The sequence below is a fragment of the Melospiza melodia genome, chromosome 1 (genome assembly GCF_035770615.1).
Source record: "Melospiza melodia melodia isolate bMelMel2 chromosome 1, bMelMel2.pri, whole genome shotgun sequence".
Taxonomy (NCBI): domain Eukaryota; kingdom Metazoa; phylum Chordata; class Aves; order Passeriformes; family Passerellidae; genus Melospiza; species Melospiza melodia.
Window position 1 is genome coordinate 70132903 of NC_086194.1, and position 70909 is coordinate 70203811.

Below are 70909 nucleotides of genomic sequence, written 5' to 3' on the forward strand. Positions count from 1 at the left end.
ATTTTGTGGACCAATAGCTGCCATTCTGATGGAAGCTGTCACTTCTTAACAATAGGCATTCTGTGACTATGTTGACAGCACTTTGGGTGAAGATCCTAACTGGTCTTAGATATACATAGGGAGAAATTTGCTCAGCCAGTGTCAGTCTTAAGCATGCGTATCAGAAGATCTTTCTAGAGCTGGGAATTTTCCCATGAAAGGGATTCAGTTAGGGAAGAGACACTTGTGCCAGAGTTTTACATTCTTCTTGAACACTGCTTAAGGAACTTAGATGCCATGTCCATTTGGATCTCTGTCTGCACAGAACTTTGTCATGCCAGTGCTTTGAAATGCATCTTGAAGAGAATTCACTAGCACAGAATGAAAGAGAGTGGAAGGGGTTGGTGGGGCTAACCAGGCCCAACCCCCCTGCCTAAACCAGGATACCTAGAGCCTCTTGCCCAGGATTCTATCTGGGTGTACTTTTAATGTCTTCAAAGATCCAGGCTCCACAATCTTTCTGGGCAGTCTGTGCCGTGGTTCAGTCACCCTGACAGTAAAGAAACATTTACTGATGTTCAAAGGCAATCTCCTGTATTTCAGTGTGTGCCCACTGCCTCTTGTCTTTTCCCTCAGCATCACTGAAAAGACACTGATTCCCTCCCCTTTGCACTATTGCTTCCATATGTATGTGTGATGCCATGTAGAGGTATGTCAAAAACCTCCCTGAAGCCCAGGCAGAAAATATTCCCTTCATCTACCAGTCAAGTTGATTCATCAGAGGAGTTTAAAGTGATGTTCAGCATGAAATTCCCCTGAAAAATCATGCTAACTACATTATTTGGTCATCTGTCATGTGCCTGGCAAGGATTTCCAGGAAGAGCTGCTTCATCAACTTCCTGGGGATAAAAAAGAGGCTGGCTGGTTTGTACTATGGCGAGTCCTCTTAATTGCCTTTTTTGAAGATGGGTGTCATTTGCTAACATCCACTCTTTAGCCTCTCTTGTCGTCTACATCTTAGCAAAACGCTTTTCCACTATGTCTGGCTAGGAAAAACTGTGCCAGCACAGAAAACATCTCCCATCGTGTTCTAGAAGTTTCACGGATGTCTGCCAAGTGTTTGGCAGGAAGAAAAGAAAAGTTGTCCAAAACAGCTTCCAATCGAATGTTCCTGTGATTGGAAAAGTCAGGAGAGTGCAAAGTACTGTTTTCTATCAGTTGGCAAGGTGCGCACACAATCCCAGTGTTGTACAGCTTGCTTCTTCACCTTCCCGAAGCTGCCGCTCTCGCCTGCTGCCGGAGCCCAAGAAGCGGCTTCTTCGCGCAAAGACGATTGTGCCGCTCACAGTGCTCTCCTTAGCGCGGCTTCTGCCGAAAGACGCCCGGCAGCGGCTCTTACCTCCGGAGAGCATCCTACCTTCGTCTTTAGCTCCTCTTCTCATCTACACCTCGGCAAAAAGCTTTTCCACTATGTCTGGCTAGGAAAAACTGTGCCAGCACAGAAAACATCTCCCATCGTGTTCTAGACGTTGCACGGATGTCTGCCAAGTGTTTGGCAGGAAGAAAAGAAAAGTTGTCCAAAACAGCTTCCAATCGAATGTTCCTGTGATTGGAAAAGTCAGGAGAGTGCAAAGGTACTGTTTTCTATCAGTTGGCAAGGTGCGCACACAATCCCAGTGTTGTACAGCTTGCTTCTTCACCTTCCCGAAGCTGCCGCTCTCGCCGGCTGCCGGAGCCCAAGAAGCGGCTTCTTCACGCAAAGACGATTGTGCCGCTCACAGGGCTCTCCTTAGCGCGGCTTCTGCCGAAAGACGCCCGGCAGCGGCTCTTACCTCCGGAGAGCATCCTACCTTCGTCTTTAGCTCCTCTTCTCATCTACACCTCGGCAAAAAGCTTTTCCACTATGTCTGGCTAGGAAAAACTGTGCCAGTACAGAAAACATCTCCCATCGTGTTCTAGATGTAGCACGGATGTCTGCCAAGTGTTTGGCAGGAAGAAAAGAAAAGTTGTCCAAAACAGCTTCCAATCGAATGTTCCTGTGATTGGAAAAGTCAGGAGAGTGCAAAGGTACTGTTTTCTATCAGTTGGCAAGGTGCGCACACAATCCCAGTGTTGTACAGCTTGCTTCTTCACCTTCCCGAAGCTGCCGCTCTCGCCGGCTGCCGGAGCCCAAGAAGCGGCTTCTTCGCGCAAAGACGATTGTGCCGCTCACAGTGCTCTCCTTAGCGCGGCTTCTGCCGAAAGACGCCCGGCAGCGGCTCTTACCTCCGGAGAGCATCCTACCTTCGTCTTTAGCTCCTCTTCTCATCTACACCTCGGCAAAAAGCTTTTCCACTATGTCTGGCTAGGAAAAACTGTGCCAGCACAGAAAACATCTCCCATCGTGTTCTAGAAGTTGCACGGATGTCTGCCAAGTGTTTGGCAGGAAGAAAAGAAAAGTTGTCCAAAACAGCTTCCAATCGAATGTTCCTGTGATTGGAAAAGTCAGGAGAGTGCAAAGGTACTGTTTTCTATCAGTTGGCAAGGTGCGCACACAATCCCAGTGTTGTACAGCTTGCTTCTTCACCTTCCCGAAGCTGCCGCTCTCGCCGGCTGCCGGAGCCGAAGAAGCGGCTTCTTCGCGCAAAGACGATTGTGCCGCTCACAGGCCTCTGCTTAGCGCGGCTTCTGCCGAAAGACACCCGGCAGCGGCTCTTACCTCCGGAGAGCATCCTACCTTCGTCTTTCGCGTCTTTTGTAGTCTACATCTTAGCAAAACGCTTTTCCACTATGTCTGGCTAGGAAAAACTGTGCCAGCACAGAAAACATCTCCCATCGTGTTCTAGAAGTTGCACGGATGTCTGCCAAGTGTTTGGCAGGAAGAAAAGAAAAGTTGTCCAAAACAGCTTCCAATCGAATGTTCCTGTGATTGGAAAAGTCAGGAGAGTGCAAAGGTACTGTTTTCTATCAGTTGGCAAGGTGCGCACACAATCCCAGTGTTGTACAGCTTGCTTCTTCACCTTCCCGAAGCTGCCGCTCTCGCCGGCTGCCGGAGCCCAAGAAGCGGCTTCTTCGCGCAAAGACGGTTGTGCCGCTCACAGGGCTCTCCTTAGCGCGGCTTCTGCCGAAAGACGCCCGGCAGCGGCTCTTACCTCCGGAGAGCATCCTACCTTCGTCTTTCGCGTCTTTTGTAGTCTACATCTTAGCAAAACGCTTTTCCACTATGTCTGGCTAGGAAAAACTGTGCCAGCACAGAAAACATCTCCCATCGTGTTCTAGAAGTTGCACGGATGTCTGCCAAGTGTTTGGCAGGAAGAAAAGAAAAGTTGTCCAAAACGCTTCCAAACAAATGTTCCTGTGATTGGAAAAGTCAGGAGAGTGCAAAGGTACTGTTTTCTATCAGTTGGCAAGGTGCGCACACAATCCCAGTGTTGTACAGCTTGCTTCTTCACCTTCCCGAAGCTGCCGCTCTCGCCGGCTGCCGGAGCCGAAGAAGCGGCTTCTTCGCGCAAAGACGATTGTGCCGCTCACAGTGCTCTCCTTAGCGCGGCTTCTGCCGAAAGACGCCCGGCAGCGGCTCTTACCTCCTGAGAGTGGCAGCTTCGGGAAGGTGAAGAAGCAAGCTGTACAACACTGGGATTGTGTGCGCACCTTGCCAACTGATAGAAAACAGTACCTTTGCACTCCTGACTTTTCCAATCACATGAACATTCGATTGGAAGCTGTTTTGGACAACTTTTCTTTTCTTCCTCCCAAACACTTGGCAGACATCCGTGCAACTTCTAGAAAACGATGGGAGATGTTTTCTGTGCTGGCACGGTTTTTCCTAGCCAGACATAGTGGAAAAGCGTTTTGCTAAGATGTAGACTAGAAAAGACGCGAAAGACGAAGGTAGGATGCTCTCCGGAGGTAAGAGCCGCTGCCGGGCGTCTTTCGGCAGAAGCCGCGCTAAGGAGAGCCCTGTGAGCGGCACAATCGTCTTTGCGCGAAGAAGCCGCTTCTTGGGCTCCGGCAGCCGGCGAGAGCGGCAGCTTCGGTAAGGTGAAGAAGCAAGCTGTACAACACTGGGATTGTGTGCGCACCTTGCCAACTGATAGAAAACAGTACCTTTGCACTCTCCTGACTTTTCCAATCACAGGAACATTCGATTGGAAGCTGTTTTGGACAACTTTTCTTTTCTTCCTGCCAAACACTTGGCAGACATCCGTGCAACTTCTAGAACACGATGGGAGATGTTTTCTGTGCTGGCACAGTTTTTCCTAGCCAGACATAGTGGAAAAGCTTTTTGCCGAGGTGTAGATGAGAAGAGGAGCTAAAGACGAAGGTAGGATGCTCTCCGGAGGTAAGAGCCGCTGCCGGGCGTCTTTCGGCAGAAGCCGCGCTAAGGAGAGCCCTGTGAGCGGCACAATCGTCTTTGCGCGAAGAAGCCGCTTCTTGGGCTCCGGCAGCCGGCGAGAGCGGCAGCTTCGGGAAGGTGAAGAAGCAAGCTGTACAACACTGGGATTGTGTGCGCACCTTGCCAACTGATAGAAAACAGTACCTTTGCACTCTCCTGACTTTTCCAATCACAGGAACATTCGATTGGAAGCTGTTTTGGACAACTTTTCTTTTCTTCCTGCCAAACACTTGGCAGACATCCGTGCAACTTCTAGAACACGATGGGAGATGTTTTCTGTGCTGGCACAGTTTTTCCTAGCCAGACATAGTGGAAAAGCGTTTTGCTAAGATGTAGACGACAAGAGAGGCTAAAGAGTGGATGTTAGCAAATGACACCCATCTTCAAAAAAGGCAATTAAGAGGACTCGCCATAGTACAAACCAGCCAGCCTCTTTTTTATCCCCAGGAAGTTGATGAAGCAGCTCTTCCTGGAAATCCTTGCCAGGCACATGACAGATGACCAAATAATGTAGTTAGCATGATTTTTCAGGGGAATTTCATGCTGAACATCACTTTAAACTCCTCTGATGAATCAACTTGACTGGTAGATGAAGGGAATATTATCTGCCTGGGCTTCAGGGAGGTTTTTGACATACCTCTACATGGCATCACACATACATATGGAAGCAATAGTGCAAAGGGGAGGGAATCAGTGTCTTTTCAGTGATGCTGAGGGAAAAGACAAGAGGCAGTGGGCACACACTGAAATACAGGAGATTGCCTTTGAACATCAGTAAATGTTTCTTTACTGTCAGGGTGACTGAACCACGGCACAGACTGCCCAGAAAGATTGTGGAGCCTGGATCTTTGAAGACATTAAAAGTACACCCAGATAGAATCCTGGGCAAGAGGCTCTAGGTATCCTGGTTTAGGCAGGGGGGTTGGGCCTGGTTAGCCCCACCAACCCCTTCCACTCTCTTTCATTCTGTGCTAGTGAATTCTCTTCAAGATGCATTTCAAAGCGCTGGCATGACAAAGTTCTGTGCAGACAGAGATCCAAATGGACATGGCATCTAAGTTCCTTAAGCAGTGTTCAAGAAGAATGTAAAACTCTGGCACAAGTGTCTCTTCCCTAACTGAATCCCTTTCATGGGAAAATTCCCAGCTCTAGAAAGATCTTCTGATACGCATGCTTAAGACTGACACTGGCTGAGCAAATTTCTCCCTATGTATATCTAAGACCAGTTAGGATCTTCACCCAAAGTGCTGTCAACATAGTCACAGAATGCCTATTGTTAAGAAGTGACAGCTTCCATCAGAATGGCAGCTATTGGTCCACAAAATGGATTAATGGATGGGAATTATCTACGTGGGTTAAAAACAAAAATAAAGAGTTGGTCTTTATTTATCAATTTCATGGCAATATTGATAAGGGAAGAAAAAGATCTAAGTCCTTGACTTTCTGGACTCGAGGAAAGATTTTAAAAATTCCTTGTAAAAATGTATGATCACAATCAGACTATTGAAACCATTTTAGTTGGGAACAAAGTTCCAAAATTGTCTAGATAGTGGCAAAGAAGCCAAGAAAATAGGAAAGAAACAAAAAGAGAGCAAAAGAGTCAGCTTCAGTGTACAAGCTCGTTCTAGAAGTAGTCTGCTGGGAAAAGGAACCCCCAGCTAAATTTCCAATGTATTCCTGCGCTTGATTCAGTAACTGGTCAATGTAAAAACCAATCCTTTTGTACAACTTCTTCCAGCAACAAAAACTCCAACAGGTTGACACTACCATCATGCCTGTTCCAGACATATTTAAAAGAGAAATGATGATTTTCTTGAAAACCTACTTACATAAAAGTTGCAAGATGGTGGAGGGATTCCCACATCCTCCTTCCTCCATCTGGCTTGAAAGTATATTTGATAAAATATGCAACAAAGCACATGATTTATAAGGGAGAGTCAAATGGATGATTTGGGAATCGATCTCTTGTTGATAGTAAACTTCATATCCACTCGGTGTGACCTTTTTAAAACAAAATGTGGAGCTGAGGCATGAATCTGCCACAACAATTGTAAAGCAAACATACACACTCCCCTTCATATGCCCCCCCCTCCACACACACCTAGGCACACACAGAGATCAGCATAGCAGATCATGAACACCTTGGAAAAGACTGAAATGCTAAATGCCTCTCTTGATGGGCAAAAGAGCTGGTGCAGTAATTCAAATGCCTGGTACAAAAATTCTGTTTAATATTTAGCTCCTATTTAAAACACAGCTTTTCATTTCATTCTATTTACAGAATATTTTCATTTCATTTGTTTCTTTAAAATTACTTAGTTCTCACCTGTTGTATGTCTAGGAATATTTTCTTCCAAAAATAGAAAAAAATAGATGATATCTTTTCAGCAGAAAACATTGGTTGATACAATTTTAAACCATCATGATATGGAAGAATTCTTCTGTCCCTCTCGAAGGTGGAAGAAGCATTTGGATCACAGATCATCTACAATGAAATACTTGACATGTTTAAGATGCTTTCAATCAATTTTGATTGTCAATTGCTTATTTGTTGTAAACAGTAATTTTTCAGTGAAGGGAAAGTGTGTGTGGTATATCTACATGATATGTTCAAAGGCAGTTCCTACTAATGGCCAGGCTGAATTCCAGTAAATAATGTCCCGAATGATATTTTGCCGCCTTCTTTGGCACTTCATGAAATCTTACCCCGATGAAGTGCTGAAACACAGAGATTTTCTCTTAGAGAGTGTCTCATGTTGTAACCTATCCCATGGATTTTATGCTGTAATTCTTATCTCTTTTAAAATTTACTATCTTCTGTACAGTTTTCATGAAACTTTCTGTTACAGTAGTGAATAGCACAGATAAATGTCATTTTGTACAACTTTGAATTTACCCCAAGAGCTGAGAGAAAACTTGATCCTATACTTCAATCCGAGTTTCTTCTATAGTCCAACTTTGTTTCTCTACCATCAAGCTTCTCCTTTGTTGCTGCTCCAAGCCCCGTCCAGGGTGACCTTGAATACTTTCAGGGATGGGACACCCACAACTTCTCTGGGCAACCTGTTCCAGTGTTCCAGCACTCCCACAGTAAAAAAGGCCTTCCTTTCATCTAATATGTGTAGGAAATCATAAATCTAGGCATAGAAGCTTGGAGTGCAAATTTGAAATTCTTTGGATTTGAAGCACATTTTATATGAATACTGACTTACAGATGACTAAAAGATGTTGATGGGCATTTGAGCTGACAAGTTTTGAAAAAGTGCACGGAAATTAAAATTGAAACCACTAAAATTAAAAACTCCTTGCCATTTTCTTTTTCCTCTCCTATTCAAAATTGCATATGTCAGATATCAGTGCTTCATGCAAACCTCTCAGATGCTCTCAGAGAAAAAGCTTTTCTTTCAGACTAAGTTGCGGTTGACGTAGAACACTAGCAGGAGTGAAAGATTTTCTGGGCATCGGGGCAGCCCGTTCTCCTTGGATTTGTGTGCAGAATGCATTTTATCCAAACTGGAAAATAGATCCCAGCTCTGTTCTATTCATCATTCTTACTTCATCAGGCCAGAAGATTCTGTGAAAAGTAGCCTGTGGACCTTGAAGACAGCGCATGTGAACCAGATGAGAGGTGATAGAGAAGTTGAGGGAGAGAAGAAAGAGCAAGAGGCTGAAACCAGAAAGTATTTCTCCACGTGATCATGGAAGATTGCAGGAGCCACTTGGTACTATCAAACCAGCCCAACTTGGCACTGGTGCCGCCATGGGTCTGGTCACCATCCTGCCTATCGTAGCTTTTCACGAGCCAGCCGGTCACTCCCAGCCATAGGCCCCCAGACAAAAACCTCGGCCCGTTTCCCTGGAAAACAAAAGTAAGCTGCCCTGCTTCTGGATGGCAGATTGTAGGACGCACTTGTTACTATCAAACCCGCCCGACTTGGCACTGGTGCCACCACTGGTCTGGGAACCATCCTGCGTATCGTGGATTCTAAAGAGCCAGCCGGCCACTCCCACCACAGGCACCCAAACACAAACAACGGCGCTTTTCCCTGGAAAACAAAACTCGCCTGCCAACTTTTTGATGGCAGATTGCAGGAGCCACTTGGTACTATCAAACCAGCCCAACTTGGCACTGCTGCCACCATGGGTCTGGTCACCATCCTGCCTATCGTAGCTTTTCAGGAGCCAGCCGGTCACTCCCAGCCATAGGCCCCCAGACAAAAACCTCGGCCCGTTTCCCTGGCAAACAAAAGTAAGCTGCCCCGCTTCTGGATGGCAGATTGCAGGATCCACTTGGTACTATCAAACCAGCCCGACTTGGCACTGGTGCCACGACAAGTCTGGGAACCATCCTGCGTATCGTGGATTCTAAGGAGCCAGCCGGCCACTCCCAGCCACAGGCCCCCAAACACAAACAACGGCGCTTTTCCCTGGAAAACAAAACTCGCCTACCAACGTTTTGATGGCAGATTGCAGGAGCCACTTGGTACTATCAAATCAGCCCAACTTGGCACTGGTGCCACCATGGGTCTGGTCACCATCCTTCCTATCGTAACTTTTCAGGAGCCAGCCGGTCACTCCCAGCCATAGGCCCCCAGACACAAAGCTCGGCCCGTTTCCCTGGCAAAGAAAATTAAGCTGCCCCGCTTCTGGATGGCAGATTGCAGGAGCCACTTGGTACTATCAAACCAGCCCGACTTGGCACTGGTGCCACCTCTGGTCTGGGAACCATCCTGCGTATCGTGGATTCTAAGGAGCCAGTCGGCCACTCCCAGCCACAGGCCCCCAAACACAAACAACGGCCCGTTTCCGTGGCAAACAAAAGTAAGCTGCCCCGCTTCTGGATGGCAGATTGCAGGAGCCACTTGGTACTATCAAACCAGCCCGACTTGGCACTGGTGCCACCTCTGGTCTGGGAACCATCCTGCGTATCGTGGTTTCTAAGGAGCCAGCCGGCCACTCCCAACCACAGGCCCCCAAACACAAACAACGGCGCTTTTCCCTGGAAAACAAAACTCGCCTGCCAACTTCTTGATGGCAGATTGCAGGAGCCACTTGGTACTATCAAACCAGCCCAACTTGGCACTGGTGCCACCATGGGTCTGGTCACCATCCTGCCTATCGTAGCTTTCAGGAGCCAGCCGGTCACTGCCTGCCATAGGCCCCGAGACACAAACCTCGGCCCGTTTCCCTGGCAAACAAAAGTAAGCTGCCCCGCTTCTGGATGGCAGATTGCAGGAGCCACTTGGTACTATCAAACCAGCCCGACTTGGCACTGGTGCCACCTCTGGTCTGGGAACCATGCTGCTTATCGTGGATTTTATGGAGCCAGCCGGTCAGTCCCAGCCATAGGCCCCCAAACACAAACAACGATCCGTTTCCCTGGCAAAAAAAAGTAAGCTGCCCCGCTTCTGGATGGCAGATTGCAGGAACCACTTGGTAGTATCAAACCAGCCCAACTTGGCACTGGTGGCACCTCTTGTCTGGGAACCATGCTGCGTATCGTGGTTTCTAAGGAGCCACCCGGCCACTCCCAACCATAGACCCCCAGACACAAACCTCGGCCCGTTTCCCTGGAAAACAAAAGTAAGCTACCCCGATTCTGGATGGCAGATTGCAGGAGCCACTTGGTACTATCAAATCAGCCCAACTTGGCACTGGTGCCACCATGGGTCTGGTAAACATCCTGCCTATCGTAGCTTTTCAGGAGCCAGCCGGCCACTCTCAGCCATATGCCCCCAAAAACAAACCACGGCCCTTTTCTCTGGCAAACAAAACTCAACTGCCCCTCTTCTGGATGGCAAATTTTAGGACGCACTTTGTACTACGAAAACCGCCCGACGTGGCACTGGTGCCACCTTGTGTCAGGGAACCATCCTGCATATCGAGCTTTTTAAGGAGCCAGCCGGCCACGCCCAGCCATAAACCCCCAAAAACAAACCACGGACCATTTCTCTTGGAAACAAAAATCCGCTGCCCCGCGTCTGTATGGCAGATTGCAGGAGCCACTTTGCACCATCAAACCAGCCCGACTTGGCACTGGTGCCACCTTGGGTCTGGGAACAATCCTGCATATCGTGGATTCTAAGGAGCCAGCCGGCCACTCCCAGCCACAGGCCCCCAAACACAAACAACGGCGCTTTTCCCTGGAAAACAAAATTCGCCTGCCAAATTTTGATGGCAGATTGCAGGAGCCACTTGGTACTATCAAATCATCCCAACTTGGCACTGGTGCCACCATGGGTCTGGGAACCATCCTGCCTATTGTAGCATTTCAGGAGCCAGCCGGTCACTCCCAGCCATAGGCCCCCAGACACAAACCTCGGACCGTTTCCCTGGCAAACAAAATTAAGCTGCCCCGATTCTGGATGGCAGATTGCAGGAGCCACTTGGTTGTGTCAAACCAGCCCGACTTGGCACTGGTGCCACCTTGGGTCTGGGAACCATCCTGCGTATCGTGGGTTCTAAGCAGCCACCCGGCCACTCTGAGCCACAGGCCCCCAAACAAAAACTACGGCGCTTTTCCCTGGAAAACAAAACTCGCCTGCCAACTTTTTGATGGCAGATTGCAGGAGCCACTTGGTACTATCAAACCAGCCCAACTTGGCACTGGTGCCACCTCTGGTCTGGGAACCATCCTGCCTATCGTAGCTTTTCAGGAGCCAGCCGGTCACTCCCAGCCATAGACCCCCAGACACAAACCTCGGCCCGTTTCCCTGGCAAACAAAAGTAAGCTGCCCCGCTTTTGGATGGCAGATTGCAGGAGCCACGTTGCACCATCAAACCAGCCCCACTTGGCACTGGTGCCACCTTGGGTCTGGGAACAAGTTGGGCTGGTTTGATAGTACCAAGTGGCCCCTGCAATCTGCCATCCAGAAGCGGGACAGCTTACTTTTGTTTCCCAGGGAAACGGGCCGAGGTATTTGTCTGGGGCCCTATGGCTGGGAGTGACCGGCTGACTACTGAAAAGCTACGATAGGCAGGATGGTTACCAGACTCATGGTGCCACCAGTGCCAAGTCGGGCTGGTTTGATAATACTAAATAGCTCCTGCAATCTGCCATCCAGACGCGGGGCAGCGGATTTTTGTTTGCTGGAGAAAAGTTCCGTGGTTTTTTTTTTGGGGGTATATGACTGGACGTGGCCGGCTGGCTCCTTAAAAAGCTCTATACACAGGATTGTTCCCTGACCCAAGGTGGCATCAGTGCCAAGTCGGGCTGTTTTCGTAGTACCAAGTGCGTCCTGCAATTTGCCATCCAGAAGCGGGGCAGCCTACTTTTGTTTGCCAGGGAAACGTGCCGAGGTATTTGTCTGGGGGCCTATGGCTGGGAGTGAGCGGCTGGCTCCTGAAAAGCTACGATAGGCAGGATGGTGACCAGACCCATGGTGGCCCCAGTGCCAAGTTGGGCTGGTTTGATAGTACCAAGTGGCTCCTGCAATCTGCCATCAAGAAGTTGGCAGGCGAGTTTTGTTTTCCAGGGAAAAGCGCCGTTGTTTTTGTTTAGAGGCCTGTGGCTGGGAGTGGCCGCCTGTCCTCGTAGAATCTACGTTACGCAGCATGGTTCCCAGAGCCAAGGTGGCACCAGGGCCAAGTCGGGCTGGTTTGTAAGTACCAAGTGCATCCAGCAATCTGCCATCCAAAAGCGGGGCAGCTTACTTTTGTTTGCCAGGGAAACGGGCCGAGGTTTGTGTCCGGGGGCCTATGGCAGGGAGTGACCGGCTGGCTCCTGAAAAGCTACGATAGGCAGGATGTTTACCAGACCCATGGTGGCACCAGTGCCAAGTTGGGCTGATTTGATAGTACCAAGTGGCTCCTGCAATCTGCCATCCAGAATCGGGGTAACTTACTTTTGTTTTCCAGGGAAACGGGCCGAGGTTTGTGTCTGGGGGTCTATGGCTGGGAGTGACCGGCTGGCTCCTGAAAAGCTACGATAGGCAGGATGGTTCCCAGACCAGAGGTGGCACCAGTGCCAAGTTGGGCTGGTTTGATAGTACCAAGTGGCTCCTGCAGTCTGCCATCAAAAAGTTGGCAGGCGAGTTTTGTTTTCCAGGGAAAAGCGCCGTTGTTTGTGTTTGGGGGCCTGTGGCTCAGAGTGGCCGGGTGGCTGCTTAGAATCCACGTTACGCAGGATGGTTCCCAGACCCAAGGTGGCACCAGTGCCAAGTCGGGCTGGTTTGACACAACCAAGTGGCTCCTGCAATCTGCCATCCAGAATCGGGGCAGCTTAATTTTGTTTGCCAGGGAAACGGTCCGAGGTTTGTGTCTGGGGGCCTATGGCTGGGAGTGACCGGCTGGCTCCTGAAATGCTACAATAGGCAGGATGGTTCCCAGACCCATAGTGGCACCAGTGCCAAGTTGGGATGATTTGAACGTACCAAGTGGCTCCTGCAATCTGCCATCAAAATGCTGGCAGGCGAATTTTGTTTTCCAGGGAAAAGCGCCGTTGTTTTTGTTTGGGGGCCTGTGGCAGGGAGTGGCCGGCTGGCTCCTTAGAATCCACGATATGCAGGATTGTTCCCAGACCCAAGGTGGCACCAGTGCCAAGTCGGGCTAGTTTGATGGTGCAAAGTGGCTCCTGCAATCTGCCATCCAGACGCGGGGCAGCGGATTTTTTTTTCCAAGAGATATGGTCCGTGGTTTGTTTTTGGGGGTGTATGGCTGGGCGTGGCCGGCTGGCTCCTTAAAAAGCTCGATATGCAGGATGGTTCCCTGACACAAGGTGGCACCAGTGCCACGTCGGGCGGTTTTCGTAGTACAAAGTGCGTCCTAAAATTTGCCATCCAGAAGAGGGGCAGTTGAGTTTTGTTTGCCAGAGAAAAGGGCCGTGGTTTGTTTTTGGGGCATATGGCTGAGAGTGGCCGGCTGGCCCCTGAAAATCCACGATAGGCAGGATGGTTCCCAGACCAGAGGTGTCACCAGTGCCAAGTCGGCCTGGTTTGATAGTACTAAGTAGCTCCTGCAATCTGCCATGCAGAAGCGGGGCAGCTTACTTTTGTTTGCCAGGGAAACGGGCCGAGGTTTGTGTCTGGGGGCCTATGGCTGGGAGTGACCGGCTGGCTCCTGAAAAGCTACGATAGGCAGGATGGTGACCAGACCCATGGTGGCACCAGTGCCAAGTTGGGCTGGTTTGATAGTACCAAGTGGCTCCTGCAATCTGCCATCAAAAAGTTGGCAGGCGAGTTTTGTTTTCCAGGGAAAAGCGCCGTTGTTTGTGTTTGGGTGCCTGTGGCTGGGAGTGGCCAGCTGGCTCCTTAGAACCCACGATACGCAGCATGGTTCCCAGACCTGAGTTGGCACCAGTGCCAAGTTGGGCTGGTTTGATGGTACCAAGTGGCTCCTGCAATCTGCCATCCAGAAGCAGGGCAGCTTACTTTTGTTTGCCAGGGAAACGGGCCGAAATATTTGTCTGGGGGCCTCTGGCTGGGGGTGGCTGGCTGGCTCCTGAAAAGCTACGATAGGCAGGATGGTGACCAGACCCATGGTGGCACCAGTGCCAAGTTGGGCTGGTTTGATAATACCAAGTGGCTCCTGCAATCTGCCATCAAAAGTTTGGCAGGCGAGTTTTGTTTTCCAGGGAAAAGCACCGTTGTGTGTGTTTTGGGGCCTGTGGCTGGGAGTGGCCAGCTGGCTCCTTAGAATCCACGATACGCAGGATGGTTCCCAGACCCAAGGTGGCATCAGTGCCAAGTCGGGCTGGTTTGTTAGTACCAAGTGGTTCCTGCAATCTGCCATCCAGAAGCGGGGCAGCTGAATTTTGTTTGCCAGAGAAAAAGGCTGTTTTTTGTGTTTCGGGGCCTGTGGCTGGCAGTGGCCGGCTGGCTCCTGAAAATCCATGATACGCAGCATGGTTCCCAGACCCAAGGTGGCATCAGTGCCAAGTAGGGCTGGTTTTATAGTACCCAGTGGCTCCTGCAATCTCCCATCCAGAAGCGGGGCAGCTGAGTTTTGTTTGCCTGTGAAACGGGCCGTTGTTTTTAATTGGGGTCTGTGGCCGAGAGTGTTCGGCTGGCTCCTGATAACCCACAATACGCAGGATGGTTCCCAGACCCAAGGTGGCACCAGTGCCAAGTCGGGCTGGTTTGATAGTACCAAGTGGCTCCTGCAATCTGCCATCCAGAAGCGGTGCAGTTGAGTTTTGTTTGCCAGAGAAAAGGGCCGTGGGTTGTGTTTGGGGGCATATGGCTGGGAGTGGCCGGCTGTCTCATTAAAAAGATCGATACGCAGGATGGTTCCCAGACCCAAGAGGGCACCAGTGCCAAGTCGGGCTGTTTTTATAGTACCAAGTGCGTCCTGCAATTTGCCATCCAGAAGAGGGGCAGTTGAGTTTTGTTTGCCAGAGAATAGCGCCGTTGTTTGTGTTTGGGGGCTTGTGGCTCGTAGTGGCCGACTGGCGCCTTAGAATCTGTGTTACGCAGCATGGTTCCCAGACCCAAGGTGGCACCAGTGCCAAGTTGGGCTGGTTTGATAGTACCAAGTGGCTCATGCAATCTGCCATCCAGAAGCGGGGTAGCTTACTTTTGTTTGCCAGGGAAACGGGCCGAGGTTTGTGACTGGGGACCTATGGCTGGGAGTGACCGGCTGGCTCCTGAAAAGCTACGATAGGCAGGATGGTGACCAGACCCATGGTGGCACCAGTGCCAAGTTGGGCTGGTTTGATAGTACCAAGTGGCTCCTGCAATCTGCCATCAAAAAGTTGGCAGGCGAGTTTTGTTTTCCAGGGAAAAGCGACATTGTTTGTATTTGGGGGCCTGTGGCTGGGAGTGACCGGCTGGCTCCTTTGAACCCACGATACGCAGGATGGTTCCCAGACCCAAGGTGGCACCAGTGCCAAGTTTTGCTGGTTTGATAGTACCAAGTGCGTCCTGCAATCTGCCATCCAGAAGCGGGGCAGCTTAATTTTGTTTGCCAGGGAAACGGGCCGTGGGTTTTGTTTGGGGGCATATAGCTGAGAGTGGCCGGCTGGCTCCTGAAAATCCACGCTAGGCAGCATGGTTCCCAGATGCAATGTGGCACCAGTGCCAAGTCGGGCTGGTTTGATGGTGCAAAGTGGCTCCTGCAATCTGCCATCCAGAAGCGAGGCAGCTGATTTTTGTTTGCCAGAGGAAAATTCCGTGGATTGTTTTTGGGGGCATATTGCTGGGAGTGGCCGGCTGGCTCCTTAAAATGCTCGATACGCATGATGGTTCCCAGGCCCAAGGTGTCACCACTACCAAGTCGGCCTGCGGTTTTAGTATCAAGTTCATCCTGCAATTTGCCATCCAGAAGAGGGGCAGTTGAGTTTCGTTTGCCAGAGAAACGGGCCGAGGTTTCTGTTTGGGGACATATGGCTGAGAGTGGCCGGCTGGCCCCTGAATATCCACGATACAGAGCATGGTTCCCAGATCCAAGGTGGCACCAGTGCCAAGTCGGGCTGGTTTGATAGTACCAAGTGTCTCCTGCAATCTGCCATCCAGAAGCAGGGCAGCTTACTTTTGTTTGCCAGAGAAATAGGCCTAGGTTTTTGTTTGGGGGCCTGTGGCTAGGAGTGGCCGGCTGGCTCCTTAGAATCCACGATACGCAGGATGGTTCCCAGACCCAAGGTGGCACCAGTGCCAAGTCGGGCTGGTTTGATTACACCAAGTGCCTCCTGCAATCTCCCATCCAGAAGCGGGGCAGCTGAGTTTTGTTTGCCTGTGAAACGGGCCTTTGTTTTTAATTGGGGTCTGTGGCCGAGAGTGTTCGGCTGGCTCCTGACAACCCACAATACGCAGGATGGTTCCCAGACCCAAGGTGGCACCAGTGCCAAGTCGGGCTGGTTTGATAGTACCAAGTGGCTCCTGCAATCTGCCATCCAGAAGCGGTGCAGTTGAGTTTTGTTTGCCAGAGAAAAGGGCCGTGGGTTGTGTTTGGGGGCATATGGCTGGGAGTGGCCGGCTGTCTCATTAAAAAGATCGATACGCAGGATGGTTCCCAGACCCAAGGGGGCACCAGTGCCAAGTCGGGCTGTTTTTATAGTACCAAGTGCGTCCTGCAATTTGCCATCCAGAAGAGGGGCAGTTGAGTTTTGTTTGCCAGAGAATAGCGCCGTTGTTTGTGTTTGGGGGCTTGTGGCTCGTAGTGGCCGACTGGCGCCTTAGAATCTGTGTTACGCAGCATGGTTCCCAGACCCAAGGTGGCACCAGTGCCAAGTTGGGCTGGTTTGATAGTACCAAGTGGCTCCTGCAATCTGCCATCCAGAAGCGGGGTAGCTTACTTTTGTTTGCCAGGGAAACGGGCCGAGGTTTGTGACTGGGGACCTATGGCTGGGAGTGTCCGGCTGGCTCCTGGAAAGCTACAATAGGCAGGATGGTTACCAGACCCATGGTGGCACCAGTGCCAAGTTGGGCTGGTTTGATAGTACCAAGTGGCTCCTGCAATCTGCCATCAAAAAGTTGGCAGGCGAGTTTTGTTTTCCAGGGAAAAGCGACATTGTTTGTATTTGGGGGCCTGTGGCTGGGAGTGACCGGCTGGCTCCTTTGAACCCACGATACGCAGGATGGTTCCCAGACCCAAGGTGGCACCAGTGCCAAGTTTTGCTGGTTTGATACTACCAAGTGCGTCCTGCAATCTGCCATCCAGAAGCGGGGCAGCTTAATTTTGTTTGCCAGGGAAACGGGCCGTGGGTTTTGTTTGGGGGCATATAGCTGAGAGTGGCCGGCTGGCTCCTGAAAATCCACGCTAGGCAGCATGGTTCCCAGATGCAATGTGGCACCAGTGCCAAGTCGGGCTGGTTTGATGGTGCAAAGTGGCTCCTGCAATCTGCCATCCAGAAGCGAGGCAGCTGATTTTTGTTTGCCAGAGGAAAATTCCGTGGATTGTTTTTGGGGGCATATTGCTGGGAGTGGCCGGCTGGCTCCTTAAAATGCTCGATACGCATGATGGTTCCCAGGCCCAAGGTGTCACCACTACCAAGTCGGCCTGCGGTTTTAGTATCAAGTTCATCCTGCAATTTGCCATCCAGAAGAGGGGCAGTTGAGTTTTGTTTGCCAGAGAAACGGGCCGAGGTTTCTGTTTGGGGACATATGGCTGAGAGTGGCCGGCTGGCCCCTGAATATCCACGATACAGAGCATGGTTCCCAGATCCAAGGTGGCACCAGTGCCAAGTTGGGCTGGTTTGATAGTACCAAGTGTCTCCTGCAATCTGCCATCCAGAAGCAGGGCAGCTTACTTTTGTTTGCCAGAGAAATAGGCCTAGGTTTTTGTTTGGGGGCCTGTGGCTAGGAGTGGCCGGCTGGCTCCTTAGAATCCACGATACGCAGGATGGTTCCCAGACCCAAGGTGGCACCAGTGCCAAGTCGGGCTGGTTTGATAGTACCAAGTGGCTCCTGCAAACTCCATCAAAAAGTTGGCAGGCGTGTTTTGTTTTCCAGGGAACAGCGCCGTTGATTTTGTTTGGGGGCCTGTGGCTGGGAGTGGCCGGCTGGCTCCTTAGAATCCACGATACGCAGGATGGTTCCCAGACCCAAGGTGGCACCAGTGCCAAGTCGGGCTGGTTTGATTACACCAAGTGGCTCCTGCAATCTGCCATCCAGAAGTGAGGCAGCTAAGTTTTGTTTGCGAGAAAAAAGGGCCGTGGTTTTTGTTGGGGGCCTGTGGCTGGGAGTAGCCGGCTGGCTCCTTAAAATCCACGATAGGCAGGATGGTTCCCAGACCCAAGGTGGCACCAGTGCCAAGTCGGGCTGGTTTGATAGTACCAAGTGGCTCCTGCAATCTGCCATCCAGAAGCGGGGCAGCTGAGTTTTGTTTGCCAGAGAAAAAGGCTGTGGTTTGTGTTTGGGGGCCTGTGGCTGGCAGTGGCCGGCTGGCTCCTGAAAATCCACGATACGCAGCATGGTTCCCAGACCCAAGGTGGCACCAGTGCCAAGTGGGGCTCGTTTGACAGTGTCAAGTGCCTCCTGCAATCTCCCATCCAGAAGCGGGGCAGCTGAGTTTTTTTTGCCAGGGAAACGGACCTTTGTTTTTGATTGGGCTCTGTGGCCGAGAGTGGTTGGCTGTCTCCTGACAATCCACAATACGCAGGATGGTTCCCAGACCCAAGGTGGCACCAGTGCCAAGTCGGGCTGGTTTGATAGTACCAAGTGTCTCCTGCAATCTGCCATCCAGAAGCAGGGCAGCTGAGTTTTGTTTGCCAGAGAAAAGGGCCGTGGGTTGTGTTTGGGGGCATATGGCTGGGAGTGGCCACCTGGCTCCTTAAAATGCACGATACGCCGCATGGTAACCAGACGCAAGGTGGCACCAGTGCCAAGTCAGGCTGTTTTTGTAGTACCCAGTGGCTCCTGCAATTTGCCATCCAGAAGCGGGGCAGTTGAATTTTGTTTGCTAGAGAAAAGGGCTGTGGTTTGTGTTTGGGGGCCTATGGCTGAGAGTGGCCGGCTGGCCCCTGAAAATCAACGATAGGCAGGATGGTTCCCAGATCCAAGGTGGCACCAGTGCCAAGTAAGGCTGGTTGTATGGTTCAAAGTAACTCCTGCAATCTGCCATCCAGAAGCGGGACAGCTGAGTTTTTTTTGCCAGAGAAAAGGTCCATGGTTTCTTTTTGGGGCATACGGCTGGGAATTGCCGGCTGGCTCCTTAAAATGCTCGATACGCAGGATGGTTCCCAGAGCCAAGGTGGCACCACTGCCAAGTCGGGCTCTTTTTGTAGTACCAAGTGCGTCCTGCAATTTGCCATCCAGAAGAGGGGCAGTTGAGTTTTGTTTGCCAGAGAAAAGGGCCGTTGTTTGTGTTTGGGGGCCTGTGGCTGGGAGTGTTCGGCTGGTTCCTGAATATGTACGATACGCAGGATTGTTCCCAGATCCAAGGTGGCAGCAGTGCCATGTTGTGCTGGTGTGATAGTCCCAAGTGGCTCCTGCAATCTGCCATCCAGAAGTGGGGCAGTTGAGTTTTGTTTGCCAGAGAAAAGGTCCGTGGTTTGTTTTTGGGGGCATATGGCTGAGAGTGGCCGGCTGGCCCCTGAATATCCACGATACAGAGCATGGTTCCCAGATCCAAGGTGGCACCAGTGCCAAGTTGGGCTGGTTTGATAGTACCAAGTGTCTCCTGCAATCTGCCATCCAGAAGCAGGGCAGCTTACTTTTGTTTGCCAGAGAAATAGGCCTAGGTTTTTGTTTGGGGGCCTGTGGCTAGGAGTGGCCGGCTGGCTCCTTAGAATCCACGATACGCAGGATGGTTCCCAGACCCAAGGTGGCACCAGTGCCAAGTCGGGCTGGTTTGATAGTACCAAGTGGCTCCTGCAAACTCCATCAAAAAGTTGGCAGGCGTGTTTTGTTTTCCAGGGAACAGCGCCGTTGATTTTGTTTGGGGGCCTGTGGCTGGGAGTGGCCGGCTGGCTCCTTAGAATCCACGATACGCAGGATGGTTCCCAGACCCAAGGTGGCACCAGTGCCAAGTCGGGCTGGTTTGATTACACCAAGTGGCTCCTGCAATCTGCCATCCAGAAGTGAGGCAGCTAAGTTTTGTTTGCCAGAGAAAAAGGCTGTGGTTTGTGTTTGGGGGCCTGTGGCTGGCAGTGGCCGGCTGGCTCCTGAAAATCCACGATACGCAGCATGGTTCCCAGACCCAAGGTGGCACCAGTGCCAAGTGGGGCTCGTTTGACAGTGTCAAGTGCCTCCTGCAATCTCCCATCCAGAAGCGGGGCAGCTGAGTTTTTTTTGCCAGGGAAACGGACCTTTGTTTTTGATTGGGCTCTGTGGCCGAGAGTGGTTGGCTGTCTCCTGACAATCCACAATACGCAGGATGGTTCCCAGACCCAAGGTGGCACCAGTGCCAAGTCGGGCTGGTTTGATAGTACCAAGTGTCTCCTGCAATCTGCCATCCAGAAGCGGGGCAGCTGAGTTTTGTTTGCCAGAGAAAAGGGCCGTGGGTTGTGTTTGGGGGCATATGGCTGGGAGTGGCCACCTGGCTCCTTAAAATGCACGATACGCCGCATGGTAACCAGACGCAAGGTGGCACCAGTGCCAAGTCAGGCGGTTTTTGTAGTACCCAGTGGCTCCTGCAATTTGCCATCCAGAAGCGGGGCAGTTGAATTTTGTTTGCTAGAGAAAAGGGCTGTGGTTTGTGTTTGGGGGCCTATGGCTGAGAGTGGCCGGCTGGCCCCTGAAAATCAACGATAGGCAGGATGGTTCCCAGATCCAAGGTGGCACCAGTGCCAAGTAAGGCTGGTTGTATGGTTCAAAGTAACTCCTGCAATCTGCCATCCAGAAGCGGGACAGCTGAGTTTTTTTTGCCAGAGAAAAGGTCCATGGTTTCTTTTTGGGGCATACGGCTGGGAATTGCCGGCTGGCTCCTTAAAATGCTCGATACGCAGGATGGTTCCCAGAGCCAAGGTGGCACCACTGCCAAGTCGGGCTCTTTTTGTAGTACCAAGTGCGTCCTGCAATTTGCCATCCAGAAGAGGGGCAGTTGAGTTTTGTTTGCCAGAGAAAAGGGCCGTTGTTTGTGTTTGGGGGCCTGTGGCTGGGAGTGTTCGGCTGGTTCCTGAATATGTACGATACGCAGGATTGTTCCCAGATCCAAGGTGGCAGCAGTGCCATGTTGTGCTGGTGTGATAGTCCCAAGTGGCTCCTGCAATCTGCCATCCAGAAGTGGGGCAGCTGATTTTTGTTTGCCAGAGAAAAGGTCCGTGGTTTGTTTTTGGGGGCATATGGCTGAGAGTGGCCGGCTGGCCCCTGAAAATCCACGATACACAGGATGGTTCCCAGATCCAAGGTGGCACCTGTGCCAAGTCGGGCTGATTTGATAGTACTAAGTAGCTCCTGCAATCTGCCATGCAGAAGCGGGGCAGCTTACTTTTGTTTGCCAGGGAAACGGGCCGAGGTTTGTGTTTGGGGGCCTATGGCTGAGAGTGACCGGCTGGCTCCTGAAAAGCTACAATAGGCAGGATGGTGACCAGACCCATGGTGGCACCAGTGCCAAGTTGGGCTGGTTTGATAGTACCAAGTGGTTCCTGCAATCTGCCATCCAGAAGAGGGGCAGTTGAGTTTTGTTTGCCAGAGAAAAGGGCCTTGGTTTGTGTTTGGGGGCATATGGCTGGGTGTGGCCAGCTGGCTCCTTAAAATGCACGATATGCAACATGGCTCCCAGACCCAAGGTGGCACAAGTGCCAAGTTGGGCTGGTTTGATAGTACCAAGTGGCTCCTGCAATCTTCCATGATCACGTGGAGAAATACTTTCTGGTTTCAGCCTCATGCTCTTTCTTCTCTCCCTCAACTTCTCTATCACCTCTCATCTGGTTCACATGCGCTGTCTTCAAGGTCCACAGGCTACTTTTCACAGAATCTTCTGGCCTGATGAAGTAAGGATGATGAATAGAACAGAGCTGGGATCTATTTTCCAGTTTGGATAAAATGCATTCTGCACACAAATCCAAGGAGAACGGGCTGCCCCGATGCCCAGAAAATCTTTCACTCCTGCTAGTGTTCTACGTCAACCGCAACTTAGTCTGAAAGAAAAGCTTTTTCTCTGAGAGCATCTGAGAGGTTTGCATGAAGCACTGATATCTGACATATGCAATTTTGAATAGGAGAGGAAAAAGAAAATGGCAAGGAGTTTTTAATTTTAGTGGTTTCAATTTTAATTTCCGTGCACTTTTTCAAAACTTGTCAGCTCAAATGCCCATCAACATCTTTTAGTCATCTGTAAGTCAGTATTCATATAAAATGTGCTTCAAATCCAAAGAATTTCAAATTTGCACTCCAAGCTTCTATGCCTAGATTTATGATTTCCTACACATATTAGATGAAAGGAAGGCCTTTTTTACTGTGGGAGTGCTGGAACACTGGAACAGGTTGCCCAGAGAAGTTGTGGGTGTCCCATCCCTGAAAGTATTCAAGGTCACCCTGGACGGGGCTTGGAGCAGCAACAAAGGAGAAGCTTGATGGTAGAGAAACAAAGTTGGACTATAGAAGAAACTCGGATTGAAGTATAGGATCAAGTTTTCTCTCAGCTCTTGGGGTAAATTCAAAGTTGTACAAAATGACATTTATCTGTGCTATTCACTACTGTAACAGAAAGTTTCATGAAAACTGTACAGAAGATAGTAAATTTTAAAAGAGATAAGAATTACAGCATAAAATCCATGGGATAGGTTACAACATGAGACACTCTCTAAGAGAAAATCTCTGTGTTTCAGCACTTCATCGGGGTAAGATTTCATGAAGTGCCAAAGAAGGCGGCAAAATATCATTCGGGACATTATTTACTGGAATTCAGCCTGGCCATTAGTAGGAACTGCCTTTGAACATATCATGTAGATATACCACACACACTTTCCCTTCACTGAAAAATTACTGTTTACAACAAATAAGCAATTGACAATCAAAATTGATTGAAAGCATCTTAAACATGTCAAGTATTTCATTGTAGATGATCTGTGATCCAAATGCTTCTTCCACCTTCGAGAGGGACAGAAGAATTCTTCCATATCATGATGGTTTAAAATTGTATCAACCAATGTTTTCTGCTGAAAAGATATCATCTATTTTTTTCTATTTTTGGAAGAAAATATTCCTAGACATACAACAGGTGAGAACTAAGTAATTTTAAAGAAACAAATGAAATGAAAATATTCTGTAAATAGAATGAAATGAAAAGCTGTGTTTTAAATAGGAGCTAAATATTAAACAGAATTTTTGTACCAGGCATTTGAATTACTGCACCAGCTCTTTTGCCCATCAAGAGAGGCATTTAGCATTTCAGTCTTTTCCAAGGTGTTCATGATCTGCTATGCTGATCTCTGTGTGTGCCTAGGTGTGTGTGGAGGGGGGGGCATATGAAGGGGAGTGTGTATGTTTGCTTTACAATTGTTGTGGCAGATTCATGCCTCAGCTCCACATTTTGTTTTAAAAAGGTCACACCAAGTGGATATGAAGTTTACTATCAACAAGAGATCGATTCCCAAATCATCCATTTGACTCTCCCTTATAAATCATGTGCTTTGTTGCATATTTTATCAAATATACTTTCAAGCCAGATGGAGGAAGGAGGATGTGGGAATCCCTCCACCATCTTGCAACTTTTATGTAAGTAGGTTTTCAAGAAAATCATCATTTCTCTTTTAAATATGTCTGGAACAGGCATGATGGTAGTGTCAACCTGTTGGAGTTTTTGTTGCTGGAAGAAGTTGTACAAAAGGATTGGTTTTTACATTGACCAGTTACTGAATCAAGCGCAGGAATACATTGGAAATTTAGCTGGGGGTTCCTTTTCCCAGCAGACTACTTCTAGAACGAGCTTGTACACTGAAGCTGACTCTTTTGCTCTCTTTTTGTTTCTTTCCTATTTTCTTGGCTTCTTTGCCACTATCTAGACAATTTTGGAACTTTGTTCCCAACTAAAATGGTTTCAATAGTCTGATTGTGATCATACATTTTTACAAGGAATTTTTAAAATCTTTCCTCGAGTCCAGAAAGTCAAGGACTTAGATCTTTTTCTTCCCTTATCAATATTGCCATGAAATTGATAAATAAAGACCAACTCTTTATTTTTGTTTTTAACCCACGTAGATAATTCCCATCCATTAATCCATTTTGTGGACCAATAGCTGCCATTCTGATGGAAGCTGTCACTTCTTAACAATAGGCATTCTGTGACTATGTTGACAGCACTTTGGGTGAAGATCCTAACTGGTCTTAGATATACATAGGGAGAAATTTGCTCAGCCAGTGTCAGTCTTAAGCATGCGTATCAGAAGATCTTTCTAGAGCTGGGAATTTTCCCATGAAAGGGATTCAGTTAGGGAAGAGACACTTGTGCCAGAGTTTTACATTCTTCTTGAACACTGCTTAAGGAACTTAGATGCCATGTCCATTTGGATCTCTGTCTGCACAGAACTTTGTCATGCCAGTGCTTTGAAATGCATCTTGAAGAGAATTCACTAGCACAGAATGAAAGAGAGTGGAAGGGGTTGGTGGGGCTAACCAGGCCCAACCCCCCTGCCTAAACCAGGATACCTAGAGCCTCTTGCCCAGGATTCTATCTGGGTGTACTTTTAATGTCTTCAAAGATCCAGGCTCCACAATCTTTCTGGGCAGTCTGTGCCGTGGTTCAGTCACCCTGACAGTAAAGAAACATTTACTGATGTTCAAAGGCAATCTCCTGTATTTCAGTGTGTGCCCACTGCCTCTTGTCTTTTCCCTCAGCATCACTGAAAAGACACTGATTCCCTCCCCTTTGCACTATTGCTTCCATATGTATGTGTGATGCCATGTAGAGGTATGTCAAAAACCTCCCTGAAGCCCAGGCAGATAATATTCCCTTCATCTACCAGTCAAGTTGATTCATCAGAGGAGTTTAAAGTGATGTTCAGCATGAAATTCCCCTGAAAAATCATGCTAACTACATTATTTGGTCATCTGTCATGTGCCTGGCAAGGATTTCCAGGAAGAGCTGCTTCATCAACTTCCTGGGGATAAAAAAGAGGCTGGCTGGTTTGTACTATGGCGAGTCCTCTTAATTGCCTTTTTTGAAGATGGGTGTCATTTGCTAACATCCACTCTTTAGCCTCTCTTGTCGTCTACATCTTAGCAAAACGCTTTTCCACTATGTCTGGCTAGGAAAAACTGTGCCAGCACAGAAAACATCTCCCATCGTGTTCTAGAAGTTGCACGGATGTCTGCCAAGTGTTTGGCAGGAAGAAAAGAAAAGTTGTCCAAAACAGCTTCCAATCGAATGTTCCTGTGATTGGAAAAGTCAGGAGAGTGCAAAGGTACTGTTTTCTATCAGTTGGCAAGGTGCGCACACAATCCCAGTGTTGTACAGCTTGCTTCTTCACCTTCCCGAAGCTGCCGCTCTCGCCGGCTGCCGGAGCCCAAGAAGCGGCTTCTTCGCGCAAAGACGATTGTGCCGCTCACAGGGCTCTCCTTAGCGCGGCTTCTGCCGAAAGACGCCCGGCAGCGGCTCTTACCTCCGGAGAGCATCCTACCTTCGTCTTTAGCTCCTCTTCTCATCTACACCTCGGCAAAAAGCTTTTCCACTATGTCTGGCTAGGAAAAACTGTGCCAGCACAGAAAACATCTCCCATCGTGTTCTAGAAGTTGCACGGATGTCTGCCAAGTGTTTGGCAGGAAGAAAAGAAAAGTTGTCCAAAACAGCTTCCAATCGAATGTTCCTGTGATTGGAAACGTCAGGAGAGTGCAAAGGTACTGTTTTCTATCAGTTGGCAAGGTGCGCACACAATCCCAGTGTTGTACAGCTTGCTTCTTCACCTTCCCGAAGCTGCCGCTCTCGCCGGCTGCCGGAGCCCAAGAAGCGGCTTCTTCGCGCAAAGACGATTGTGCCGCTCACAGTGCTCTCCTTAGCGCGGCTTCTGCCGAAAGACGCCCGGCAGCGGCTCTTACCTCCGGAGAGCATCCTACCTTCGTCTTTCGCGTCTTTTGTAGTCTACATCTTAGCAAAACGCTTTTCCACTATGTCTGGCTAGGAAAAACTGTGCCAGCACAGAAAACATCTCCCATCGTGTTCTAGAAGTTGCACGGATGTCTGCCAAGTGTTTGGCAGGAAGAAAAGAAAAGTTGTCCAAAACAGCTTCCAATCGAATGTTCCTGTGATTGGAAAAGTCAGGAGAGTGCAAAGGTACTGTTTTCTATCAGTTGGCAAGGTGCGCACACAATCCCAGTGTTGTACAGCTTGCTTCTTCACCTTCCCGAAGCTGCCGCTCTCGCCGGCTGCCGGAGCCCAAGAAGCGGCTTCTTCGCGCAAAGACGATTGTGCCGCTCACAGTGCTCTCCTTAGCGCGGCTTCTGCCGAAAGACGCCCGGCAGCGGCTCTTACCTCCGGAGAGCATCCTACCTTCGTCTTTCGCGTCTTTTGTAGTCTACATCTTAGCAAAACGCTTTTCCACTATGTCTGGCTAGGAAAAACTGTGCCAGCACAGAAAACATCTCCCATCGTGTTCTAGAAGTTGCACGGATGTCTGCCAAGTGTTTGGCAGGAAGAAAAGAAAAGTTGTCCAAAACAGCTTCCAATCGAATGTTCCTGTGATTGGAAAAGTCAGGAGAGTGCAAAGGTACTGTTTTCTATCAGTTGGCAAGGTGCGCACACAATCCCAGTGTTGTACAGCTTGCTTCTTCACCTTCCCGAAGCTGCCGCTCTCGCCGGCTGCCGGAGCCCAAGAAGCGGCTTCTTCGCGCAAAGACGATTGTGCCGCTCACAGTGCTCTCCTTAGCGCGGCTTCTGCCGAAAGACGCCCGGCAGCGGCTCTTACCTCCGGAGAGCATCCTACCTTCGTCTTTCGCGTCTTTTGTAGTCTACATCTTAGCAAAACGCTTTTCCACTATGTCTGGCTAGGAAAAACTGTGCCAGCACAGAAAACATCTCCCATCGTGTTCTAGAAGTTGCACGGATGTCTGCCAAGTGTTTGGCAGGAAGAAAAGAAAAGTTGTCCAAAACAGCTTCCAATCGAATGTTCCTGTGATTGGAAAAGTCAGGAGAGTGCAAAGGTACTGTTTTCTATCAGTTGGCAAGGTGCGCACACAATCCCAGTGTTGTACAGCTTGCTTCTTCACCTTCCCGAAGCTGCCGCTCTCGCCGGCTGCCGGAGCCCAAGAAGCGGCTTCTTCGCGCAAAGACGATTGTGCCGCTCACAGGGCTCTCCTTAGCGCGGCTTCTGCCGAAAGACGCCCGGCAGCGGCTCTTACCTCCGGAGAGCATCCTACCTTCGTCTTTAGCTCCTCTTCTCATCTACACCTCGGCAAAAAGCTTTTCCACTATGTCTGGCTAGGAAAAACTGTGCCAGCACAGAAAACATCTCCCATCGTGTTCTAGAAGTTGCACGGATGTCTGCCAAGTGTTTGGCAGGAAGAAAAGAAAAGTTGTCCAAAACAGCTTCCAATCGAATGTTCCTGTGATTGGAAACGTCAGGAGAGTGCAAAGGTACTGTTTTCTATCAGTTGGCAAGGTGCGCACACAATCCCAGTGTTGTACAGCTTGCTTCTTCACCTTCCCGAAGCTGCCGCTCTCGCCGGCTGCCGGAGCCCAAGAAGCGGCTTCTTCGCGCAAAGACGATTGTGCCGCTCACAGTGCTCTCCTTAGCGCGGCTTCTGCCGAAAGACGCCCGGCAGCGGCTCTTACCTCCGGAGAGCATCCTACCTTCGTCTTTCGCGTCTTTTGTAGTCTACATCTTAGCAAAACGCTTTTCCACTATGTCTGGCTAGGAAAAACTGTGCCAGCACAGAAAACATCTCCCATCGTGTTCTAGAAGTTGCACGGATGTCTGCCAAGTGTTTGGCAGGAAGAAAAGAAAAGTTGTCCAAAACAGCTTCCAATCGAATGTTCCTGTGATTGGAAAAGTCAGGAGAGTGCAAAGGTACTGTTTTCTATCAGTTGGCAAGGTGCGCACACAATCCCAGTGTTGTACAGCTTGCTTCTTCACCTTCCCGAAGCTGCCGCTCTCGCCGGCTGCCGGAGCCCAAGAAGCGGCTTCTTCGCGCAAAGACGATTGTGCCGCTCACAGTGCTCTCCTTAGCGCGGCTTCTGCCGAAAGACGCCCGGCAGCGGCTCTTACCTCCGGAGAGCATCCTACCTTCGTCTTTCGCGTCTTTTGTAGTCTACATCTTAGCAAAACGCTTTTCCACTATGTCTGGCTAGGAAAAACTGTGCCAGCACAGAAAACATCTCCCATCGTGTTCTAGAAGTTGCACGGATGTCTGCCAAGTGTTTGGCAGGAAGAAAAGAAAAGTTGTCCAAAACAGCTTCCAATCGAATGTTCCTGTGATTGGAAAAGTCAGGAGAGTGCAAAGGTACTGTTTTCTATCAGTTGGCAAGGTGCGCACACAATCCCAGTGTTGTACAGCTTGCTTCTTCACCTTCCCGAAGCTGCCGCTCTCGCCGGCTGCCGGAGCCCAAGAAGCGGCTTCTTCGCGCAAAGACGATTGTGCCGCTCACAGTGCTCTCCTTAGCGCGGCTTCTGCCGAAAGACGCCCGGCAGCGGCTCTTACCTCCGGAGAGCATCCTACCTTCGTCTTTCGCGTCTTTTGTAGTCTACATCTTAGCAAAACGCTTTTCCACTATGTCTGGCTAGGAAAAACTGTGCCAGCACAGAAAACATCTCCCATCGTGTTCTAGAAGTTGCACGGATGTCTGCCAAGTGTTTGGCAGGAAGAAAAGAAAAGTTGTCCAAAACAGCTTCCAATCGAATGTTCCTGTGATTGGAAAAGTCAGGAGAGTGCAAAGGTACTGTTTTCTATCAGTTGGCAAGGTGCGCACACAATCCCAGTGTTGTACAGCTTGCTTCTTCACCTTCCCGAAGCTGCCGCTCTCGCCGGCTGCCGGAGCCCAAGAAGCGGCTTCTTCGCGCAAAGACGATTGTGCCGCTCACAGTGCTCTCCTTAGCGCGGCTTCTGCCGAAAGACGCCCGGCAGCGGCTCTTACCTCCGGAGAGCATCCTACCTTCGTCTTTCGCGTCTTTTGTAGTCTACATCTTAGCAAAACGCTTTTCCACTATGTCTGGCTAGGAAAAACTGTGCCAGCACAGAAAACATCTCCCATCGTGTTCTAGAAGTTGCACGGATGTCTGCCAAGTGTTTGGCAGGAAGAAAAGAAAAGTTGTCCAAAACAGCTTCCAATCGAATGTTCCTGTGATTGGAAAAGTCAGGAGAGTGCAAAGGTACTGTTTTCTATCAGTTGGCAAGGTGCGCACACAATCCCAGTGTTGTACAGCTTGCTTCTTCACCTTCCCGAAGCTGCCGCTCTCGCCGGCTGCCGGAGCCCAAGAAGCGGCTTCTTCGCGCAAAGACGATTGTGCCGCTCACAGTGCTCTCCTTAGCGCGGCTTCTGCCGAAAGACGCCCGGCAGCGGCTCTTACCTCCGGAGAGCATCCTACCTTCGTCTTTCGCGTCTTTTGTAGTCTACATCTTAGCAAAACGCTTTTCCACTATGTCTGGCTAGGAAAAACTGTGCCAGCACAGAAAACATCTCCCATCGTGTTCTAGAAGTTGCACGGATGTCTGCCAAGTGTTTGGCAGGAAGAAAAGAAAAGTTGTCCAAAACAGCTTCCAATCGAATGTTCCTGTGATTGGAAAAGTCAGGAGAGTGCAAAGGTACTGTTTTCTATCAGTTGGCAAGGTGCGCACACAATCCCAGTGTTGTACAGCTTGCTTCTTCACCTTCCCGAAGCTGCCGCTCTCGCCGGCTGCCGGAGCCCAAGAAGCGGCTTCTTCGCGCAAAGACGATTGTGCCGCTCACAGGGCTCTCCTTAGCGCGGCTTCTGCCGAAAGACGCCCGGCAGCGGCTCTTACCTCCGGAGAGCATCCTACCTTCGTCTTTAGCTCCTCTTCTCATCTACACCTCGGCAACAAGCTTCTCCACTATGTCTGGCTAGGAAAAACTGTGCCAGCACAGAAAACATCTCCCATCGTGTTCTAGAAGTTGCACGGATGTCTGCCAAGTGTTTGGCAGGAAGAAAAGAAAAGTTGTCCAAAACAGCTTCCAATCGAATGTTCCTGTGATTGGAAAAGTCAGGAGAGTGCAAAGGTACTGTTTTCTATCAGTTGGCAAGGTGCGCACACAATCCCAGTGTTGTACAGCTTGCTTCTTCACCTTCCCGAAGCTGCCGCTCTCGCCGGCTGCCGGAGCCCAAGAAGCGGCTTCTTCGCGCAAAGACGATTGTGCCGCTCACAGGGCTCTCCTTAGCGCGGCTTCTGCCGAAAGACGCCCGGCAGCGGCTCTTACCTCCGGAGAGCATCCTACCTTCGTCTTTCGCGTCTTTTGTAGTCTACATCTTAGCAAAACGCTTTTCCACTATGTCTGGCTAGGAAAAACTGTGCCAGCACAGAAAACATCTCCCATCGTGTTCTAGAAGTTGCACGGATGTCTGCCAAGTGTTTGGCAGGAAGAAAAGAAAAGTTGTCCAAAACAGCTTCCAATCGAATGTTCCTGTGATTGGAAAAGTCAGGAGAGTGCAAAGGTACTGTTTTCTATCAGTTGGCAAGGTGCGCACACAATCCCAGTGTTGTACAGCTTGCTTCTTCACCTTCCCGAAGCTGCCGCTCTCGCCGGCTGCCGGAGCCCAAGAAGCGGCTTCTTCGCGCAAAGACGATTGTGCCGCTCACAGGGCTCTCCTTAGCGCGGCTTCTGCCGAAAGACGCCCGGCAGCGGCTCTTACCTCCGGAGAGCATCCTACCTTCGTCTTTAGCTCCTCTTCTCATCTACACCTCGGCAAAAAGCTTTTCCACTATGTCTGGCTAGGAAAAACTGTGCCAGCACAGAAAACATCTCCCATCGTGTTCTAGAAGTTGCACGGATGTCTGCCAAGTGTTTGGCAGGAAGAAAAGAAAAGTTGTCCAAAACAGCTTCCAATCGAATGTTCCTGTGATTGGAAACGTCAGGAGAGTGCAAAGGTACTGTTTTCTATCAGTTGGCAAGGTGCGCACACAATCCCAGTGTTGTACAGCTTGCTTCTTCACCTTCCCGAAGCTGCCGCTCTCGCCGGCTGCCGGAGCCCAAGAAGCGGCTTCTTCGCGCAAAGACGATTGTGCCGCTCACAGTGCTCTCCTTAGCGCGGCTTCTGCCGAAAGACGCCCGGCAGCGGCTCTTACCTCCGGAGAGCATCCTACCTTCGTCTTTCGCGTCTTTTGTAGTCTACATCTTAGCAAAACGCTTTTCCACTATGTCTGGCTAGGAAAAACTGTGCCAGCACAGAAAACATCTCCCATCGTGTTCTAGAAGTTGCACGGATGTCTGCCAAGTGTTTGGCAGGAAGAAAAGAAAAGTTGTCCAAAACAGCTTCCAATCGAATGTTCCTGTGATTGGAAAAGTCAGGAGAGTGCAAAGGTACTGTTTTCTATCAGTTGGCAAGGTGCGCACACAATCCCAGTGTTGTACAGCTTGCTTCTTCACCTTCCCGAAGCTGCCGCTCTCGCCGGCTGCCGGAGCCCAAGAAGCGGCTTCTTCGCGCAAAGACGATTGTGCCGCTCACAGTGCTCTCCTTAGCGCGGCTTCTGCCGAAAGACGCCCGGCAGCGGCTCTTACCTCCGGAGAGCATCCTACCTTCGTCTTTCGCGTCTTTTGTAGTCTACATCTTAGCAAAACGCTTTTCCACTATGTCTGGCTAGGAAAAACTGTGCCAGCACAGAAAACATCTCCCATCGTGTTCTAGAAGTTGCACGGATGTCTGCCAAGTGTTTGGCAGGAAGAAAAGAAAAGTTGTCCAAAACAGCTTCCAATCGAATGTTCCTGTGATTGGAAAAGTCAGGAGAGTGCAAAGGTACTGTTTTCTATCAGTTGGCAAGGTGCGCACACAATCCCAGTGTTGTACAGCTTGCTTCTTCACCTTCCCGAAGCTGCCGCTCTCGCCGGCTGCCGGAGCCCAAGAAGCGGCTTCTTCGCGCAAAGACGATTGTGCCGCTCACAGTGCTCTCCTTAGCGCGGCTTCTGCCGAAAGACGCCCGGCAGCGGCTCTTACCTCCGGAGAGCATCCTACCTTCGTCTTTCGCGTCTTTTGTAGTCTACATCTTAGCAAAACGCTTTTCCACTATGTCTGGCTAGGAAAAACTGTGCCAGCACAGAAAACATCTCCCATCGTGTTCTAGAAGTTGCACGGATGTCTGCCAAGTGTTTGGCAGGAAGAAAAGAAAAGTTGTCCAAAACAGCTTCCAATCGAATGTTCCTGTGATTGGAAAAGTCAGGAGAGTGCAAAGGTACTGTTTTCTATCAGTTGGCAAGGTGCGCACACAATCCCAGTGTTGTACAGCTTGCTTCTTCACCTTCCCGAAGCTGCCGCTCTCGCCGGCTGCCGGAGCCCAAGAAGCGGCTTCTTCGCGCAAAGACGATTGTGCCGCTCACAGTGCTCTCCTTAGCGCGGCTTCTGCCGAAAGACGCCCGGCAGCGGCTCTTACCTCCGGAGAGCATCCTACCTTCGTCTTTCGCGTCTTTTGTAGTCTACATCTTAGCAAAACGCTTTTCCACTATGTCTGGCTAGGAAAAACTGTGCCAGCACAGAAAACATCTCCCATCGTGTTCTAGAAGTTGCACGGATGTCTGCCAAGTGTTTGGCAGGAAGAAAAGAAAAGTTGTCCAAAACAGCTTCCAATCGAATGTTCCTGTGATTGGAAAAGTCAGGAGAGTGCAAAGGTACTGTTTTCTATCAGTTGGCAAGGTGCGCACACAATCCCAGTGTTGTACAGCTTGCTTCTTCACCTTCCCGAAGCTGCCGCTCTCGCCGGCTGCCGGAGCCCAAGAAGCGGCTTCTTCGCGCAAAGACGATTGTGCCGCTCACAGTGCTCTCCTTAGCGCGGCTTCTGCCGAAAGACGCCCGGCAGCGGCTCTTACCTCCGGAGAGCATCCTACCTTCGTCTTTCGCGTCTTTTGTAGTCTACATCTTAGCAAAACGCTTTTCCACTATGTCTGGCTAGGAAAAACTGTGCCAGCACAGAAAACATCTCCCATCGTGTTCTAGAAGTTGCACGGATGTCTGCCAAGTGTTTGGCAGGAAGAAAAGAAAAGTTGTCCAAAACAGCTTCCAATCGAATGTTCCTGTGATTGGAAAAGTCAGGAGAGTGCAAAGGTACTGTTTTCTATCAGTTGGCAAGGTGCGCACACAATCCCAGTGTTGTACAGCTTGCTTCTTCACCTTCCCGAAGCTGCCGCTCTCGCCGGCTGCCGGAGCCCAAGAAGCGGCTTCTTCGCGCAAAGACGATTGTGCCGCTCACAGGGCTCTCCTTAGCGCGGCTTCTGCCGAAAGACGCCCGGCAGCGGCTCTTACCTCCGGAGAGCATCCTACCTTCGTCTTTAGCTCCTCTTCTCATCTACACCTCGGCAACAAGCTTCTCCACTATGTCTGGCTAGGAAAAACTGTGCCAGCACAGAAAACATCTCCCATCGTGTTCTAGAAGTTGCACGGATGTCTGCCAAGTGTTTGGCAGGAAGAAAAGAAAAGTTGTCCAAAACAGCTTCCAATCGAATGTTCCTGTGATTGGAAAAGTCAGGAGAGTGCAAAGGTACTGTTTTCTATCAGTTGGCAAGGTGCGCACACAATCCCAGTGTTGTACAGCTTGCTTCTTCACCTTCCCGAAGCTGCCGCTCTCGCCGGCTGCCGGAGCCCAAGAAGCGGCTTCTTCGCGCAAAGACGATTGTGCCGCTCACAGGGCTCTCCTTAGCGCGGCTTCTGCCGAAAGACGCCCGGCAGCGGCTCTTACCTCCGGAGAGCATCCTACCTTCGTCTTTCGCGTCTTTTGTAGTCTACATCTTAGCAAAACGCTTTTCCACTATGTCTGGCTAGGAAAAACTGTGCCAGCACAGAAAACATCTCCCATCGTGTTCTAGAAGTTGCACGGATGTCTGCCAAGTGTTTGGCAGGAAGAAAAGAAAAGTTGTCCAAAACAGCTTCCAATCGAATGTTCCTGTGATTGGAAAAGTCAGGAGAGTGCAAAGGTACTGTTTTCTATCAGTTGGCAAGGTGCGCACACAATCCCAGTGTTGTACAGCTTGCTTCTTCACCTTCCCGAAGCTGCCGCTCTCGCCGGCTGCCGGAGCCCAAGAAGCGGCTTCTTCGCGCAAAGACGATTGTGCCGCTCACAGGGCTCTCCTTAGCGCGGCTTCTGCCGAAAGACGCCCGGCAGCGGCTCTTACCTCCGGAGAGCATCCTACCTTCGTCTTTCGCGTCTTTTGTAGTCTACATCTTAGCAAAACGCTTTTCCACTATGTCTGGCTAGGAAAAACTGTGCCAGCACAGAAAACATCTCCCATCGTGTTCTAGAAGTTGCACGGATGTCTGCCAAGTGTTTGGCAGGAAGAAAAGAAAAGTTGTCCAAAACAGCTTCCAATCGAATGTTCCTGTGATTGGAAAAGTCAGGAGAGTGCAAAGGTACTGTTTTCTATCAGTTGGCAAGGTGCGCACACAATCCCAGTGTTGTACAGCTTGCTTCTTCACCTTCCCGAAGCTGCCGCTCTCGCCGGCTGCCGGAGCCCAAGAAGCGGCTTCTTCGCGCAAAGACGATTGTGCCGCTCACAGTGCTCTCCTTAGCGCGGCTTCTGCCGAAAGACGCCCGGCAGCGGCTCTTACCTCCGGAGAGCATCCTACCTTCGTCTTTCGCGTCTTTTGTAGTCTACATCTTAGCAAAACGCTTTTCCACTATGTCTGGCTAGGAAAAACTGTGCCAGCACAGAAAACATCTCCCATCGTGTTCTAGAAGTTGCACGGATGTCTGCCAAGTGTTTGGGAGGAAGAAAAGAAAAGTTGTCCAAAACAGCTTCCAATCGAATGTTCCTGTGATTGGAAAAGTCAGGAGAGTGCAAAGGTACTGTTTTCTATCAGTTGGCAAGGTGCGCACACAATCCCAGTGTTGTACAGCTTGCTTCTTCACCTTCCCGAAGCTGCCACACTCAGAAGGTAAGAGCCGCTGCCGGGCGTCTTTCGGCAGAAGCTGCGCTAAGGAGAGCACTGTGAGCGGCACAATCGTCTTTGCGCGAAGAAGCCGCTTCTTGGGCTCCGGCAGCCGGCGAGAGCGGCAGCTTCGGGAAGGTGAAGAAGCAAGCTGTACAACACTGGGATTGTGTGCGCACCTTGCCAACTGATAGAAAACAGTACCTTTGCACTCTCCTGACTTTTCCAATCACAGGAACATTCGATTGGAAGCTGTTTTGGACAACTTTTCTTTTCTTCCTGCCAAACACTTGGCAGACATCCGTGCAACTTCTAGAACACGATGGGAGATGTTTTCTGTGCTGGCACAGTTTTTCCTAGCCAGACATAGTGGAAAAGCGTTTTGCTAAGATGTAGACTACAAAAGACGCGAAAGACGAAGGTAGGATGCTCTCCGGAGGTAAGAGCCGCTGCCGGGCGTCTTTCGGCAGAAGCCGCGCTAAGGAGAGCACTGTGAGCGGCACAATCGTCTTTGCGCGAAGAAGCCGCTTCTTGGGCTCCGGCAGCCGGCGAGAGCGGCAGCTTCGGGAAGGTGAAGAAGCAAGCTGTACAACACTGGGATTGTGTGCGCACCTTGCCAACTGATAGAAAACAGTACCTTTGCACTCTCCTGACTTTTCCAATCACAGGAACATTCGATTGGAAGCTGTTTTGGACAACTTTTCTTTTCTTCCTGCCAAACACTTGGCAGACATCCGTGAAACTTCTAGAACACGATGGGAGATGTTTTCTGTGCTGGCACAGTTTTTCCTAGCCAGACATAGTGGAAAAGCGTTTTGCTAAGATGTAGACTACAAAAGACGCGAAAGACGAAGGTAGGATGCTCTCCGGAGGTAAGAGCCGCTGCCGGGCGTCTTTCGGCAGAAGCCGCGCTAAGGAGAGCACTGTGAGCGGCACAATCGTCTTTGCGCGAAGAAGCCGCTTCTTGGGCTCCGGCAGCCGGCGAGAGCGGCAGCTTCGGGAAGGTGAAGAAGCAAGCTGTACAACACTGGGATTGTGTGCGCACCTTGCCAACTGATAGAAAACAGTACCTTTGCACTCTCCTGACTTTTCCAATCACAGGAACATTCGATTGGAAGCTGTTTTGGACAACTTTTCTTTTCTTCCTGCCAAACACTTGGCAGACATCCGTGCAACTTCTAGAACACGATGGGAGATGTTTTCTGTGCTGGCACAGTTTTTCCTAGCCAGACATAGTGGAAAAGCGTTTTGCTAAGATGTAGACTACAAAAGACGCGAAAGACGAAGGTAGGATGCTCTCCGGAGGTAAGAGCCGCTGCCGGGCGTCTTTCGGCAGAAGCCGCGCTAAGGAGAGCACTGTGAGCGGCACAATCGTCTTTGCGCGAAGAAGCCGCTTCTTGGGCTCCGGCAGCCGGCGAGAGCGGCAGCTTCGGGAAGGTGAAGAAGCAAGCTGTACAACACTGGGATTGTGTGCGCACCTTGCCAACTGATAGAAAACAGTACCTTTGCACTCTCCTGACTTTTCCAATCACAGGAACATTCGATTGGAAGCTGTTTTGGACAACTTTTCTTTTCTTCCTGCCAAACACTTGGCAGACATCCGTGCAACTTCTAGAACACGATGGGAGATGTTTTCTGTGCTGGCACAGTTTTTCCTAGCCAGACATAGTGGAGAAGCTTGTTGCCGAGGTGTAGATGAGAAGAGGAGCTAAAGACGAAGGTAGGATGCTCTCCGGAGGTAAGAGCCGCTGCCGGGCGTCTTTCGGCAGAAGCCGCGCTAAGGAGAGCCCTGTGAGCGGCACAATCGTCTTTGCGCGAAGAAGCCGCTTCTTGGGCTCCGGCAGCCGGCGAGAGCGGCAGCTTCGGGAAGGTGAAGAAGCAAGCTGTACAACACTGGGATTGTGTGCGCACCTTGCCAACTGATAGAAAACAGTATCTTTGCACTCTCCTGACTTTTCCAATCACAGGAACATTCGATTGGAAGCTGTTTTGGACAACTTTTCTTTTCTTCCTGCCAAACACTTGGCAGACATCCGTGCAACTTCTAGAACACGATGGGAGATGTTTTCTGTGCTGGCACAGTTTTTCCTAGCCAGACATAGTGGAAAAGCGTTTTGCTAAGATGTAGACTACAAAAGACGCGAAAGACGAAGGTAGGATGCTCTCCGGAGGTAAGAGCCGCTGCCGGGCGTCTTTCGGCAGAAGCCGCGCTAAGGAGAGCACTGTGAGCGGCACAATCGTCTTTGCGCGAAGAAGCCGCTTCTTGGGCTCCGGCAGCCGGCGAGAGCGGCAGCTTCGGGAAGGTGAAGAAGCAAGCTGTACAACACTGGGATTGTGTGCGCACCTTGCCAACTGATAGAAAACAGTACCTTTGCACTCTCCTGACTTTTCCAATCACAGGAACATTCGATTGGAAGCTGTTTTGGACAACTTTTCTTTTCTTCCTGCCAAACACTTGGCAGACATCCGTGCAACTTCTAGAACACGATGGGAGATGTTTTCTGTGCTGGCACAGTTTTTCCTAGCCAGACATAGTGGAAAAGCGTTTTGCTAAGATGTAGACTACAAAAGACGCGAAAGACGAAGGTAGGATGCTCTCCGGAGGTAAGAGCCGCTGCCGGGCGTCTTTCGGCAGAAGCCGCGCTAAGGAGAGCACTGTGAGCGGCACAATCGTCTTTGCGCGAAGAAGCCGCTTCTTGGGCTCCGGCAGCCGGCGAGAGCGGCAGCTTCGGGAAGGTGAAGAAGCAAGCTGTACAACACTGGGATTGTGTGCGCACCTTGCCAACTGATAGAAAACAGTACCTTTGCACTCTCCTGACTTTTCCAATCACAGGAACATTCGATTGGAAGCTGTTTTGGACAACTTTTCTTTTCTTCCTGCCAAACACTTGGCAGACATCCGTGCAACTTCTAGAACACGATGGGAGATGTTTTCTGTGCTGGCACAGTTTTTCCTAGCCAGACATAGTGGAAAAGCGTTTTGCTAAGATGTAGACTACAAAAGACGCGAAAGACGAAGGTAGGATGCTCTCCGGAGGTAAGAGCCGCTGCCGGGCGTCTTTCGGCAGAAGCCGCGCTAAGGAGAGCACTGTGAGCGGCACAATCGTCTTTGCGCGAAGAAGCCGCTTCTTGGGCTCCGGCAGCCGGCGAGAGCGGCAGCTTCGGGAAGGTGAAGAAGCAAGCTGTACAACACTGGGATTGTGTGCGCACCTTGCCAACTGATAGAAAACAGTACCTTTGCACTCTCCTGACTTTTCCAATCACAGGAACATTCGATTGGAAGCTGTTTTGGACAACTTTTCTTTTCTTCCTGCCAAACACTTGGCAGACATCCGTGCAACTTCTAGAACACGATGGGAGATGTTTTCTGTGCTGGCACAGTTTTTCCTAGCCAGACATAGTGGAAAAGCGTTTTGCTAAGATGTAGACTACAAAAGACGCGAAAGACGAAGGTAGGATGCTCTCCGGAGGTAAGAGCCGCTGCCGGGCGTCTTTCGGCAGAAGCTGCGCTAAGGAGAGCACTGTGAGCGGCACAATCGTCTTTGCGCGAAGAAGCCGCTTCTTGGGCTCCGGCAGCCGGCGAGAGCGGCAGCTTCGGGAAGGTGAAGAAGCAAGCTGTACAACACTGGGATTGTGTGCGCACCTTGCCAACTGATAGAAAACAGTACCTTTGCACTCTCCTGACTTTTCCAATCACAGGAACATTCGATTGGAAGCTGTTTTGGACAACTTTTCTTTTCTTCCTGCCAAACACTTGGCAGACATCCGTGCAACTTCTAGAACACGATGGGAGATGTTTTCTGTGCTGGCACAGTTTTTCCTAGCCAGACATAGTGGAGAAGCTTGTTGCCGAGGTGTAGATGAGAAGAGGAGCTAAAGACGAAGGTAGGATGCTCTCCGGAGGTAAGAGCCGCTGCCGGGCGTCTTTCGGCAGAAGCCGCGCTAAGGAGAGCCCTGTGAGCGGCACAATCGTCTTTGCGCGAAGAAGCCGCTTCTTGGGCTCCGGCAGCCGGCGAGAGCGGCAGCTTCGGGAAGGTGAAGAAGCAAGCTGTACAACACTGGGATTGTGTGCGCACCTTGCCAACTGATAGAAAACAGTACCTTTGCACTCTCCTGACTTTTCCAATCACAGGAACATTCGATTGGAAGCTGTTTTGGACAACTTTTCTTTTCTTCCTGCCAAACACTTGGCAGACATCCGTGCAACTTCTAGAACACGATGGGAGATGTTTTCTGTGCTGGCACAGTTTTTCCTAGCCAGACATAGTGGAAAAGCGTTTTGCTAAGATGTAGACGACAAGAGAGGCTAAAGAGTGGATGTTAGCAAATGACACCCATCTTCAAAAAAGGCAATTAAGAGGACTCGCCATAGTACAAACCAGCCAGCCTCTTTTTTATCCCCAGGAAGTTGATGAAGCAGCTCTTCCTGGAAATCCTTGCCAGGCACATGACAGATGACCAAATAATGTAGTTAGCATGATTTTTCAGGGGAATTTCATGCTGAACATCACTTTAAACTCCTCTGATGAATCAACTTGACTGGTAGATGAAGGGAATATTATCTGCCTGGGCTTCAGGGAGGTTTTTGACATACCTCTACATGGCATCACACATACATATGGAAGCAATAGTGCAAAGGGGAGGGAATCAGTGTCTTTTCAGTGATGCTGAGGGAAAAGACAAGAGGCAGTGGGCACACACTGAAATACAGGAGATTGCCTTTGAACATCAGTAAATGTTTCTTTACTGTCAGGGTGACTGAACCACGGCACAGACTGCCCAGAAAGATTGTGGAGCCTGGATCTTTGAAGACATTAAAAGTACACCCAGATAGAATCCTGGGCAAGAGGCTCTAGGTATCCTGGTTTAGGCAGGGGGGTTGGGCCTGGTTAGCCCCACCAACCCCTTCCACTCTCTTTCATTCTGTGCTAGTGAATTCTCTTCAAGATGCATTTCAAAGCACTGGCATGACAAAGTTCTGTGCAGACAGAGATCCAAATGGACATGGCATCTAAGTTCCTTAAGCAGTGTTCAAGAAGAATGTAAAACTCTGGCACAAGTGTCTCTTCCCTAACTGAATCCCTTTCATGGGAAAATTCCCAGCTCTAGAAAGATCTTCTGATACGCATGCTTAAGACTGACACTGGCTGAGCAAATTTCTCCCTATGTATATCTAAGACCAGTTAGGATCTTCACCCAAAGTGCTGTCAACATAGTCACAGAATGCCTATTGTTAAGAAGTGACAGCTTCCATCAGAATGGCAGCTATTGGTCCACAAAATGGATTAATGGATGGGAATTATCTACGTGGGTTAAAAACAAAAATAAAGAGTTGGTCTTTATTTATCAATTTCATGGCAATATTGATAAGGGAAGAAAAAGATCTAAGTCCTTGACTTTCTGGACTCGAGGAAAGATTTTAAAAATTCCTTGTAAAAATGTATGATCACAATCAGACTATTGAAACCATTTTAGTTGGGAACAAAGTTCCAAAATTGTCTAGATAGTGGCAAAGAAGCCAAGAAAATAGGAAAGAAACAAAAAGAGAGCAAAAGAGTCAGCTTCAGTGTACAAGCTCGTTCTAGAAGTAGTCTGCTGGGAAAAGGAACCCCCAGCTAAATTTCCAATGTATTCCTGCGCTTGATTCAGTAACTGGTCAATGTAAAAACCAATCCTTTTGTACAACTTCTTCCAGCAACAAAAACTCCAACAGGTTGACACTACCATCATGCCTGTTCCAGACATATTTAAAAGAGAAATGATGATTTTCTTGAAAACCTACTTACATAAAAGTTGCAAGATGGTGGAGGGATTCCCACATCCTCCTTCCTCCATCTGGCTTGAAAGTATATTTGATAAAATATGCAACAAAGCACATGATTTATAAGGGAGAGTCAAATGGATGATTTGGGAATCGATCTCTTGTTGATAGTAAACTTCATATCCACTCGGTGTGACCTTTTTAAAACAAAATGTGGAGCTGAGGCATGAATCTGCCACAACAATTGTAAAGCAAACATACACACTCCCCTTCATATGCCCCCCCCTCCACACACACCTAGGCACACACAGAGATCAGCATAGCAGATCATGAACACCTTGGAAAAGACTGAAATGCTAAATGCCTCTCTTGATGGGCAAAAGAGCTGGTGCAGTAATTCAAATGCCTGGTACAAAAATTCTGTTTAATATTTAGCTCCTATTTAAAACACAGCTTTTCATTTCATTCTATTTACAGAATATTTTCATTTCATTTGTTTCTTTAAAATTACTTAGTTCTCACCTGTTGTATGTCTAGGAATATTTTCTTCCAAAAATAGAAAAAAATAGATGATATCTTTTCAGCAGAAAACATTGGTTGATACAATTTTAAACCATCATGATATGGAAGAATTCTTCTGTCCCTCTCGAAGGTGGAAGAAGCATTTGGATCACAGATCATCTACAATGAAATACTTGACATGTTTAAGATGCTTTCAATCAATTTTGATCGTCAATTGCTTATTTGTTGTAAACAGTAATTTTTCAGTGAAGGGAAAGTGTGTGTGGTATATCTACATGATATGTTCAAAGGCAGTTCCTACTAATGGCCAGGCTGAATTCCAGTAAATAATGTCCCGAATGATATTTTGCCGCCTTCTTTGGCACTTCATGAAATCTTACCCCGATGAAGTGCTGAAACACAGAGATTTTCTCTTAGAGAGTGTCTCATGTTGTAACCTATCCCATGGATTTTATGCTGTAATTCTTATCTCTTTTAAAATTTACTATCTTCTGTACAGTTTTCATGAAACTTTCTGTTACAGTAGTGAATAGCACAGATAAATGTCATTTTGTACAACTTTGAATTTACCCCAAGAGCTGAGAGAAAACTTGATCCTATACTTCAATCCGAGTTTCTTCTATAGTCCAACTTTGTTTCTCTACCATCAAGCTTCTCCTTTGTTGCTGCTCCAAGCCCCGTCCAAGGTGACCTTGAATACTTTCAGGGATGGGACACCCACAACTTCTCTGGGCAACCTGTTCCAGTGTTCCAGCACTCCCACAGTAAAAAAGGCCTTCCTTTCATCTAATATGTGTAGGAAATCATAAATCTAGGCATAGAAGCTTGGAGTGCAAATTTGAAATTCTTTGGATTTGAAGCACATTTTATATGAATACTGACTTACAGATGACTAAAAGATGTTGATGGGCATTTGAGCTGACAAGTTTTGAAAAAGTGCACGGAAATTAAAATTGAAACCACTAAAATTAAAAACTCCTTGCCATTTTCTTTTTCCTCTCCTATTCAAAATTGCATATGTCAGATATCAGTGCTTCATGCAAACCTCTCAGATGCTCTCAGAGAAAAAGCTTTTCTTTCAGACTAAGTTGCGGTTGACGTAGAACACTAGCAGGAGTGAAAGATTTTCTGGGCATCGGGGCAGCCCGTTCTCCTTGGATTTGTGTGCAGAATGCATTTTATCCAAACTGGAAAATAGATCCCAGCTCTGTTCTATTCATCATCCTTACTTCATCAGGCCAGAAGATTCTGTGAAAAGTAGCCTGTGGACCTTGAAGACAGCGCATGTGAACCAGATGAGAGGTGATAGAGAAGTTGAGGGAGAGAAGAAAGAGCATGAGGCTGAAACCAGAAAGTATTTCTCCACGTGATCATGGAAGATTGCAGGAGCCACTTGGTACTATCAAACCAGCCCAACTTGGCACTTGTGCCACCTTGGGTCTGGGAGCCATGTTGCATATCGTGCATTTTAAGGAGCCAGCTGGCCACACCCAGCCATATGCCCCCAAACACAAACCAAGGCCCTTTTCTCTGGCAAACAAAACTCAACTGCCCCTCTTCTGGATGGCAGATTGCAGGAACCACTTGGTACTATCAAACCAGCCCAACTTGGCACTGGTGCCACCATGGGTCTGGTCACCATCCTGCCTATTGTAGCTTTTCAGGAGCCAGCCGGTCACTCTCAGCCATAGGCCCCCAAACACAAACCTCGGCCCGTTTCCCTGGCAAACAAAAGTAAGCTGCCCCGCTTCTGCATGGCAGATTGCAGGAGCTACTTAGTACTATCAAATCAGCCCGACTTGGCACAGGTGCCACCTTGGATCTGGGAACCATCCTGTGTATCGTGGATTTTCAGGGGCCAGCCGGCCACTCTCAGCCATATGCCCCCAAAAACAAACCACGGACCTTTTCTCTGGCAAACAAAAATCAGCTGCCCCACTTCTGGATGGCAGATTGCAGGAGCCACTTGGGACTATCACACCAGCACAACATGGCACTGCTGCCACCTTGGATCTGGGAACAATCCTGCGTATCGTACATATTCAGGAACCAGCCGAACACTCCCAGCCACAGGCCCCCAAACACAAACAACGGCCCTTTTCTCTGGCAAACAAAACTCAACTGCCCCTCTTCTGGATGGCAAATTGCAGGACGCACTTGGTACTACAAAAAGAGCCCGACTTGGCAGTGGTGCCACCTTGGCTCTGGGAACCATCCTGCGTATCGAGCATTTTAAGGAGCCAGCCGGCAATTCCCAGCCGTATGCCCCAAAAAGAAACCATGGACCTTTTCTCTGGCAAAAAAAACTCAGCTGTCCCGCTTCTGGATGGCAGATTGCAGGAGTTACTTTGAACCATACAACCAGCCTTACTTGGCACTGGTGCCACCTTGGATCTGGGAACCATCCTGCCTATCGTTGATTTTCAGGGGCCAGCCGGCCACTCTCAGCCATAGGCCCCCAAACACAAACCACAGCCCTTTTCTCTAGCAAAAAAAATTCAACTGCCCCGCTTCTGGATGGCAAATTGCAGGAGCCACTGGGTACTACAAAAACAGCCTGACTTGGCACTGGTGCCACCTTGCGTCTGGTTACCATGCGGCGTATCGTGCATTTTAAGGAGCCAGGTGGCCACTCCCAGCCATATGCCCCCAAACACAACCCACGGCCCTTTTCTCTGGCAAACAAAACTCAGCTGCCCCGCTTCTGGATGGCAGATTGCAGGAGACACTTGGTACTATCAAACCAGCCCGACTTGGCACTGGTGCCACCTTGGGTCTGGGAACCATCCTGCGTATTGTGGATTGTCAGGAGACAGCCAACCACTCTCGGCCACAGAGCCCAATCAAAAACAAAGGTCCGTTTCCCTGGCAAAAAAAACTCAGCTGCCCCGCTTCTGGATGGGAGATTGCAGGAGGCACTTGACACTGTCAAACGAGCCCCACTTGGCACTGGTGCCACCTTGGGTCTGGGAACCATGCTGCGTATCGTGGATTTTCAGGAGCCAGCCGGCCACTGCCAGCCACAGGCCCCCAAACACAAACCACAGCCTTTTTCTCTGGCAAACAAAACTCAGCTGCCCCGCTTCTGGATGGCAGATTGCAGGAGCCACTTGGTACTATCAAACCAGCCCGACTTGGCACTGGTGCCACCTTGGGTCTGGGAACCATCCTGCCTATCGTGGATTTTAAGGAGCCAGCCGGCTACTCCCAGCCACAGGCCCCCAACAAAAACCACGGCCCTTTTTTCTCGCAAACAAAACTTAGCTGCCTCACTTCTGGATGGCAGATTGCAGGACGCACTTGGTGTAATCAAACCAGCCCGACTTGGCACTGGTGCCACCTTGGGTCTGGGAACCATCCTGCGTATCGTGGATTCTAAGGAGCCAGCCGGCCACTCCCAGCCACAGGCCCCCAAACAAAATCAACGGCGCTGTTCCCTGGAAAACAAAACACGCCTGCCAACTTTTTGATGGAGTTTGCAGGAGCCACTTGGTACTATCAAACCAGCCCGACTTGGCACTGGTGCCACCTTGGGTCTGGGAACCATCCTGCGTATCGTGGATTCTAAGGAGCCAGCCGGCCACTCCTAGCCACAGGCCCCCAAACAAAAACCTAGGCCTATTTCTCTGGCAAACAAAAGTAAGCTGCCCTGCTTCTGGATGGCAGATTGCAGGAGACACTTGGTACTATCAAACCAGCCCAACTTGGCACTGGTGCCACCTTGGATCTGGGAACCATGCTCTGTATCGTGGATATTCAGGGGCCAGCCGGCCACTCTCAGCCATATGCCCCCAAAAACAAACCACGGACCTTTTCTCTGGCAAACAAAAATCAGCTGCCCCACTTCTGGATGGCAGATTGCAGGAGCCACTTGGTACTATCACACCAGCACAACATGGCACTGCTGCCACCTTGGATCTGGGAACAATCCTGCGTATCGTACATATTCAGGAACCAGCCGAACACTCCCAGCCACAGGCCCCCAAACACAAACAACGGCCCTTTTCTCTGGCAAACAAAACTCAACTGCCCCTCTTCTGGATGGCAAATTGCAGGACGCACTTGGTACTACAAAAAGAGCCCGACTTGGCAGTGGTGCCACCTTGGCTCTGGGAACCATCCTGCGTATCGAGCATTTTAAGGAGCCAGCCGGCAATTCCCAGCCGTATGCCCCAAAAAGAAACCATGGACCTTTTCTCTGGCAAAAAAAACTCAGCTGTCCCGCTTCTGGATGGCAGATTGCAGGAGTTACTTTGAACCATACAACCAGCCTTACTTGGCACTGGTGCCACCTTGGATCTGGGCACCATCCTGCCTATCGTTGATTTTCAGGGGCCAGCCGGCCACTCTCAGCCATAGGCCCCCAAACACAAACCACAGCCCTTTTCTCTAGCAAAAAAAATTCAACTGCCCCGCTTCTGGATGGCAAATTGCAGGAGCCACTGGGTACTACAAAAACAGCCTGACTTGGCACTGGTGCCACCTTGCGTCTGGTTACCATGCGGCGTATCGTGCATTTTAAGGAGCCAGGTGGCCACTCCCAGCCATATGCCCCCAAACACAACCCACGGCCCTTTTCTCTGGCAAACAAAACTCAGCTGCCCCGCTTCTGGATGGCAGATTGCAGGAGACACTTGGTACTATCAAACCAGCCCGACTTGGCACTGGTGCCACCTTGGGTCTGGGAACCATCCTGCGTATTGTGGATTGTCAGGAGACAGCCAACCACTCTCGGCCACAGAGCCCAATCAAAAACAAAGGTCCGTTTCCCTGGCAAAAAAAACTCAGCTGCCCCGCTTCTGGATGGGAGATTGCAGGAGGCACTTGACACTGTCAAACGAGCCCCACTTGGCACTGGTGCCACCTTGGGTCTGGGAACCATGCTGCGTATCGTGGATTTTCAGGAGCCAGCCGGCCACTGCCAGCCACAGGCCCCCAAACACAAACCACAGCCTTTTTCTCTGGCAAACAAAACTCAGCTGCCCCGCTTCTGGATGGCAGATTGCAGGAGCCACTTGGTACTATCAAACCAGCCCGACTTGGCACTGGTGCCACCTTGGGTCTGGGAACCATCCTGCCTATCGTGGATTTTAAGGAGCCAGCCGGCTACTCCCAGCCACAGGCCCCCAACAAAAACCACGGCCCTTTTTTCTCGCAAACAAAACTTAGCTGCCTCACTTCTGGATGGCAGATTGCAGGAGCCACTTGGTGTAATCAAACCAGCCCGACTTGGCACTGGTGCCACCTTGGGTCTGGGAACCATCCTGCGTATCGTGGATTCTAAGGAGCCAGCCGGCCACTCCCAGCCACAGGCCCCCAAACAAAATCAACGGCGCTGTTCCCTGGAAAACAAAACACGCCTGCCAACTTTTTGATGGAGTTTGCAGGAGCCACTTGGTACTATCAAACCAGCACAACTTGGCACTGGTGCCACCTTGGGTCTGGGAACCATCCTGCGTATCGTGGATTCTAAGGAGCCAGCCGGCCACTCCTAGCCACAGGCCCCCAAACAAAAACCTAGGCCTATTTCTCTGGCAAACAAAAGTAAGCTGCCCTGCTTCTGGATGGCAGATTGCAGGAGACACTTGGTACTATCAAACCAGCCCAACTTGGCACTGGTGCCACCTTGGATCTGGGAACCATGCTCTGTATCGTGGATATTCAGGGGCCAGCCGGCCACTCTCAGCCATATGTCCCCAAACAGAAACCTCGGCCCGTTTCTCTGGCAAACAAAACTCAACTGCCCCTCTTCTGGATGGCAAATTGCAGGATGAACTTGATACTAAAACCGCAGGCCGACTTGGTAGTGGTGACACCTTGGGCCTGGGAACCATCATGCGTATCGAGCATTTTAAGGAGCCAGCCGGCCACTCCCAGCAATATGCCCCCAAAAACAATCCACGGAATTTTCCTCTGGCAAACAAAAATCAGCTGCCTCGCTTCTGGATGGCAGATTGCAGGAGCCACTTTGCACCATCAAACCAGCCCGACTTGGCACTGGTGCCACATTGCATCTGGGAACCATGCTGCCTAGCGTGGATTTTCAGGAGCCAGCCGGCCACTCTCAGCTATATGCCCCCAAACAAAACCCACGGCCCGTTTCCCTGGCAAACAAAATTAAGCTGCCCCGCTTCTGGATGGCAGATTGCAGGACGCACTTGGTAGTATCAAACCAGCAAAACTTGGCACTGGTGCCACCTTGGGTCTGGGAACCATCCTGCGTATCGTGGGTTCAAAGGAGCCAGCCGGTCACTCCCAGCCACAGGCCCCCAAATACAAACAATGTCGCTTTTCCCTGGAAAACAAAACTCGCCTGCCAACTTTTTGATGGCAGATTGCAGGAGCCACTTGGTACTATCAAACCAGCCCAACTTGGCACTGGTGCCACCATGGGTCTGGTAACCATCCTGCCTATTGTAGCTTTCCAGGAGCCAGCCGGTCACTCCCAGCCATAGGTCCCCAGTCACAAACCTCGGCCCGTTTCCCTGGCAAACAAAAGTAAGCTACCCCGCTTCTGGATGGCAGATTGCAGGAGACACTTGGTACTATCAAACCAGCCCAACTTGGCACTGGTGCCACCTTGGGTCTGGGAACCATGCTGCGTAACACAGATTCTAAGGCGCCAGTCAGCCACTACGAGCCACAAGCCCCCAAACACAAACAACGGCGCTATTCTCTGGCAAACAAAACTCAACTGCCCCTCTTCTGGATGGCAAATTGCAGGACGCACTTGGTACTATAAAAACAGCCCGACTTGGCACTGGTGCCCCCTTGGGTCTGGGAACCATCCTGCGTATCGATCTTTTTAATGAGACAGCCGGCCACTCCCAGCCATATGCCCCCAAACACAACCCACGGCCCTTTTCTCTGGCAAACAAAACTCAACTGCACCGCTTCTGGATGGCAGATTGCAGGAGCCACTTGGTACTATCAAACCAGCCCGACTTGGCACTGGTGCCACCTTGGGTCTGGGAACCATCCTGCGTATTGTGGGTTGTCAGGAGCCAGCCGAACACTCTCGGCCACAGACCCCAATTAAAAACAACGGCCCGTTTCACAGGGAAACAAAACTCAGCTGCCCCGCTTCTGGATGGGAGATTGCAGGAGGCACTTGGTGTAATCAAACCAGCCCGACTTGGCACTGGTGCCACCTTGGGTCTGGGAACCATGCTGCGTATCGTGGATTCTAAGGAGCCAGCCGGCCACTCCTAGCCACAGGCCCCCAAACAAAAACCTAGGCCTATTTCTCTGGCAAACAAAAGTAAGCTGCCCTGCTTCTGGATGGCAGATTGCAGGAGACACTTGGTACTATCAAACCAGCCCGACTTGGCACTGGTGCCACCTTGGATCTGGGAACCATGCTCTGTATCGTGGATATTCAGGGGCCAGCCGGCCACTCTCAGCCATATGTCCCCAAACAGAAACCTCGGCCCGTTTCTCTGGCAAACAAAACTCAACTGCCCCTCTTCTGGATGGCAAATTGCAGGATGAACTTGATACTAAAACCGCAGGCCGACTTGGTAGTGGTGACACCTTGGGCCTGGGAACCATCATGCGTATCGAGCATTTTAAGGAGCCAGCCGGCCACTCCCAGCAATATGCCCCCAAAAACAATCCACGGAATTTTCCTCTGGCAAACAAAAATCAGCTGCCTCGCTTCTGGATGGCAGATTGCAGGAGCCACTTTGCACCATCAAACCAGCCCGACTTGGCACTGGTGCCACATTGCATCTGGGAACCATGCTGCCTAGCGTGGATTTTCAGGAGCCAGCCGGCCACTCTCAGCTATATGCCCCCAAACAAAACCCACGGCCCGTTTCCCTGGCAAGCAAAATTAAGCTGCCCCGCTTCTGGATGGCAGATTGCAGGACGCACTTGGTAGTATCAAACCAGCAAAACTTGGCACTGGTGCCACCTTGGGTCTGGGAACCATCCTGCGTATCGTGGGTTCAAAGGAGCCAGCCGGTCACTCCCAGCCACAGGCCCCCAAATACAAACAATGTCGCTTTTCCCTGGAAAACAAAACTCGCCTGCCAACTTTTTGATGGCAGATTGCAGGAGCCACTTGGTACTATCAAACCAGCCCAACTTGGCACTGGTGCCACCATGGGTCTGGTAACCATCCTGCCTATCGTAGCTTTCCAGGAGCCAGCCGGTCACTCCCAGCCATAGGTCCCCAGTCACAAACCTCGGCCCGTTTCCCTGGCAAACAAAAGTAAGCTACCCCGCTTCTGGATGGCAGATTGCAGGAGCCACTTGGTACTATCAAACCAGCCCAACTTGGCACTGGTGCCACCTTGGGTCTGGGAACCATGCTGCGTAACACAGATTCTAAGGCGCCAGTCGGCCACTACGAGCCACAAGCCCCCAAACACAAACAACGGCGCTATTCTCTGGCAAACAAAACTCAACTGCCCCTCTTCTGGATGGCAAATTGCAGGACGCACTTGGTACTATAAAAACAGCCCGACTTGGCACTGGTGCCCTCTTGGGTCTGGGAACCATCCTGCGTATCGAACTTTTTAATGAGACAGCCGGCCACTCCCAGCCATATGCCCCCAAACACAACCCACGGCCCTTTTCTCTGGCAAACAAAACTCAACTGCACCGCTTCTGGATGGCAGATTGCAGGAGCCACTTGGTACTATCAAACCAGCCCAACTTGGCACTGGTGCCACCTTGGGTCTGGGAACCATCCTGCGTATTGTGGGTTGTCAGGAGCCAGCCGAACACTCTCGGCCACAGACCCCAATTAAAAATAACGGCCCGTTTCACAGGCAAACAAAACTCAGCTGCCCCGCTTCTGGATGGGAGATTGCAGGAGCCACTGGGTACTATGAAACCAGCCCTACTTGGCACTGATGCCACCTTGGGTCTGGGAACCATGCTGCGTATCATGGATTTTCAGGAGCCAGCCGGCCACTGCCAGCCACAGGCCCCGAAACACAAAAAACAGCCTTTTTCTATGGCAAACAAAATTCAGCTGCCCCGCTTCTGGATGGCAGATTGCAGGAACCACTTGGTACTAACAAACCAGCCCGACTTGGCACTGATGCCACCTTGGGTCTGGGAACCATCCTGCGTATCGTGGATTCTAAGGAGCCAGCTGGCCACTCCCAGCCACAGGCCCCAAAACACACACAACGGTGCTTTTCCCTGGAAAACAAAACTCGCCTGCCAAACTTTTGATGGCAGATTGCAGGAGCCACTTGGTATTATCAAACCAGCCCAACTTGGCACTGGTGCCACCATGGGTCTGGTCACCATCCTGCCTATCGTAGCTTTTCAGGAGCCAGCCAGCCACCCCCAGCCAGAGGCCCCCAGACAAATATTTCGGCCCGTTTCCCTGGCAAACAAAAGTAAGCTGCCCCGCTTCTGGATGGCAGATTGCAGGAGCCACTTGGTACCATCAAACCAGCCCAACTTGGCACTGGTGCCAACTCAGGTCTGGGAACCATCCTGCGTATCGTGGGTTCTAAGGAGCCAGCTGGCCACTCCCAGCCACAGGCACCCAAACACAAACAACGGCGCTTTTCCCTGGAAAACAAAACTCGCCTGCCAACTTTTTGATGGCAGATTGCAGGAGCCACTTGGTACTATCAAACCAGCCCAACTTGGAGCTGGTGCCACCATGGGTCTGGTCACCATCCTGCCTATCGTAGCTTTTCAGGAGCCAGCCGGTCACTCCCAGCCATAGGCCCCCAGACACAAACCTCGGCCCGTTTCCCTGGCAAAAAAAAGTAAGCTGCCCCGCTTCTGCATGGCAGATTGCAGGAGCTACTTAGTACTATCAAACCAGCCCGACTTGGCACTGGTGACACCTGTGGTCTGGGAACCATCCTGCCTATCGTGGATTTTCAGGGGCCAGCCGGCCACTCTCAGCCATATGCCCCAAAAACAAACCACGGCCCTTTTCTCTGGCAAACAAAACTCAACTGCCCCTCTTCTGGATGGCAAATTTTAGGACGCACTTTGTACTACGAAAACCGCCCGACGTGGCACTGGTGCCACCTTGTGTCAGGGAACCATCCTGCATATCGAGCTTTTTAAGGAGCCAGCCGGCCACGCCCAGCTATATACCCCCAAAAACAAACCACGGATCATTTCTCTTGGAAACAAAAATCCGCTGCCCCGCGTCTGGATGGCAGATTGCAGGAGCCACTTTGCACCATCAAACCAGCCCGACTTGGCACTGGTGCCACCTTGGGTCTGGGAACAATCCTGCATATCGTGGATTCTAAGGAGCCAGCCGGCCACTCCCTGCCACAGGCCCCCAAACACAAACAACGGCGCTTTTCCCTGGAAAACAAAACTCGCCTGCCAACTTTTTGATGGCAGATTGCAGGAGCCACATGGTACTATCAAACCAGCCCAACTTGGCACTGGTGCCACCTCTGGTCTGGGAACCATCCTGCCTATCGTAGCTTTTCAGGAGCCAGCCGGTCACTCCCAGCCATAGACACCCAGACACAAACCTCGGCCCGTTTCCCTGGAAAACAAAAGTAAGTTACCCCGCTTCTGGATGGCAGATTGCAGGAGCCACTTGGTACTATCAAATCAGCCCAACTTGGCACTGGTGCCACCATGGGTCTGGTAAACATCCTGCCTATCGTAGCTTTTCAGGAGCCAGCCGGTCACTCCCTGCCATAGGCCCCCGGACACAAACCTCGGCCCGTTTCCCTGGCAAACAAAAGTAAGCTGCCCCGCTTTTGGATGGCAGATTGCAGGATGCACTTGGTACTTACAAACCAGCCCGACTTGGCCCTGGTGCCACCTTGGCTCTGGGAACCATGCTGCGTAACGTAGATTCTACGAGGACAGGCGGCCACTCCCAGCCACAGGCCTCTAAACAAAAACAACGGCGCTTTTCCCTGGAAAACAAAACTCGCCTGCCAACTTCTTGATGGCAGATTGCAGGAGCCACTTGGTACTATCAAACCAGCCCAACTTGGCACTGGTGCCACCATGGGTCTGGTCACCATCCTGCCTATCGTAGCTTTTCAGGAGCCAGCCGCTCACTCCCAGCCATAGGCCCCCAGACAAATACCTCGGCACGTTTGCCTGGCAAACAAAAGTAGGCTGCCCCGCTTCTGGATGGCAAATTGCAGGACGCACTTGGTACTACGAAAACAGCCCGACTTGGCACTGATGCCACCTTGGGTCAGGGAACAATCCTGTGTATAGAGCTTTTTAAGGAGCCAGCCGGCCACGTCCAGTCATATACCCCCAAAAAAAAAACCACGGAACTTTTCTCCAGCAAACAAAAATCCGCTGCCCCGCGTCTGGATGGCAGATTGCAGGAGCTATTTAGTATTATCAAACCAGCCCGACTTGGCACTGGTGGCACCATGAGTCTGGTAACCATCCTGCCTATCGTAGCTTTTCAGTAGTCAGCCGGTCACTCCCAGCCATAGGCCCCCAGACAAATACCTCGGCCCGTTTCCCTGGGAAACAAAAGTAAGCTGTCCCGCTTCTGGATGGCAGATTGCAGGAGCCACTTGGTACTATCAAACCAGCCCAACTTGTTCCCAGACCCAAGGTGGCACCAGTGCCAAGTGGGGCTGGTTTGATGGTGCAACGTGGCTCCTGCAATCTGCCATCCAAAAGCGGGGCAGCTTACTTTTGTTTGCCAGGGAAACGGGCCGAGGTTTGTGTCTGGGGGTCTATGGCTGGGAGTGACCGGCTGGCTCCTGAAAAGCTACGATAGGCAGGATGGTTCCCAGACCAGAGGTGGCACCAGTGCCAAGTTGGGCTGGTTTGATAGTACCAAGTGGCTCCTGCAATCTGCCATCAAAAAGTTGGCAGGCGAGTTTTGTTTTCCAGGGAAAAGCGCCGTAGTTTTTGTTTGGGGGCCTGTGGCTCAGAGTGGCCGGGTGGCTGCTTAGAATCCACGATACGCAGGATGGTTCCCAGACCCAAGGTGGCACCAGTGCCAAGTCGGGCTGGTTTGACACAACCAAGTGGCTCCTGCAATCTGCCATCCAGAATCGGGGCAGCTTAATTTTGTTTACCAGGGAAACGGTCCGAGGTTTGTGTCTGGGGGCCTATGGCTGGGAGTGACCGGCTGGCTCCTGAAATGCTACAATAGGCAGGATGGTTCCCAGACCCAGAGTGGCACCAGTGCCAAGTTGGGATGATTTGATAGTACCAAGTGGCTCCTGCAATCTGCCATCAAAATTTGGCAGGCGAATTTTGTTTTCCAGGGAAAAGCGCCGTTGTTTGTGTTTGGGGGCCTGTGGCTGGGAGTGGCCGGCTGGCTCCTTAGAATCCACGATATGCAGGTTTGTTCCCAGACCCAAGGTGGCACCAGTGCCAAGTCGGGCTGGTTTGATGGTGCAAAGTGGCTCGTGCAATATGCCATACAGACGCGGGGCAGCGGATTTTTGTTTCCAAGAGAAATGGTCCGTGGTTTGTTTTTGGGGGTTTATGGCTGGGCGTGGCCGGCTGGCTCCTTAAAAAGCTCGATATGCAGGATGGTTCCCTGACACAAGGTGGCACCAGTGCCACGTCGGGCGGTTTTCGTAGTACAAAGTGCGTCCTAAAATTTGCCATCCAGAAGAGGGGCAGTTGAGTTTTGTTTGCCAGAGAAAAGGGCCGTGGTTTGTTTTTGGGGGCATATGGCTGAGAGTGGCCGGCTGGCTCCTGAAAAGCTACGATAGGCAGGATGTTTACCAGACCCATGGTGGCACCAGTGCCAAGTTGGGCTGATTTGATAGTACCAAGTGGCTCCTGCAATCTGCCATCCAGAATCGGGGTAGCTTACTTTTGTTTGCCAGGGAAACGGGCCGAGGTTTGTGTCTGGGGGTCTATGGTTGGGAGTGGCCGGCTGGCTCCTTAGAAACCACGATACGCAGCATGGTTCCCAGACAAGAGGTGCCACCAGTGCCAAGTTGGGCTGGTTTGATACTACCAAGTGGTTCCTGCAATCTGCCATCCAGAAGCGGGGCAGCTTACTTTTGTTTGCCAGGGAAACGGATCGTTGTTTGTGTTTGGGGGCCTATGGCTGGGACTGACCGGCTGGCTCCATAAAATCCACGATACGCAGGATGGTTCCCAGACCAGAGGTGGCACCAGTGCCAAGTCGGGCTGGTTTGATAGTACCAAGTGGCTCCTGCAATCTGCCATCCAGAAGCGGGGCAGCTTACTTTTGTTTGCCAGGGAAACGGGCCGAGGTTTGTGTCTCGGGGCCTATGGCAGGCAGTGACCGGCTGGCTCCTGAAAAGCTACGATAGGCAGGATGGTGACCAGACCCATGGTGGCACCAGTGCCAAGTTGGGCTGGTTTGATAGTACCAAGTTGCTCCTGCAATCTGCCATCAAAAAGTTGGCAGGCGAGTTTTGTTTTCCAGGGAAAAGCGCCGTTGTTTGTGTTTGGGGGCCTGTGGTTGGGAGTGGCCGGCTGGCTCCTTAGAAACCACGATACGCAGGATGGTTCCCAGACCAGAGGTGGCACCAGTGCCAAGTCGGGCTGGTTTGATAGTACCAAGTGGCTCCTGCAATCTGCCATCCAGAAGCGGGGCAGCTTACTTTTGTTTGCCACGGAAACGGGCCGTTGTTTGTGTTTGGGGGCCTGTGGCTGGGAGTGGCCGGCTGGCTCCTTAGAATCCACGATACGCAGGATGGTTCCCAGACCAGAGGTGGCACCAGTGCCAAGTCGGGCTGGTTTGATAGTACCAAGTGGCTCCTGCAATCTGCCATCCAGAAGCGGGGCAGCTTAATTTTCTTTGCCAGGGAAACGGGCCGAGCTTTGTGTCTGGGGGCCTATGGCTGGGAGTGACCGGCTGGCTCCTGAAAAGTTACGATAGGCAGGATGGTGACCAGACCCATGGTGGCACCAGTGCCAAGTTGGGCTGATTTGATAGTACCAAGTGGCTCCTGCAATCTGCCATCAAAGCGTTGGTAGGCGAGTTTTGTTTTCCCGGGAAAAGCGCCGTTGTTTGTGTTTGGGGGCCTGTGGCTGTGAGTGGCCGGCTGGCTCCTTAGAATCCACGATACGCAGGATGGTTCCCAGACTTGTCGTGGCACCAGTGCCAAGTCCGGCTGGTTTGATAGTACCAAGTGGATCCTGCAATCTGCCATCCAGAAGCGGGGCAGCTTACTTTTGTTTGCAAGGGAAACGGGCCGAGGTTTTTGTCTGGGGGCCTATGGCTGGGAGTGACCGGCTGGCTCCTGAAAAGCTACGATAGGCAGGATGGTGACCAGACCCATGGTGGCAGCAGTGCCAAGTTGGGCTGGTTTGATAGTACCAAGTGGCTCCTGCAATCTGCCATCAAAAAGTTGGCAGGCGAGTTTTGTTTTCCAGGGAAAAGCGCCGTTGTTTGTGTTTGGGTGCCTGTGGTGGGAGTGGCCGGCTGGCTCTTTAGAATCCACGATACGCAGGATGGTTCCCAGACCAGTGGTGGCACCAGTGCCAAGTCGGGCGGGTTTGATAGTAACAAGTGCGTCCTACAATCTGCCATCCAGAAGCGGGGCAGCTTACTTTTGTTTGCCAGGGAAACGGGCCGAGGTTTTTGTCTGGGGGCCTATGGCTGGGAGTGACCGGCTGGCTCGTGAAAAGCTACGATAGGCAGGATGGTGACCAGACCCATGGCGGCACCAGTGCCAAGTTGGGCTGGTTTGATAGTACCAAGTGGCTCCTGCAATCTGCCATCAAAAAGTTGGCAGGCGAGTTTTGTTTTCCTGGGAAAAGCGCCGTTGTTTGTGTTTGGGGGCCTGTGGCTGGGAGTGGCCGGCTGGCTCCTTAGAATCCACGATACGCAGGATGGTTCCCAGACCAGAGGTGGCACCAGTGCCAAGTCGGGCTGGTTTGATAGTACCAAGTGGCTCCTGCAATCTGCCATCCAGAAGCGGGGCAGCTTACTTTTGTTTGCCAGGGAAACGGGCCGAGCTTTGTGTCTGGGGGCCTATGGCTGGGAGTGACCGCCTGGGTCCTGAAAACTACGATAGGCAGGATGGTGACCAGACCCATGGTGGCACCAGTGCCAAGTTGGGCTGGTTTGATAGTACCAAGTGGCTCCTGCAATCTGCCATCAAGAAGTTGGCAGGCGAGTTTTGTTTTCCAGGGAAAAGCGCCGTTGTTTGTGTTTGGGGGCCTGTGGTTGGGAGTGGCCGGCTGGCTCCTTAGAAACCACGATACGCAGGATGGTTCCCAGACCAGAGGTGGCACCAGTGCCAAGTCGGGCTGGTTTGATAGTACCAAGTGGCTCCTGCAATCTGCCATCCAGAAGCGGGGCAGCTTACTTTTGTTTGCCACGGAAACGGGCCGTTGTTTGTGTTTGGGGGCCTGTGGCTGGGAGTGGCCGACTGGCTCCTTAGAATCCACGATACGCAGGATGGTTCCCAGACCAGAGGTGGCACCAGTGCCAAGTCGGGCTGGTTTGATAGTACCATGTGGCTCCTGCAATCTGCCATCCAGAAGCGGGGCAGCTTAATTTTCTTTGTCAGGGAAACGGGCCGAGATTTGTGTCTGGGGGCCTATGGCTGGGAGTGACCGGCTGGCTCCTGAAAAGTTACGATAGGCAGGATGGTGACCAGACCCATGGTGGCACGAGTGCCAAGTTGGGCTGATTTGATAGTACCAAGTGGCTCCTGCAATCTGCCATCAAAACGTTGGTAGGCGAGTTTTGTTTTCCAGGGAAAAGCGCCGTTGTTTGTGTTTGGGGGCCTGTGGCTGTGAGTGGCCGGCTGGCTCCTTAGAATCCACGATACGCAGGATGGTTCCCAGACTTGTCGTGGCACCAGTGCCAAGTCCGGCTGGTTTGATAGTACCAAGTGGATCCTGCAATCTGCCATCCAGAAGCGGGGCAGCTTACTTTTGTTTGCCAGGGAAACGGGCCGAGGTTTTTGTCTGGGGGCCTATGGCTGGGAGTGACCGGCTGGCTCCTGAAAAGCTACGATAGGCAGGATGGTGACCAGACCCATGGTGGCAGCAGTGCCAAGTTGGGCTGGTTTGATAGTACCAAGTGGCTCCTGCAATCTGCCATCAAAAAGTTGGCAGGCGAGTTTTGTTTTCCAGGGAAAAGCGCCGTTGTTTGTGTTTGGGTGCCTGTGGCTGGGAGTGGCCGGCTGGCTCTTTAGAATCCACGATACGCAGGATGGTTCCCAGACCAGTGGTGGCACCAGTGCCAAGTCGGGCGGGTTTGATAGTAACAAGTGCGTCCTACAATCTGCCATCCAGAAGCGGGGCAGCTTACTTTTGTTTTCCAGGGAAACGGGCCGAGGTTTTTGTCTGGGGGCCTATGGCTTGGAGTGACCGGCTGGCTCGTGAAAAGCTACGATAGGCAGGATGGTGACCAGACCCATGGCGGCACCAGTGCCAAGTTGGGCTGGTTTGATAGTACCAAGTGGCTCCTGCAATCTGCCATCAAAAAGTTGGCAGGCGAGTTTTGTTTTCCAGGGAAAAGCGCCGTTGTTTGTGTTTGGGGGCCTGTGGCTGGGAGTGGCCGGCTGGCTCCTTAGAATCCACGATACGCAGGATGGTTCCCAGACCAGAGGTGGCACCAGTGCCAAGTCGGGCTGGTTTGATAGTACCAAGTGGCTCCTGCAATCTGCCATCCAGAAGCGGGGCAGCTTACTTTTGTTTGCCAGGGAAACGGGCCGAGCTTTGTGTCTGGGGGCCTATGGCTGGGAGTGACCGGCTGGCTCCTGAAAAGCTACGATAGGCAGGATGGTGACCAGACCCATGGTGGCACCAGTGCCAAGTTGGGCTGGTTTGATAGTACCAAGTGGCTCCTGCAATCTGCCATCAAAAAGTTGGCAGGGTAGTTTTCTTTACCAGGGAAAAGCGCCGTTGTTTTTGTTTGGGGGCCTATGGCTGGGAGTGGCCGGCTGGCTCCTTAGAATCCACGATACGCAGGATGGTTCCTAGACTTGACGTGGCACCAGTGCCAAGTTGGGCTGGTTTGATAGTACCAAGTGCGTCCTGCAATCTGCCATCCAGAAGTGGGGTAGCTTACTTTTGTTTGCCAGGGAAACGGGCCGAGGTTTGTGTCTCGGGGCGTATGGCTGGGAGTGACCGGCTGGCTCCTGAAAAGCTACGATAGGCAGGATGGTGACCAGACCCATGGTGGCACCAGTGCCAAGTTGGGCTGGTTTGATAGTACCAAGTGGCTCCTGCAATCTGCCATCAAAAAGTTGGCAGGCGAGTTTGTTATCCAGGGAAAAGCTCCGTTGTTTGTGCCTGGGGCCCTATCGCCTGGAGTGGACGGATGGCTAATTAGAATCCACGATACACAGGATGGTTCCCAGACCCATGATGGCACCAGTGCCAAGTTGGGCTGGTTTGATACTACCAAGTGGTTCCTGCAATCTGCCATCCAGAAGCGGGGCAGCTTACTTTTGTTTGCCAGGGAAACGGTCCGAGGATTGTGTCTGGGGGCCTATGGCTGGGAGTGACCGGCTGGCTCGTGAAAAGCTACGATAGGCAGGATGGTGACCAGACCCATGACGGCACCAGTGCCAAGTTGGGCTGGTTTGATAGTACCAAGTGGCTCCTGCAATCTGCCATCAAGAAGTTGGCAGGCGAGTTTTGTTTTCCAGGGAAAAGCGCCGTTGTTTGTGTTTGGGGGCCTGTGGCTGGGAGTGGCCGGCTGGCTCCTTAGAATCCACGATACTCAGCATGGTTCCCAGACCAAAGGTGGCACCAGTGCCAAGTTCGGCTGGTTGGATAGTACCAAGTGGTTCCTGCAATCTGCCATCCAGAAGCGGGGCAGCTTACTTTTGTTGGCCAGGGAAACGGGCCGAGGTTTGTGTCTGGGGGCCTATGGCTGGGAGTGACCGGCTGGCTCCTGAAAAGCTACGATAGGCAGGATGGTGACCAGACCCATGGTGGCACCAGTGGCAAGTTGGGCTGATTTGATTGTACCAAGTGGCTCCTGCAATCTGCCATCAAAAACTTGGCAGGCGAATTTTGTTTTCCAGGGAAAAGCGCCGTTGTTTGTGTTTGGGGGCCTGTGGCAGGGAGTGGCCGGCTGGCTCCTGAAAAGCTACGATAGGCAGGATGGTGACCAGACCCATGGTGGCACCAGTGCCAAGTTGGGTTGGTTTGATAGTACCAAGTGGCTCCGGCAATCTGCCATCAAAAAGTTGGCAGACGAGTTTTGTTTTCAAGGGAAAAGCGCCGTTGTTTGCGTTTGGGGGCCTGTGGCTGGGAGTGGCCGGCTGGCTGCTTAGAAGCTACCATACGCAGGATGGTTCCCAGACCAGAGGTGGCACCAGTGCCAAGTCGGGCTGGTTTGATAGTACCAAGTGCGTCCTGCAATCTGCCATCCAGAAGCGGGGTAGCTTACTATTGTTTGTCAGGGAAACGGGCCGAGCTTTGTGTCTGTGGGCCTACGGCTGGGAGTGACCGGCTGGCTCCTGAAAAGCTACGATAGGCAGGATGGTGACCAGACCCATGGTGGAACCAGTGCCAAGTTGGGCTGGTTTGATAGTACCAAGTGGCTCCTGCAATCTGCCATCAAAAATTTGGCAGGCAAGTTTTGTTTTCCAGGGAAAAGTGCCGTTGTTTTTTTTGGGGGCCTATGGCTGGGAGTGGCCGGCTGGCTCCTTAGAATCCACGATACGCAGGATGGTTCCCAGACCTGAGGTGGCACCAGTGCCAAGTTGGGCTGGTTTGATAGTACCAAGTGCGTCCTGCAATCTGCCATCCAGAAGCGGGGTAGCTTACTTTTGTTTGCCAGGGAAACGGGCCGAGGTTTGTGTCTCGGGGCCTATGGCTGGGAGTGACCGGCTGGCTCCTGAAAAGCTACGATAGGCAGGATGGTGACCAGACCCATGGTGGCACCAGTGCCAAGTTGGGCTGGTTTGATAGTACCAAGTGGCTCCTGCAATCTGCCATCAAAAACTTGGCAGGCGAGTTTGTTATCCAGGGAAAAGCGCCGTTGTTTTTGTTTGGGGGCCTGTGGCTGGGAGTGGCCGGCTGGCTCCTTAGAATCCATGATACGCAGGATGGTTCCCAGACCAGAGGTGGCACCAGTGCCAAGTCGGGCTGGTTTGATGGTGAAAAGTGGCTCCTGCAATCTGCCATCCAGAAGCGGGGCAGCTTACTTTTGTTTGCCAGGGAAACGGGCCGAGGTTTGTGTCTGGGGGTTTATGGCTGGGAGTGACCGGCTGGCTCCTGAAAAGCTACGATAGGCAGGATGGTGACCAGACCCATGGTGGCACCAGTGTCAAGGTGGGCTGGTTTGATAGTACCAAGTGGCTCCGGCAGTCTGCCATCAAAATTTGGCAGGCGAGTTTTGTTTTCCAGGGAAAAGCGCCGTTGTTTTTGTTTGGGGGCCTGTGGGTGGGAGTGGCCGGATGGCTAATTAGAATCCACGATACGCAGCATGGTTCCCAGACCTGAGGTGGCACCAGTGCCAAGTCGGGCTAGTTTGATTACACCAAGTGGCTCCTGCAATCTGCCATCCAGAAGCGGGGCAGCTTGCTTTTGTTTGCCAGGGAAACGGGCCGAGGTTTGTGTCTGGGGGCCTATGGCTGGGAGTGACCGGCTGCCTCTGAAAAGCTATGATAGGCAGGATGGTGACCAGACCCAAGGTGGCACCAGTGCCAAGTTGGGCTGGTTTGATAGTACCAAGTGGCTCCTGCAATCTGCCATCAAAAAGTTGGCAGGCGAGTTTTGTTTTCCAGGGAAAAGCGCCGTTGTTTGTGTTTGGGGGCCTGTGGCTGGGAGTGGCCGGCTGGTTGCTTAGAATCCACGATACGCAGGATGGTTCCCAGACGTGAGGCGGCGCCAGTGCCAAGTCGGGCTGGTTTGATACTACCAAGTGCGTCCTGCAATCTGCCATCCAGAAGCGGGACAGCTTACTTTTGCTAGCCAGGGAAACGGGCCGAGCTTTGGGTCTGGGCGCCTATGGCTGGGAGTGACCGGCTGGCTCCTGAAAAGCTACGATAGGCAGGATGGTGACCAGACCCATGGTGGCACCAGTGCCAAGTTGGGCTGGTTTGATAGTACCAAGTGGCTCCTGCAATCTGCCATCAAAAATTGGCATGCGAGTTTTGTTTTCCAGGGAAAAGCGCCGTTGTTTGTGTTTAGGGGCCTGTGGGTGGGAGTGGCCGGATGGCTAATTAGAATCCACGATACGCAGCATGGTTCCCAGACCTGAGGTGGCAACAGTGCCAAGTCGGGCTAGTTGGATGGTGCAAAGTGGCTCCTGCAATCTGCCATCCAGAAGCGAGGTAGCTTACTTTTTTTTGCCAGGGAAACGGGCCGAGGTTTTTGTCTCGGGGCCTGTGGCTGGGGGTGACCGGCTGGCTCCTGAAAAGCTACGATAGGCAGGATGGTGACCAGACCCATGGTGGCACCAGTGCCGAGTTGGGCTGATTTGATAGTACCAAGTGGCTCCTGCAATCTGCCATCAAAAATTTGGCAGGCGAGTTTTGTTTTCCAGGGAAAAGCGCCCTTGTTTGTGTTTGGGGGCCTGTGGCTGGGAGTGGCCGGATGGCTAATTAGAATCCACGATACACAGGATGGTTCCCAGACCCATGGTGGCACCAGTGCCAAGTTGGGCTGGTTTGATACTACCAAGTGGTTCCTGCAATCTGCCATCCAGAAGCGGGGCAGCTTACTTTTGTTTGCCAGGGAAACGGTCCGAGGATTGTGTCTGGGGGCCTATGGCTGGGAGTGACCGGCTGGCTCGTGAAAAGCTACGATAGGCAGGATGGTGACCAGACCCATGACGGCACCAGTGCCAAGTTGGGCTGGTTTGATAGTACCAAGTGGCTCCTGCAATCTGCCATCAAGAAGTTGGCAGGCGAGTTTTGTTTTCCAGGGAAAAGCGCCGTTGTTTGTGTTTGGGGGCCTGTGGCTGGGAGTGGCCGGCTGGCTCCTTAGAATCCACGATACTCAGCATGGTTCCCAGACCAAAGGTGGCACCAGTGCCAAGTTCGGCTGGTTGGATAGTACCAAGTGGTTCCTGCAATCTGCCATCCAGAAGCGGGGCAGCTTACTTTTGTTGGCCAGGGAAACGGGCCGAGGTTTGTGTCTGGGGGCCTATGGCTGGGAGTGACCGGCTGGCTCCTGAAAAGCTACGATAGGCAGGATGGTGACCAGACCCATGGTGGCACCAGTGGCAAGTTGGGCTGATTTGATTGTACCAAGTGGCTCCTGCAATCTGCCATCAAAAACTTGGCAGGCGAATTTTGTTTTCCAGGGAAAAGCGCCGTTGTTTGTGTTTGGGGGCCTGTGGCAGGGAGTGGCCGGCTGGCTCCTGAAAAGCTACGATAGGCAGGATGGTGACGAGACCCATGGTGGCACCAGTGCCAAGTTGGGTTGGTTTGATAGTACCAAGTGGCTCCGGCAATCTGCCATCAAAAAGTTGGCAGACGAGTTTTGTTTTCAAGGGAAAAGCGCCGTTGTTTGTGTTTGGGGGCCTGTGGCTGGGAGTGGCCGGCTGGCTGCTTAGAAGCTACCATACGCAGGATGGTTCCCAGACCAGAGGTGGCACCAGTGCCAAGTCGGGCTGGTTTGATAGTACCAAGTGCGTCCTGCAATCTGCCATCCAGAAGCGGGGTAGCTTACTATTGTTTGTCAGGGAAACGGGCCGAGCTTTGTGTCTGTGGGCCTACGGCTGGGAGTGACCGGCTGGCTCCTGAAAAGCTACGATAGGCAGGATGGTGACCAGACCCATGGTGGCACCAGTGCCAAGTTGGGCTGGTTTGATAGTACCAAGTGGCTCCTGCAATCTGCCATCAAAAATTTGGCAGGCAAGTTTTGTTTTCCAGGGAAAAGTGCCGTTGTTTTTTTTGGGGGCCTATGGCTGGGAGTGGCCGGCTGGCTCCTTAGAATCCACGATACGCAGGATGGTTCCCAGACCTGAGGTGGCACCAGTGCCAAGTTGGGCTGGTTTGATAGTACCAAGTGCGTCCTGCAATCTGCCATCCAGAAGTGGGGTAGCTTACTTTTGTTTGCCAGGGAAACGGGCCGAGGTTTGTGTCTCGGGGCCTATGGCTGGGAGTGACCGGCTGGCTCCTGAAAAGCTACGATAGGCAGGATGGTGACCAGACCCATGGTGGCACCAGTGCCAAGTTGGGCTGGTTTGATAGTACCAAGTGGCTCCTGCAATCTGCCATCAAAAACTTGGCAGGCGAGTTTGTTATCCAGGGAAAAGCGCCGTTGTTTTTGTTTGGGGGCCTGTGGCTGGGAGTGGCCGGCTGGCTCCTTAGAATCCATGATACGCAGGATGGTTCCCAGACCAGAGGTGGCACCAGTGCCAAGTCGGGCTGGTTTGATGGTGAAAAGTGGCTCCTGCAATCTGCCATCCAGAAGCGGGGCAGCTTACTTTTGTTTGCCAGGGAAACGGGCCGAGGTTTGTGTCTGGGGGTTTATGGCTGGGAGTGACCGGCTGGCTCCTGAAAAGCTACGATAGGCAGGATGGTGACCAGACCCATGGTGGCACCAGTGTCAAGGTGGGCTGGTTTGATAGTACCAAGTGGCTCCGGCAGTCTGCCATCAAAATTTGGCAGGCGAGTTTTGTTTTCCAGGGAAAAGCGCCGTTGTTTTTGTTTGGGGGCCTGTGGGTGGGAGTGGCCGGATGGCTAATTAGAATCCACGATACGCAGCATGGTTCCCAGACCTGAGGTGGCACCAGTGCCAAGTCGGGCTAGTTTGATGGTGCAAAGTGGCTCCTGCAATCTGCCATCCAGAAGCGGGGCAGCTTGCTTTTGTTTGCCAGGGAAACGGGCCGAGGTTTGTGTCTGGGGGCCTATGGCTGGGAGTGACCGGCTGCCTCTGAAAAGCTATGATAGGCAGGATGGTGACCAGACCCAAGGTGGCACCAGTGCCAAGTTGGGCTGGTTTGATAGTACCAAGTGGCTCCTGCAATCTGCCATCAAAAAGTTGGCAGGCGAGTTTTGTTTTCCAGGGAAAAGCGCCGTTGTTTGTGTTTGGGGGCCTGTGGCTGGGAGTGGCCGGCTGGTTGCTTAGAATCCACGATACGCAGGATGGTTCCCAGACGTGAGGCGGCGCCAGTGCCAAGTCGGGCTGGTTTGATACTACCAAGTGCGTCCTGCAATCTGCCATCCAGAAGCGGGACAGCTTACTTTTGCTAGCCAGGGAAACGGGCCGAGCTTTGGGTCTGGGCGCCTATGGCTGGGAGTGACCGGCTGGCTCCTGAAAAGCTACGATAGGCAGGATGGTGACCAGACCCATGGTGGCACCAGTGCCAAGTTGGGCTGGTTTGATAGTACCAAGTGGCTCCTGCAATCTGCCATCAAAAATTGGCAGGCGAGTTTTGTTTTCCAGGGAAAAGCGCCGTTGTTTGTGTTTAGGGGCCTGTGGGTGGGAGTGGCCGGATGGCTAATTAGAATCCACGATACGCAGCATGGTTCCCAGACCTGAGGTGGCACCAGTGCCAAGTCGGGCTAGTTGGATGGTGCAAAGTGGCTCCTGCAATCTGCCATCCAGAAGCGAGGTAGCTTACTTTTTTTTGCCAGGGAAACGGGCCGAGGTTTTTGTCTCGGGGCCTGTGGCTGGGGGTGACTGGCTGGCTCCTGAAAAGCTACGATAGGCAGGATGGTGACCAGACCCATGGTGGCACCAGTGCCGAGTTGGGCTGATTTGATAGTACCAAGTGGCTCCTGCAATCTGCCATCAAAAATTTGGCAGGCGAGTTTTGTTTTCCAGGGAAAAGCGCCCTTGTTTGTGTTTGGGGGCCTGTGGCTGGGAGTGGCCGGCTGGCTAATTAGAATCAACGATACGCAGGATGGTTCCCAGACCAGAGTTGGCACCAGTGACAAGTCGGGCTGGTTTGATACTACAAAGCGCGTCCTGCAATCTGCCATCCAGAAGCGGGGCAGCTTACTTTTGTTTGCCAGGGAAACGGGCCGAGCTTTGTGTCTGGGGGCCTATGGCTGGGAGTGACCGGCTGGCTCCTGAAAAGCTACGATAGGCAGGATGGTGACCAGACCCATGGTGGCACCAGTGCCAAGTTGGGCTGATTTGATAGTAGCAAGTGGCTCATGCAATCTGCCATCAAAATGTTGGCAGGCGAGTTTTGTTTTCCAGGGAAAAGCGCCGTTGTTTGTGTTTGGGGGCCTGTGGCTGGGAGTGACCGGCTGGCTCCTTAGAATCCACGATACGCCGGATGGTTCCCAGACCCAAGGTGGCACCAGTGCCAAGTTGGGCTGGTTTGATAATACCAAGTTATTCCTGCAATCTGCCATCCAGAAGCGGGGCAGCTTACTTTTGTTTTCCAGGGAAAAGGGCCGAGGTTTTTCTCTGGGGGCCTATGGCTGGGAGTGACCGGCTGGCGCCTGAACAGCTACGATAGGCAGGATGGTTCCAAGACCCATGGTGGCACCAGTGCCATGTTCGGCTGATTTGATAGTACCAAGTGGCTCCTGCAATCTGCCATCAAAATGTTGGCAGGCGAGTTTTGTTTTCCAGGGAAAAGCGCCGTTGTTTGTGTTTGGCGGCCTGTGGCTGGGAGTGGCCAGCTTGCTAATTGGAATCCACGATACGCAGGATGGTTCCCAGACCAGAGGTGGCACCAGTGCCAAGTCGGGCTGGTTTGATAGTACCAAGTGCGTCCTGCAATCTGCCATCCACAAGCGGCGCCGCTTAGTTTTGTTTGCCTCGGAAACGGGCCGAGGTTTGTGTCTGGGGGCCTATGGCTGGGAGTGACCGGCTAGGTCCTGAAAATCTACGATAGGCAGGATGGTGACCAGACCCATGGTGGCACCAGTGCCAAGTTGGGCTGGTTTGATAGTACCAAGTTGCTCCGGCAATCTGCCATCAAAATTTGGCAGGCGAGTTTTGTTTTCCAGGGAAAAGCGCCGCTGTTTGTGTTTGAGGGCCTGTGGCTGGGAGTGTCCGGCTGGCTCCTTAGAATCCACGATACGCAGGATGGTTCCCAGACCTGAGGTGGCACCAGTGCCAAGTCGGGCTAGTTTGATGGTGCAAAGTGGCTCCTGCAATCTGCCATCCAGAAGCGGGGCAGCTTACTTTTTTTTGCCAGGGAAACGGGCCGAGGTTTGTGTCTGGGGTCTATGGCTGGGAGTGACCGGCTGGCTCCTGAAAAGCTACGATAGGCAGGATGGTGACCAGACCCATGGTGGCACCAGTGCCAAGTTGGGCTGGTTTGATAGTACCAAGTGGCTCCGGCAATCTGCCATCAAAAAGTTGGCAGGCGAGTTTTGTTTTCCAGGGAAAAGCGCCGATGTTTGTGTTTGGGGGCCTGTGGCTGGGAGTGGCCGGCTGGCTCCTTAGAATCCACGATACGCAGGATGGTTCCCAGACCTGAGGTAGCACCAGTGCCAAGTCGGGCTGGTTTGATAGTACCAAGTGCGTCCTGCAATCTGCCATCCAGAAGCGGGGCAGCTTACTTTTGTTTGCCAGGGAAACGGGCCGAGGTTTGTGTCTGGGGGCCTATGGCAGGGAGTGACCGGCTGGCTCCTGAAAAGCTACGATAGGCAGGATGGTGACCAGACCCATGGTGGCACCAGTGCCAAGTTGGGCTGGTTTGATAGTACCAAGTGGCTCCTGCAATCTGCCATCAAAAGTTGGCAGGCGAGTTTTGTTTTCCAGGGAAAAGCGCCGTTGTTTGTGTTTGGGGGCCTGTGGCTGGGAGTGGCCGGCTGGCTCCTTAGAATCCACAATACGCAGGATGGTTCCCTGACCTGAGGTGGCACCAGTGATAAGTTGGGCTGGTTTGATAGTACCAAGTGCGTCCTGCAATCTGCCATCCAGAAGCGGGGTAGCTTACTTTTGTTTGCCAGGGAAACGGGCCGAGGTTTTTGTCTGGGGGCCTATGGCTGGGAGTGACCGGCTGGCTCCTGAAAAGCTACGATAGGCAGGATGGTGACCAGACCCATGGTGGCACCAGAGCCATGTTCGGCTGATTTCAAAGTACAAAGTGGCTCCTGCAATCTGCCATCAAAAGTCAGCAGGCAAGCTTTGTTTTCCAGGGAAAAGCGCCGTTGTTTGTGTCTGCGGGCCTGTGGCTGGAGTGGCCGGCTGGCTCCTTTAAACACACGATACGCCGGATGGTTCCCAGACCCAAGGTGGCACCAGTGCCAAGTTGGGCTGGTTTGATAGTACCAAGTGGTTCCTGCAATCTGCAATCAAAATGTTGGCAGGCGAGTTTTGTTTTCCAGGGAAAAGCGCCGATGTTTTTTTTTGGGGGCCTGTGGCTGGGAGTGGCCGGCTGGCTCCTTAGAATCCAAGATACGCAGGATGGTTCCCAGACCAGAGGTGGCACCAGTACCAAGTCGGGCTGGTTTGATAATAACAAGTGGATCCTGAAATCTGCCATCCAGAAGCGGGGCAGCTTACTTTTGTTTGCCAGGGAAACGGGCAGAGCTTTGTGTCTGGGGGCCTATGGCTGGGAGTGACCGGCTGGCTCCTGAAAAGCTACGATAGGCAGGAAGGTGACCAGACCCATGGTGTCAGCAGTGCCAAGTTGGGCTGGTTTGATAGTACCAAGTGGCTCCTGCAATCTGCCATCAAAAAGTTGGCAGGCGAGTTTTGTTTTCCAGGGAAAAGCGCCGTTGTTTGTGTTTGGGGGCCTGTGGCTGGGAGTGGCCGTCTTGCTAATTGGAATCCACGATACGCAGGAGTGTTCCCAGACCTGAGGTGGCACCAGTGACAAGTCGGGCCAGTTTGATGGTGCAAAGTGGCTCCTGCAATCTGCCATCCAGAAGCGGGGCAGCTTACTTTTGTTTGCCAGGGAAACGGGCCGAGGTTTGTGTCTGGGTTCCTATGGCTGGGAGTGACCGGCTGGCACCTGAAAAGCTACGATAGGCAGGATGGTGACCAGATCCATGGTGGCACCAGTGCCAAGTTGGGCTGATTTGATAGTACCAAGTGGCTCCTGCAATCTGCCATCAAAAATTTGGCAGGCGAGTTTTGTTTTCCAGGGAAAAGCGCCATTGTTTGTATTTGGGGGCCTGTGGCTGGGAGTGGCCCGCTGGCTCCTTAGAATCCACGATACGCAGGATGGTTCCCAGACCCAAGGTGGCACCAGTGCCAAGTTGGGCTGGTTTGATAGTACCAAGTGTCTCCTGCAATCTGCCATCCAGAAGCAGGGCAGCTTACTTTTGTTTGCCAGAGAAATAGTCCTAGGTTTTTGTTTGGGGGCCTGTGGCTAGGAGTGGCCGGCTGGCTCCTAAGAATCCACGATACGCAGGATGTTTCCCAGACCCAAGGTGGCACCAGTGCCAAGTCGGGCTGGTTTGATAGTACCAAGTGGCTCCTGCAAACTCCATCAAAAAGTTGGCAGGCGTGTTTTGTTTTCCAGGGAACAGCGCCGTTGATTTTGTTTGGGGGCCTGTGGCTCAGAGTGGCCGGGTGGCTCCTTAGAATCCACGATACGCAGGATGGTTCCCAGACCCAAGGTGGCACCAGTGCCAAGTCGGGCTGGTTTGATTACACCAAGTGGCTCCTGCAATCTGCCATCCAGAAGTGAGGCAGCTAAGTTTTGTTTGCGAGAAAAACGGGCCGTGGTTTTTGTTGGGGGCCTGTGGCTGGGAGTAGCCGGCTGGCTCCTTAAAATCCACGATAGGCAGGATGGTTCCCAGACCCAAGGTGGCACCAGTGCCAAGTCGGGCTGGTTTGATAGTACCAAGTGGCTCCTGCAATCTGCCATCCAGAAGCGGGGCAGCTGAGTTTTGTTTGCCAGAGAAAAAGGCTGTGGTTTGTGTTTGGGGGCCTGTGGCTGGCAGTGGCCGGCTGGCTCCTTAGAATCCACGATACGCAGGATGGTTCCCAGACCCAAGGTGGCACCATTTCCAAGTTGGGCTGGTTTGATAGTACCAAGTGGCTCCGGCAATCTGCCATCAAAAAGTTGGCAGGCGAGTTTTGTTTTCCAGGGAAAAGCGCCGATGTTTGTGTTTGGGGGCCTGTGGCTGGGAGTGGCCGGCTGGCTCCTTAGAATCCACGATACGCAGGATGGTTCCCAGACCTGAGGTAGCACCAGTGCCAAGTCGGGCTGGTTTGATAGTACCAAGTGCGTCCTGCAATCTGCCATCCAGAAGCGGGGCAGCTTACTTTTGTTTGCCAGGGAAACGGGCCGAGGTTTGTGTCTGGGGGCCTATGGCAGGGAGTGACCGGCTGGCTCCTGAAAAGCTACGATAGGCAGGATGGTGACCAGACCCATGGTGGCACCAGTGCCAAGTTGGGCTGGTTTGATAGTACCAAGTGGCTCCTGCAATCTGCCATCAAAAGTTGGCAGGCGAGTTTTGTTTTCCAGGGAAAAGCGCCGTTGTTTGTGTTTGGGGGCCTGTGGCTGGGAGTGGCCGGCTGGCTCCTTAGAATCCACAATACGCAGGATGGTTCCCTGACCTGAGGTGGCACCAGTGATAAGTTGGGCTGGTTTGATAGTACCAAGTGCGTCCTGCAATCTGCCATCCAGAAGCGGGGTAGCTTACTTTTGTTTGCCAGGGAAACGGGCCGAGCTTTGTGTCTGGGGGCCTATGGCTGGGAGTGACCGGCTGGCTCCTGAAAAGCTACGATAGGCAGGATGGTGACCAGACCCATGGTGGCACCAGAGCCATGTTCGGCTGATTTCAAAGTACAAAGTGGCTCCTGCAATCTGCCATCAAAAGTCAGCAGGCAAGCTTTGTTTTCCAGGGAAAAGCGCCGTTGTTTGTGTCTGCGGGCCTGTGGCTGGAGTGGCCGGCTGGCTCCTTTAAACACACGATACGCCGGATGGTTCCCAGACCCAAGGTGGCACCAGTGCCAAGTTGGGCTGGTTTGATAGTACCAAGTGGTTCCTGCAATCTGCAATCAAAATGTTGGCAGGCGAGTTTTGTTTTCCAGGGAAAAGCGCCGATGTTTTTTTTTGGGGGCCTGTGGCTGGGAGTGGCCGGCTGGCTCCTTAGAATCCAAGATACGCAGGATGGTTCCCAGACCAGAGGTGGCACCAGTACCAAGTCGGGCTGGTTTGATAATAACAAGTGGATCCTGAAATCTGCCATCCAGAAGCGGGGCAGCTTACTTTTGTTTGCCAGGGAAACGGGCAGAGCTTTGTGTCTGGGGGCCTATGGCTGGGAGTGACCGGCTGGCTCCTGAAAAGCTACGATAGGCAGGAAGGTGACCAGACCCATGGTGTCAGCAGTGCCAAGTTGGGCTGGTTTGATAGTACCAAGTGGCTCCTGCAATCTGCCATCAAAAAGTTGGCAGGCGAGTTTTGTTTTCCAGGGAAAAGCGCCGTTGTTTGTGTTTGGGGGCCTGTGGCTGGGAGTGGCCGTCTTGCTAATTGGAATCCACGATACGCAGGAGTGTTCCCAGACCTGAGGTGGCACCAGTGACAAGTCGGGCCAGTTTGATGGTGCAAAGTGGCTCCTGCAATCTGCCATCCAGAAGCGGGGCAGCTTACTTTTGTTTGCCAGGGAAACGGGCCGAGGTTTGTGTCTGGGTTCCTATGGCTGGGAGTGACCGGCTGGCACCTGAAAAGCTACGATAGGCAGGATGGTGACCAGATCCATGGTGGCACCAGTGCCAAGTTGGGCTGATTTGATAGTACCAAGTGGCTCCTGCAATCTGCCATCAAAAATTTGGCAGGCGAGTTTTGTTTTCCAGGGAAAAGCGCCATTGTTTGTATTTGGGGGCCTGTGGCTGGGAGTGGCCCGCTGGCTCCTTAGAATCCACGATACGCAGGATGGTTCCCAGACCCAAGGTGGCACCAGTGCCAAGTTGGGCTGGTTTGATAGTACCAAGTGTCTCCTGCAATCTGCCATCCAGAAGCAGGGCAGCTTACTTTTGTTTGCCAGAGAAATAGGCCTAGGTTTTTGTTTGGGGGCCTGTGGCTAGGAGTGGCCGGCTGGCTCCTAAGAATCCATGATACGCAGGATGTTTCCCAGACCCAAGGTGGCACCAGTGCCAAGTCGGGCTGGTTTGATAGTACCAAGTGGCTCCTGCAAACTCCATCAAAAAGTTGGCAGGCGTGTTTTGTTTTCCAGGGAACAGCGCCGTTGATTTTGTTTGGGGGCCTGTGGCTCAGAGT